Below are 72,089 nucleotides of genomic sequence, written 5' to 3'. Positions count from 1 at the left end.
AGAGAACGTTTATGATTTTTTTTATCCCCATTGAAAATTTAAGATTTTCATTCCTGAACGGTATTTCCAGTCCTGTTTTCTAGAAAAACAGAACAGAACTCGGAAAGCACACGACTTACAAAAATAATATACTGACACCTAATGCCACAGTTTGCCTCTGCGAAAACTCTAAACATTGCAATGGGATACTCTGGCAGAACAGAATGTTGTTAAGAAGCATTAACGACCCATATTAGTAAGACATTTTAAATGTAGTGTTGAGGGGTCTTTTTGAATATGTGAAACCCCACATATCTACAGACATAAACGAGATCCATAATCCTTATTCATGCTAAAATGTGCGAAATTTGATTGTAAAACTTTTGCACAAAATGCAGGTATCACTTTCACAAATTCACCTGCACCAGTGAAGCAGTAGTAAAGAACCACCAAGAAGCAAAAGGAAAGTAAATGACGTCGCACATGGAATTAGGACTGTACAGCATGTTGTCCGCGGTTGACATTACCTATTTTGAACTGAAGAAACATGTTTTGCAAAGCTCTTCATTTGTTTTAGCGGAATGCACTTTATTCAGCCTCTTTCATACCATACACCTCTCAGGTAGCACAGATATTAATTTCAGTGTACCTCCACGCCGGATGAAAAAAAGTTCAGGTTCCAATACCGTCAATGACGCGAGGAACTTTTATCTTTTTTTCTCTCACTCTGTGGCTGAATTAGTGCTTCAGGGGCGTTTGCAAGGTTTTCTCCCGGAAATTCTGGTTTTCATCTAGCAAAACAATCAGACCGACTAGAGAACATCCGCAATATACGGACGGCATACAATGGGTGGATGAATTTGTTATCGGATAACCGAATATGGAAATTTTTTTCTTCATTAATTATTCTACATTAAACCACAGTGCGAACTTTACCTAAGAGGGTTTTGCACGATTTTAGGAAGATGCTCAGCTTCTGCGAATAATTTTTGATGAGAGATGCAGATTTGTGCATCACACATTCAAAAAATATTGGTGGTTATTAGTAGCGGAAAATTATGCATGTTTCAGCTCAGCCAGCATCAGCCCAAAAAAAAAAAAAAAAAAAAACAACCCCACCTCATCTTTCCATCTAATAATTTGTCTAATAATCCCTTAAACTTATTCAAAATATCCACTTCCAGAATACCAAATGGAAGTTTGTTACAACACTCCATTCTGAATGGATGAAAGCACATTTTCGCACGTCTGTTCTGCAATTACCCCTCATTTAATTTAAGCTTACGCCCCTTTATCCTTACTGCCAGAGGGAGAGTAAGGATACCATCTATACTTGGTTAATCCAATTCATTTAAAGCTTTGAACACTTCAATGGGATCTTCTCTCACTTTCTGAGTGCCACAATTTGCGGAACTGAAGTTATTTATGGTAAGAGTGCCCTTTCTTTTGTGTCCATGACTAATCTTGTTGATTTTTCTGTATTCTTTGCCACACATTCACCGCCCTCTTAAAATGAGACTTCCAAAGATGTATATAGTACTCAAGATGTGGCGTAACCATTGCCCGAATAATCACTTCCTTATCCTTGTTGGCAAATTCCTGTATATCATTTACAAAACCCCATGAACTCTCCGAGCAGCCTGGCTTCATTGCTCACAGAACTTCTTTTTCTGCCTGCACAATTATCCCCCTCGGTCTTTTTCATTCTCCACCACCCTTTGTGTAGTACCACACAGTTGGTAGGTTATTCAGGGATTACTACTATCCATGTGCAGTACCTTGCATTTACCAATGTTAAACTTCCGTTCCCACTTCTCAACTCACTTGTCCAATTTTTTTAGGTCTTGTTGCAGTACTACGTCTTGACTCCCGCCATTGACTACATTTTTACCTAACTGTTGACCTTTGTAGTAATGTGTGAAAATTTAGACAATACGCTTGATATGCCTTCATCAGCATCGTTAATAAATGTTGAAAACAGTTAAGGGCTCAGCGATAAATCCCGAGGGAATGGATACTGGTGTTAATGCTCATAACGGTGATTACACAAAGTTGCAATGTTTAGTTGGAATTACATCCAAGAGGGGTTCATATGCACTCCATTACCAAAAGTATTCGGACATCACTCCCAATGTAGGGAACCAGCAATAGCCACAAATTTGAACCTTGCGAAGTTGTGGTAGTAGCAGCAAGTGGTGCTTCACTGGTCATAGCCGATTTACTGAAAAGAGGGAAAAAATTAATTTACTTCAAGGTACAAGAATTCTAATGCATGCTCAGTCCTTTATGAAAGAAGGCAATATAGGATGCAAAAAGGAACGGTAAAGCGGGCTAACAAAAACTGACAAAATAGGAATCTATCTCTGAAGAAACAGAGTAAGCGAAACGAACGAGCTTCTAATGTCCACATGAGTGTCTGTAAGTGCGTTGATGATTTTAATGGCAGAGCTACTGCTCATAAGCGTGTGGGTATTGAGAATGTCTGTGGTACGTCATCTACTGGAGTGTGTTTTTTCTACAATAAAGTTCGGAGGAGTCGGTGTTATGTTGTGGGTTACGTCTCATAGTTTGGACTTGAACTTTTGGCTGTAGTGCCGAAAATATGCCGATTCATAAACGGCCATTATTATTATTTTTTTATTTCAGGGAGAAGCGTACATTTCATAGATGGCAGGTAGGCAAGGGAAGGTTGGTAATTCATCATAAGATGAGTAAAATAAGCCACGGAGCAGGCAGCTTATTTTAACAAGAAGAGACATTCACTTAGTAACAGTAATACTTAGTATTAATAATACGCATATTTAATAATTATAATAATTTAATTAATGTGAACTGAAGAAGATTATTTTGGTAATATATATTAATACTGTACAAACAGTTTATGCTGCAATATCCAACAGGATCACGTCTCACAGAGAACTGATCGTCACCTGCGAGCAGTTATAGACGATATTAGATCTTTAACCCCAATCTGACATGCGCTCCGAATACACATGTCAGGAGATGGGTTTGTTGGAGGATGATTGTAGTATGTTTTATCCTCACCCGTTCACCCGACATTCAGCTGGTTAAAGACAGCTTGGACAGCTTTAAGCAGATGAGGTTCTGCCGCACGGTGATAGATGCATGGATCAATACATCACAACTGCCATACGTTTCATGTTCTTAGTCACCTTCACCCGCGGATCCTACACCTTCATATTTCTGTTTGTGTGGTTAATCGAGACCTCGTGTTTACTGTATGCCTTTTCCACCACTAGCAGCATTGAAAGCTACGATTATCAGATATGAGGAAACCGTTATAAACAAGATGCGTACGTCAGTTGCAATATAGCGCCCTAATAGTCCATTGCAGTTGACGCACGAAATGAATTCCTTATATGGCGAGAATAAGCGGCAACCATGTAAACTCGTCACTCATCACAAATATGAACGCTTCAAAGGTGATATTGTCAGCAGTGAATTGTATGTCGGTGAGAGTACATCTCCACTTCGTCCATCGTGCCTTCTTCAAGTTCATACCTTCTATTTCTTTAGTTTTTAGGAATATTAGACACATCGACACACACGTGAGTAATAACGGGTTCAGTTTCGGGCTCTATGGTTACACAGTGGGTACAGCGCTCTGAGATTAGTTAGAACATGTCGTAGATTCAATCCCATTGAAAGGGGACGGTATGGGGGTTCCCTTCCATTACCCAAGCAAACCGGTTGAATACACGCGATATACTAATGCCACATGGGTTTGGTTATCGTCGAGTTTATTTTAAACTCCCAACCCATCCAATGTTTCAATTCTAGAAAATTCACCACCAGTTGCTAATCCCATTCATATTTGAGGTGAGCAGAGATTTTACATGCGTTGTGTTTTTATCACGTTGTGACATCATTTTAGACATTGTAGGTCCATCCACTGCATCCGTTGGATTAAACTGAGCGGAAAACACGTTCTAGAAAGTGGCATTTCCAGAATTAGCTGATGGAAACGATGCGCAGGGTGTTCAAGTGGTTCGAATGATTTTTACGCTAATTGTTTGATTTAAGTGTCTTATTGAGTGCGGAATCTCGAATAGTTTTACGTCAGGAAAAATCCTTGACACCTTTATTGTTCATTTCCCCCTCGGGACGTCGCCTAGTCGAGCGGCAGACGAGCTCGAAGAACAACCCGCTTTTGCCGTCGTTCATCGTAAAGCGGCAGGAGTGCGTGTTTTAAAGAAATCCCAAGCAGATGTAGCGAGTCGGGAGTATTTATTTGTCGAGGATCCTCATCTCCCGCAATTCTACTTCAGATGGTCGATGGCGAGCGGACACGTGAAGTGCGTCATTACGAAAACAAACAGAAGGCGATCATTTCGTCTTCTCTTAGAAGGCACATTGCGAAAGAAGTTCCTGTTACTGTTTACCTGGTGTGCGCGCGCCAGTAAGCGATGTTGACGTCCGTCAGCTAGCACGTTTGTTTGGTTGGAGCACTCCAAAGCGTACTTTTTTGTGTGTTTATCGAAGAAAAGTAGATATTTGGAGGTCGGAATTTGCAGCGAAAGTAGTGAGGGGACAGAAAAGAAAAGACAAATTCTGCTAAGAAGTTTTCTTAAAGGAAAAAATTCTCGATTGTCTGTTCTAGTTAATGAAGTCTCGTAATTAATGAAATTAATCGTTCGTAATCAGCTTATCTTTCTCTTTGTTTGCTAAGTGGTACTGGTTGTATTTCTTGCATAACGCGATCAATCTACGCAATATAGTTGAGTATTCCAGTTTAATTAATCAAAGTGTTGAAGTGTCTTCGAATAGCTTATTTTTGTCGACCTTTGGACTCTCTCATCAAGTCGTTGTAAACTTATTCTTGCATAAGTGATTGGTGAATTTAGTCGCTTCCTTTTTGTGAGATTTTGATCCAGGTATTCCGAAAAAAATTCTCCTAGAAATATTATTCCCTTTGGAGACTAATTAAAGGCAGTTCCAGCCATCTATCCTTCATGTAAGATTATTTGGATGGCTTGCGATCCAACGCTCAGAATTAAAAGTACAGTCAAGGAAAGGTTATTTAATTCAAACATCATACATTATTAGACATATCTCTGAAAATTAACATGCTGTATACCACCTTACCAAATTAGAGAATGTGCTTCTGCTTCAGCGGACATAACAGACAATGCTATGAAGCACGTGTAAACGTTCAGCGCATAAATAATATGGATGCGAATAACGTAACAATAAAAGCGATAATTCTTAAACCCAAATGAAAAATATTTGAGTTTAAGTTTTCAGAATTAAAGAGATTGAGATAAAACATCGAGCCAAAATTTCAAACTTTTGTTTCAGTCCGTGAAAGGACCTGATTCAAAAGTATTGATTAAGTTTAACAATTTAAAAAGGGACTAAAATGACCGTGCGAAAAGTCATAAAATACCAGGTTCTGTCTGGTAGATCTGGAAGCGACGTGGAAATTTAGAATGAAAACGGTATCAGAACAGAGGACTTTACCAGTAATTCTTTTATGGAGAAAGCGAAGTCTAGCGATGGTTCTTCTCTGAGAGCGAGGCGATTTCTATTTAGATACTCATCAGAGCGGATCTCGCCATCTAGTTTAAGCATTTGTTTGACACCCTCCCGTTTGATCTTTTCAAAGGACATTATAAGAGGTTCGCGAGGAGACCAAATAACGTTGAAAAGTCAAGAAGAGGCAGTAATAGAGCCATAAACAGGTTCTGGAAAGAGAAGAAGATCCTAGCGATAAAGAGCGTCTTTTCAATAGGCCAAGCATTTGAAAGCCTCTGTGGGTGATGTTTTTAATATGGGTGGTGAAATTGCCATTAGGTGTGAAAACACCAGGATCTTTATAAGAATTGATGTTCGTTAAACTTGCACGGTTAATAGAACAGTCATACGGACGTTATAAGCGGAGTGGGTGGACCAGAAAAAGACATCACGCAGTATTTAGAAATGTTGACAAAAAAAGCTGTGGTTGAATGTGTCCAAGAAAAGAGATGTTCAAAGATTCTTGCAGCTCCCGTGAAAATGAATAAAATTACTCATTCCTGTAAAAATTTAAAATCATCGGCATAGGCTAAAATCACACTTCAGAATTTTTGAGAAAATAGGCCAGAATATTTACATAGAGTGTAAAAAGCCCACAGAGGAACCATGGGAGACTCCAGCGTTAAGAGGAACCATGGGAGACTCCAGCGTTAAGAGGAAACAAAGGAGATCCGGCTCTATTAATTAAAAATTTATACGTTGGATTGGATGTTTAGCCGATGACAGATATCTCCAGTTTTCTTTACATTCGCCTGTAGGGTGTTGTAGCTCTTCGTTGAACCTTTTCAAACGATCACGCTAATTTAAAACCAAAATTACATCAGGAACTATGAGGCCAAAGGAAGATGTTGCTTATATTCGAGTTACTTTTCAAAACATCCTTGGTCTGTACCCGAGGGTGTCAAGACCATTAATGTCTGGCTCAGCAGTGTAGGAAAAACCTGGTAGGCAACAGTACATAGATAAATCTGACAGTTGAGAGAGCCTCAAAGGCGATGAGGGAATCAATACAACCACTGTTGAGGGAATCAATACACCACGAAAACATTGCTTCAATCAGAACACCGGTATTGGAGGTCCCGATGTATCCAGAATTCATCGTGACCTCCTATATCGGTGTTCTGATGTTGTGGAATAATGCAGCCACTGCACTTGTCGGGAGGGCAAAAAATGGATCGTTGGTAAAGAGTTTAATACAAAAATGTAATTACCACATGGCACTTATCGCTGTTCCAACAACCATTGTTGCTGTTTACAACACCATCACAAACACTCTGTTCCATACAGATACGAGAGGCTTATAGAGTCCATTATAGCTGAGTGGATTCATTGTCTCCACAAACCAAGGAAGCTTCAATGTTAGATGAGGGTATTCATATAAACGCATGTCGCATGGCCGGAATTATGTGCCTCTCCCAAATAGCGCTGAAAGTTCCATGATTTTATGCATTGTCTCGTTTTAGCTTTGTTCTTCTTTCCATCTCGTATCAGGTTTTTTTTTTTCATCCAGTAATAGATCGATTATCGGGTAAATAATTAGATGCAATGTAGGAGGATAACTGTACACATAGACAGAGAAAATGTTGATTTTTACAAGCTATGAATAATAGCTTGCTAATATGAGTAAACAACATAAATGCCTCTAGTAGTGTAAAATGTCTATAAATTAACCTTTCTGATTTAAGGAAATGTTTTTATTAGGAGTCAACTGCAATTTGGGGTATTTTAAAATAAATCTTTTCGATATTCTAGACAGCTTTTAATCTATTCATGTAAAAACTCCTCAAATATGAAAGCAGAAAAGCATTTAGGAAGTATATTTTAAAGTTAATTTTTCCGATATCACTCTGTACTTTTCGTTGGATAGGTTAGGTCAGACCTATTAATGTAGAGAGGACGTCTACACCTTGGCATCATGCCTAAGTGAATTACCTTGAACGAAACCATTTAAATGTCGCATAATTCAAATGAGCCATCAGAAATTTCAGCGTGTGTGGTTCATTGTAGGTCAGTAAAGCGTGCATCGGGACAAAATATTTGATTTTATCGTTACTGATTACAATCTTTCCATAAGGAATGTTCGTGAATTAATAACGATCCCCATAATAAACCTTTAGATCTCTCCTTAGGGAAATAAAGGTGGCGACCGAAAATCTAAAGGATTATCCGTAGGAACTGGACGCCGCCCGGAATGTTATATACATGGCGTTTGGTGATGGGCGGGATTGGGAAAGCTGAACTAATGATGCAAATCTTGTTTGTAACGACCTTCACATGACGAGGGTGTGTTTGTATGTTCGACAAGTTTTTTGGGTTACGGTCTAAAATTATCTCGCTGGAGACGTCCCAGAATATGCTCGAGAGATTGGAAAAATGGTGGCGTTGTACGTAATTGGCGAAGACGGGGTTAAGCGATCATTACGTTGGGCTTTCCATTATGGCGGGATTAATGGATGGGCATTGTCTAGGGCAATGTTCTTTAATAATTCTGTGGATCAAAAGACACATGATTAAGAAATTCCCAAGAGAAAGGAATAAGGAAAATTATTTCAGTTCGTAGGTGTTTCTTCGGCTGAAGAAACACCTATGAACTGAATACCTAGCTACTGTACATGATAAATTAATAAATATGGAGAAAAAGTGAACAAAAAATTGAGAGAGATAAGTTGCGAAAAACAGTCATTGGTGCATCTTTAGCTTGTATACTTATCCTTGTTACAAATACTTATCAAAACAATGCATCGTGAGATATGGTTTGTTTCGAATGATCCAATTTGTAAGAGGGATGTGAACAAGAGAAGCAGAGGGCGATTTTTGAAAACATGATCATTATTCATTGACCGGATGGTATGAAACATGGCATTTGTTTTATTTGCGAGGAGAATGATGGAGTTTAAAAGCTTTTTGTCATTAAAGCTAGTAATTAAACTTATTGGCATATTCAGAAATTCAAACAAACACATTGGGGAAAAAGCGACAAAAAAGTAAACAAACAGAAATAACTCCGGTGTTTGCCACTTCGTGTGGCGTGTCGGAAATAGTTGAAGTTGTACGTTGTGCTGACTACTTTGTATCGCAAACAAGCATCGATATTATACATCGCCAACAAACACACATGCACAGTAGCTAGGTAGAGAGATACAGGAGTACGCACGGTTTAGCAATCAATTATAACCTGTCCGGTGTTTCCTAAGAGATTATCGCCAAAAATAATAACAAAAAATACTTTTAGTGGTAAATCAGCAAACTCTTCATTACTAAAGCACGCAGAGACGGCTGTGGAGACATTGTTGTAGTCCATCCATCATCTCTGTATATTCAGCAGAGAGCAAAAGAAAGTGGATAGCTTTATTTCGGCAGCCAATTCATAACTACGAATTCTATGAAGTTGTTCATATTTACACAGAGACAAACTTTGTCTCCAGACACGAATCCCACTTTTGGTTAGTTCATTCCCCCCCTCCTCCTCTCCCAGTTTCCTGAATTTGCATTCATTTCGGATTCCTGATACCTTCTGACGTTGGTGAGTACAGAATACCCAGTTTTCTATTTGAAAAATTCCTAAGAGCAACAACTCTCCTACTTAAAATCCATCGACGTTCTTCTTCCAGTCCAGACACGAATGCATCACCCATTTTTTGGGTTTGAGCATCCTAATGAGATGTCTAACCGATCTAATAAATCATCGCTATTACTGCCTTTTTCTCACATAGAAGGAGATCAGCTATAAATAATGGTGCTCAAAGCTGTCGCATAATGGCTGTCTCATAATATATGGAACGTTTGAGGAATATTGGCACAAACCAGCAATACATTTTGGAAGCTAACTGCAAACCTTCTGCCTTCATAAAATTGCCAATAAAGGCATTGTTGGGAATTTTTGATTAATAAGTTCTGCACCACAGATCGGAGAAGTCTGCTGTTCATTTTGTAATTCAAAATTTTTTGTTTATTGTTTCTATCAAAGAGCAGATAACTCCATAACAACTGGAACGACGATGCTATCCAGTTACCACGACGCTAGTTGCTAAGGAAACAACTATACTTTTGAACGTCAGGATGTATTTTTATCACAAATAAATCAAGTTTATTAATAACTTCTTTAAGCAGCAGAAAATGCAATATTGTAAGTCGTGACTGAATTGTCGAAATCTCAGCTATGGCAACACGTTAATATTATTCTATTCCCTTTGCGCCAAAGGATATTAAACTTATTTCGCCTTATATTTATTGAAAAAAAATCTGTTTTTTTAAATGCGCTTCTTTTATTCATCCATAATTACATACTACCCGGACGATATCATTTGAATGATTAATGCATCAACCGCAGTTATTCCTCTCTATTACAACATTCTTTTACTTTTATATTTCGTGCTAGCAGAAAGGTGTAATTTGCAGGCAAAGTTCTCGACATAAAATGGAGTATTGTGGTTTTAGAAGACTTTTTTTTATTCTTTTCAACCTCAAAAATGTAAATTGGTGAACACAGTGAACCGCGTTGGAAATTTCTAAAAGAATTGGAAGCTTATTGATAAGGTGTCAGGGATAAAAAAATACAACATCTCTTATTCAACACCAGATGTGCCCTTTCACACAGATCGGATAAGTATTACTGCTTTAATAATGAAGATTTTGGCCTTTCATAACGTTTCGATCATGCTATTTCTAAAGTTTTAAATAGAAAGATTAATATCCAACGATGTCCACTATATTCGAAATTATAATTAAGCTTTGAATATAAAGCATATTTGAAACACGTCTGAGGGAAATTACTATTACTGCTTCCATATATATATGATGTTTCAAAATATTCTTTATTTAGCTTTATTACGTTTAATTTTTTATTTAATTTTTATTTATTATATTATTTATTTTTCATTTATTTTTATACACGCTTTAAACATTTAGACGTGTTTCAAATCAGACAAGTTTCTTTAAGCATCAGAAGTTTCAAAAATGTTGTGTTGTCTGATGCATGAATGTAGGTTCCAGCATTGAGTTGTTGGGCAGCTGAGTGCTTTGTTGGTTCTTCGTTTTAATTCCTTACAGAGCATTATCCCTTTATTTCAAGTTCTGGTATTCGCCCATGAAAATGAGGAGGGATGCTTACATTAATCACTGGGAGGGAACTTTGTGGAGAAATTTAAAAATGTTAATACTGTTTCTCAAAATGCAGTAAAAGTTTGTGGTATAATATAAAATTATACTAGAAGAGCCTGAATCTTTTGGAATTAAATAAAATTTAATGCTTTTTAATGTTTTTAGAAATATATAATATGAAATTTTCCATAATGTATCAATGAAATGTACGCTCTTATATTCAAAATTCTATTTTTAATATAGTGTGTGACAAAAAAAAGAACTGGGAATCTAAAAGAAAATATGGCAGTTTATAGAGATTTTAAAGCAGTGTAGGATCGCCTTTAGTATATTGTCCTCTTGTTGTCGCGTTCGTGTATTCGAATTCACTTTCTACCAATATAAATACGTTACGTATTGATTGTATTTCTCCAACAGAGAAGGTTTTAATTTTGTAAATAGCGCTTGTTTCCGTGGAAACCTCAGTTTTGCATCTTAAAGTTCCACTAGCATCGGAAGAATGGCATTATCGAGATTGTCTCAGTGTCTTTCTTTTGTGCAAGATACCATCTATTGACGATGTATCGAAATTGTTCTGCGGCAGAGAATTCTGCCCCGGAACAATGTCACTTCTTTTCCACCCTTCTAGCGAACAGTTCGTCCTAACATGATACCAGGCGTCCATCATTGTGCATTATATTGGGAGACCTTCAAGAGAGCGCTGACGGAAGAGGCAGAACAAAAACTGCCAGGACTGCAACAAACACAAGATGTGAACCAACGCCAGAAGAAAGTCACGGAGCTAATCACTCAGGTATGTGATAACACAATGACAAGGAAAAAAACATCTCCGGGAGCGGTCCCATGGTGGAATAGAGACCTGCGGGAAATGAGAAAAGAAGTCCACACAAGGAGAAAGGCGTATCAAAGGGCGAGGAGATCCCAGCCGGAGATTGAGGTCGAGGCACTGAGGCAAATATATAGGGATGCACGAAATGCATATACGGAACAAACATTCGTGGGCAGTAGTACATCCATGAAACCTCTGTTGTTTCAATTCTCCGAGTATGGTATACCCACTGACAACTGCTCCTATACGTTCCCGGTCCTTTTGGGTGGATCTTTGGGAATTTCGGTTTGGATAGGTATCCATCGTTTACATGGTCAGCATGATCAACTATCTGGAGATTTGTGTCTGATTTTTCGGAAGGAAGTCTTAGGAATGTTGAGGAACTCCGGAATCTGTCGTACTCTAAATCCTACTCTAATGGTATCCAGTTGAAATTCACAGAGCTGTTTTATGCATGGAATGTTGATTGTAAATGATCTCTAACTTCTGCAGCTTCATTCATACGCTCTGTGCAACTGCAATGCCCTCTACAGCAATATAGAAAAGAGAAAGAATATTTATATATAAATAATCATAAACCAAGGTATATATTATCTTATGAAGAAGCCACAGCGTGATCATGGTTTATGGAAGCACAAAGTATTTCGATTAATGAGTTTGGCGCTAATTCGACAATTTGTTTTTCTAAATTAATTTATTTTAAATTTGATAACTTTCTGTATTTTAAATTTTATGCATCTAAACTGAATTGCAGTAGCTTCTAAAAATTTTAAACTTCTCCTAATAATGATGAATGTTTGAGATTAGAGATTTTTTCTTTTTATAATTTGAAATCACACAGAAGCTTTTATTTTATTGTTGCATTGGATATTGCATTTTTGCATACTCATTATATGTTTCTGTTAACAGATAGACAATGTAATAGAAAGGATATTAGTGGAATGCAGTTTGGACAGCCCCTGTCGAATAGTCTTCTGGGAGTGTATGGCTGGATCTTGATGCTCTTGACTGGATATTGGTAAATATCTTATAATGACTTGGCATCCGGTTTTTTGTTTTTGTATTGTTCGTTGCCGATCTAATGAATTGAAACTATTGCAGACACATCATATTTATGGTATATGTGTCAGAAATTCTTCGTTTAATGCAATGTATACTATCCTGAAAAGTTCCTGCAAAATGAAAAATCATTAAACAAACGTCATTTATCAATAATTAATCAATAATAATATAAAAATGGAAGGAAGGCGGTCTGGTTTTAATTTTATTTGTGCTTGCCATGCTTTATTATTAATTTGAATGTACATTAAGATTTCCTCACAAAAATCCTTCGAGAAAGAACTTAGACGAAGGTATACTGTGTTGTTAAGGGATGAAAAACCAGCATTTTCTGGAGACGGAACCATGTGAAACTCTTCTGAGGCTGAGTAACTAGGCTACGGTACAAAACAACTCCATAACATCCTTCTGTCGAGATAGAATTCGAACCCAGACCTTGTCAAGAAATATTATAGTGTGTGCTCTGGCGACTGTGTTATTGTAGGACACAATCAATTGCATTTCTTGCCAAGAACATTACTGGAACCGGAGTTATATAAAACAGATTTGCAAATACACTGTTGAAACAGCCAGTGGTGGTGCTTCTTCTGATGCTCGCCTGAAAGACTTAGTCGAAAATATTAGACTAAGACTTTCAGGCGAGTTATGTTTTTTGGAGAGTTATGCTGCATCACATTAATATATTTTAAACAGTTAAGGGAAACAAGTGCTAATAAAAGATTATCTAAATGCATCCATTAAAGCAAGCTACTTTTGACTATTCCAGAAAGTACCTTCAAAAATAAAATAGAAAAACTGGTAACGAACCAACTTTTTAATTTAGTAGTTTGCTTAATGGTTTTTATTTGTCAGTAGAGCTGTAAATCAGAAAACTTTTATAGGCAAAATATTTTCGTGAAATCTATACATTCTTACTGATCCATATCTGAATATCATGTGACATAACACTGTGATGTCTCATTGCAGGACAGTTCAGGTAGAAGCAATTAACCGTGCCACTCAGAATATTTCGGAATTACTGGACAGTCTTCTAGAGGGATATGATTTCCATTTGCGTCCGGATGTAGGAGGTGAGTGTGCAAACTTTTATTTTTTTTAAACATTGTATATCGAACACCAGATTATGCATAAATATATTGATATTTTAATTAGAATAAATTGGAAAAAACTTATGGATTTGCTTCCTTGATGACGTCTTCCAAGGAATTCCAATACTTCCAGAAAGGATCTTTCATTAATTTGCCTTTAAACAATAAGACAAAAAAGCGATGAATAATGACCCACAATAATCTTAATAAATCTTAGAAACACCGCATTGTAGATTAAGCAACTTCCTCGAAGACAACTTTCTTTTCGTTGTAAGGTTTCATTCATTTGAAAATATTCCTCTAAACGCAAAACACGTTAAACTGACTTCGTTAGGACTGTTTGTGTTGTTACAGATCGGGTGACTCCAGAACACTCTCGTGCGTTTATTTGACACTAATTACGCGATGTACGAACCCTTGCCATTGTGTTCCGTATCTTTATTAAGGTAGTTTTCTTTGATCGCTAAGGCCGGGATGGCTGAGCAGTACAGCTAAGTCACACAATTACTACAGCTCTCGTTAGAGAAATGTTACGAACTGAAGCATCGCACCACAATTACCAACCTTGTCAGCTATTTATTTAAATTCCCCTAGAACTTAATAATGCTCACAAACGGACATATTATCCACGTTTTCTCCACTCCTGTCTCGTACAAAAATCACTGCAAATAGGAGCCCGCCCGCGGCGGTGATTGGGTCACCACTGACGACTGGAAAGCAGTTTAACGCGAATTACGGCGAAGAGTGGTGGTGGTTGAGAAAGGGGAGAAAACAAGGTAGACGGGGGAAACGAATCAAATGAGCTGATGTAAGCGGCTTTGTGACAGGTGCCCTGTCAGCATTTCTTTTTCTATCACTTTATCGTAATGAGAGGACATTGTTATCATGTTTTGAAGTCATCAGCATCCACTTTTCGCCGCTCCATGGTAACCAGTTCGTGTTGCACGTGAGTTTTCCCCTAACTACTGGTTTGCTGCTGTAGTAGTCGTGGCAAGGCCGCATGTATTGATAGAACGTGACCATCTTATCGTTACCGGCGTACACCTGTAAATGTATGGGCTGAATGGAGCATTTAAAATGTTTTCACAGGAATTCAGGTGCAAGTGTGCGTAGTTGTTTGCTTAATTTTGTGCATTGCATTGAATGGGTTTTAGATTTTTTGTGTCAAGCAAGGAGGACCAGTTGTTTTTAGAACGAAATGTTATGAAAAATTTCGTATTCTAGGCAGAAATGTGGTTTAAACCCAAGAAAAATACGGCACTGATTTCATTTTCCTATATCCGTATGTCATTAAGAGCGGATATCCTGCACTGGAAAAACGTGCTTTCCAAATGAAAATCAGTTAAGCTGATGTATGATAACTTTGCGCTTGACCATAATTCGTTTTGAAGCGAAGAACTAATACAATAGAAAAAGTGAATATAGATGAGTCTGGTTATAGTAAGAAGTTTAAGAACGGGGACAGCTTGCTGGTTATGTTTGACAAAGAGAAGACTTCAGCATATTGAGTTGTGTGTCTGAAGAATGCTGATTTTGAGATATTTGATCGATATTCTAGCGGTAGGTAATGAGGCGAAATCTTCTTTAATGCAAATATAACAACTCAGTTGAATTCATCAAATGATATTAAAACTTATAATAATCCAACGTTGGTATGGATTAATGTTCAAAATGGTGGATATTAGCTTCATTATATAATATGTCTACCAAGTGATGCACACCCGATTCGAGCCTCAAAAGAGAAAAACCAAGTGCAAACTACTCTGGTTAAAAAGGACATTGTATTATTAGGAGACTCCATTGTCAGGGAAACGGGGAATATTTTTTGTAATAAAGATAGGTGGAGGAGAACCAGGGTATGTCTGCCGGGAGCAACTATTGATGATGTCACCAACAGACTGTCAGATTTTAAAGGGGGTAAAGAAAATATTATTATTCATGTGGGAACAAACGATATTAAACGTACACGATCTGACGATTTGTTGGAAAAATACAGGACCATGCTGAGGAAATGTCGCGAGCTAGGCCATAATGTCTATGTGTCTGCAATTCTGCCCAGACACGATAGGAGGGATTATATGTTAAGAGCCTTGTGGATTAACTCAAGACTTGAAGGAATCTGCAAGGCTTTAGGGGGTAAATTTCTATCAGCATGGCCCACACTTGTAGGTAGAAGGAATTTGTTTTGTAGAGACGGGATACACTTAAACAAAGGTGGTGCAAAAGTTTTTGCCAGTATTATTGAGGATACCTTAAAGGTTCAGGGAAACTGCTAGTTAGGGGGGATGTGGGTAATACTGACACGCGTTTATCTGATAATATTGGTCAAAGTAACTCTTGCACATACCTCAAGAGTTCTTATCTGTTACCCCAACTTTTTTTTTTTTTTTTTTTTTTTTTTTGATAGTTGTTGGCGCATCGGCTTCTGTGGCCATATTGCACCTCCCAAGGTTTTTGCAGTACTTTGATCCAAGCCCGAGGCGGGAATCGAACCCGCGACCTTTGGGTTGCCGGGCAGGTACTTTACCCACTCGGCTAGCCCGGTCGGCGTTACCCCACCTGGACGTATTATCTAGATGTTCTGGGGGCACAAACGTTTCACGTGGGCGGGTAGCTAATGCCAGGGAAGAGAGCCTAAAAAACTTCAAGGGTTGTGTTAGGGTTGTTAAATATACAAGAACAGTAAATCTTAATTGTTTATACAGTAACGTTAGAAGTGTCGTCAATAAAATGAGCGAATTCGAACTGCTGGTTAAAACAAGTAACGCGGACATAATAGGGCTTACAGAGACGTGGTGCCACCCGGAAATTGGGGATGATGAGTTTCAGTACGGCTTGTATAATGTATTTAGGAAGGATAGGTTAGATAGAAGGGGTGGTGGGGTAATGCTTCTTATCAGAAGCAGCCTGAGTGCGACGATAGCTTTCCCGGATTCAGACGTTTCACATGCTAGTATAGAGTCTGTATGGTGTGAGATAGTTGGAAACAAAGGTATAATGCGAGTAGGAGTAATCTACAGACCAGGTGATTGTGAAGATTATGACAAAAGCCTCTACATGCAAATGGAATGGGCAAGTAAGCATCAATGCCTTATTATGGGTGATTTCAATCTGCCTCTAATTGATTGGAGTAAATGGGAAGGAAACTCGACATGGGGAACAAAATTTTTAAATCAACTAGATGACTGTTATTTGTATCAACATGTCAGGGAAAATACTAGAGAAAAGAATATCCTAGACCTCATCATCACACATGAATCAGATGACATAACAGGGCTGACCGAAGAGGAACCAGTAGCAGGAAGTGATCACGGAGTTCTACGGTGGATGATGACGAGAGAGGTAGCAGAAGTAAAAGGCAAAGGAATGGGTTTTAATTTCAGAAAAGGAAATTACGATGCCTTAAGGTACTACATGGCCTCTATTAACTGGGTAGATATCGCGCAGAGAATGAATACAATTGAACTGTGGTACGCTTTTAAAACATTAATCACAGATGCCTTGAATGCGTATATACCATTAAAAAAATACTCCACGAGGAGGGTTCCAAGTTGGATGACTAGTGAAGTTGCCGCATTACTTGAGCAGAAAAAGATGGCATGGAAAGGTTACAGAACAATAAAAAGTACTGAAGCCTATAACAGCTACAAGGTGATGTGTAATAGAGCCACAGAAAAGGTTCGACAGGTAAAGGCAGTTTATGAGAAATCACTAGCAAACAGAGCAAAGAGGGGGGATAAAGAATTCTTCACATATATAAATGCCAAGAAGAGCAGGACAAACCAGATCGGACCTTTATGTAAGGGAAAGGGGATAGTAATAAATACACCAGCTGCCGTTGCAGATGAACTCAACAGTTATTTTGCATCGATATTTACAAATGAAAAGCCTTTTGTGACAAAGGGAAATTGTGGGAGCGAAGTTAAAAAATATGTAATTAATGATATTGAAATTTCGCAAGATTATTTAATGAAAAAACTTTCGAGCCTACAGACCAGTAAGGCTCCTGGAGTTGATGGAATATACCCTATAATCTTAAGAGAGGCGGCAAGCGAGTGCATTGAACCATTGAGGCTAATTATGCGAGCATCATTAGACTCTGGGGAGATTCCCTTGGATTGGAAAAGTGCAAATGTATCTCCCATACATAAGGGTGGCTCTAAAAGTGAAGTTGGAAATTATCGACCTGTCAGTCTGACTTCAGTAGTAGGGAAAATCATGGAGGCAATGATCAAGGGTGGAATTCAGGATCATTTGGATCGAATTGAAATTCTCAAGGATACTCAGCATGGTTTCGTAAAGGGAAAATCATGTTTAACAAATCTGGTTCGCTATTTCGAAAGGGTCACTCACGAGCTGGATTTAGGGAATAATTTCGACATTGTTTATTTAGATTTCAGCAAAGCTTTTGACTCAGTCCCACATGAGCGGTTGCTTTATAAGCTGGAACAGGTTGGAATCACTGGGAAAATCCTTAGATGGATAGAAGGATGGCTTCAGGGCAGGAGGCAGAGGGTTGTGATAAATGGCTATTCCTCAGATTGGGTTGATGTAAGAAGTGGGGTTCCCCAAGGATCAGTATTAGGACCACTGTTGTTTTTAATTTTCATAAACGACATTGATGAAGGGATAGAGGGCGTGATGTCTAAATTTGCAGATGATGTTAAAATTGGGAGAGTAGTTAATGATCACTGTCAAGCTGAGCTTCTTCAGAGAGACCTAGATAGACTTCAGGAATGGTCAGAAAAATGGCAGCTGTGCTTTAATCCAACAAAGTGTAAGGTATTACACCTGGGAAACAGTAATCCCAAAAAAACTTATTCACTTGGTGGAGTTCAACTAAAGCCAGTACTGGAAGAAAGGGACTTGGGTGTTACGATACGGTCAGACATGAAATTCTCTGAGCATTGTAAACAGGTTGCAAGGAAGGCCCAGGGTGTCCTATCGATGATCTATCGAACTTTTGCAAGTAGAGATAGGGACGTGATAATCCCATTATATAAGGCTTATGTTAGACCACACTTGGAATACTGTGTTCAAGTATGGAGACCGCACCTGAAGAAAGACATCGAGCTTCTTGAAAGGGTGCAAAGAAGGGTAACTCGCCTGGTGAGATCGGCAAAAGGGCGTCCTTATGAAGAAAGACTTCGAAAATGTGGGTTGCAGAGTTTGGAAACTAGACACCTTAGAGGAGATTTGATTGAGGTGTTTAAGGCTCTGAGAGGCATCAGTAAAATGAATGAGGACAAAATTTTCAAGATTATAAATGATGCTAGAACTAGGGGACATAAATTCAAGTTACGGGGGGAAATGTTTAGATTGGATTGCAGGAAGTTCTATTTTAGCCAGCGAGTTATAAATTACTGGAATAAGTTGCCTTCATGGGTGGTAGAGGCCGACAGTTTGAGGAAATTCAAAGGGCATCTGGATAGTACTTTCGGGTAAGGGAAGCACATAGGATGATAGGTTTAATTTCCTTTTTATTTATTTTTTATTCTATTTTTTTTTATTTATTATTTAGTTATTTATTTATTTTTTTTTTTTTGTTTTTATCATTGTTTTGTTCGGATTTTTTTTTTTTTTTTTTTTTTTTTGGCTGGTGCAGCATAAGCCATAGGCTTTCTTGCACCATGCGGCCGTTACTAATACTAATGTCTGTTTCACTTCATTTTGGAAAACATGCGCGAGGTTAATCAAAACGCCTCAATAATTAGTGTTTATCATGGGATTGTGAAATGCACTTTACCTTTTAGATAATCCTGCAGAAAAAATCTGTAGAGAAGATGAAATCTGGTGTCCTCAACATCATTCGATATGTCCAAGAACGTTCGTTCATCTTCCAGGAAATTTTTCGACAGATATTATCGTACAGTGTAATAAGAACTTTTTATGGACATTGCCGATAAAAAAAATAATTTAAAGTGCTTAGATATGCACGTTAAATTATTTTAACGTGCATATCTGCGTTAACTGTATCAGCGAAGAAAAAAGGTAAAAGAACTCTAGAGGATTATACACTGCCCTACCATTAATATCCGAATACCTGCCTTTAGACAAAAAACTGCTGTATTGTGTCATTTAATGTTTTGTGCTGAAACATTTTGCTTTTATGATGACCTTCAATCTTCGCGGCATACTCTCAACCAGCTTTTTTATAAATGTCAGGTGATATGTTCCTCCACTTGGCTTTTAACGCAGTCACCAGTTCGGCCTTGTTCTTTGGGCGATCTCGACGTGCACGTATTCGACGATCCAATACATCCCAAAGATGCTCAATAGGGTTCAGATCAGCACTCTGGACTGGCCAATCCATCTTTCCCACACCCATATCCTCAAACCACTCTGTTACGACCCGAGCAGTATGACATGGCGCGTTGTCTTACTGATACAGGTATAGGCCTTCCCCGAAGTATTGCCATAATATTGGAAGTGCATAATTGTCCAGGCTGTTCTGGTATTGCACAGCATTCATGGTTTTGTCGACAACGACTAATGGGTCCAAGTCAAACCATGAAAAGAGCCCCATGCCATGAGGGAAGGAACTGTTCCACTGGCATTCGCCACACCGGTCATCATTCGGTCATCAGTCTGGTAGAGTGGGAACCTCGACTCGGCTGTCCAGAGGACTGTTTTCCACTGCTACGTTCCAGGATTCGCGCTCCTTACACCATGCTAATCTGTTTCTAGCATTTTTTAAGGTGATCAATTCTGTTGAACGTGTCATCTTGCATGCCCACTTTTGCAATTGTCTGTTTGAAACCCAGTGTGCATATTTATAGCAAGTTCTGTGATGTGTTGCATGCATAGGACCTGTTCCACATCTGTGGAAGGGTGTTCAAATATTAATGGCAGGGCAGTGTATTCCTCGCCAAACAACAACAGCTTTTATTTTTCAATTTGAGCCTGAGAATTCAGTTTAACTGTTTGATAAGTACAATCGTTGGATTAACATATTCATTTAATTTGAAAATTGCCTTGCCAGATCAAGTAGTTTGGTTGGAAAATTGCTGTTGTCGCCACTCACTGCACGAAACTTGGCAATTCTTGTCAAAGTTATTTTTATTTATTTTACTGGAAAATGGGGAGACCCCGGAGTTCCCCATTTGCTAGTCATTTTTATTGAGGGTTTAGAGTAATTTGGATGTATAAGACTTCAACTGAATATACTATAAGATCTTCTTATGGAAGTTCTTGTTTAGTTCGGTGGAAAATCTTAGAGTCAACTTTCGTGGGTTTCGTTAAATGCCACAGTAGATTTATCAGTATTAGCTTCATTTGTAAACCCTAATGTCGTGGAAGACTATGAAAAAAAGTGTTAATAAAGATTCCAAGTTTAGTAAGTTTCTGAACTTCAAGTTTAGTTTATATTTTAGTAATTAAAATATACTGGGAAGTAGTGCTGTGTTGATCTTTGTTATTTCTTTCATATTTCGAATAATAAAACAAAAGACAGATCTTGAAATGCATGTAGAAAAAAGTATTTTATTATTAAAAATTTCTATTTGTTGGTTAGCAAAGCGAACACTCCTTTTACGCCTAATTTAGCTAGCATGGTCTTGTTGGCTATATACAGTGCACGATATTTTACTTGGTACGTAAAATGAAAACGTAAAACGTAATAAAAATTAAAACCCAATAGGAATGCACAATTATTCAATTCAATTCCACAAACAGTTCGACGTGGGATTTTCTGTCAGTAGATAAAATCAGTGCTCACATAAGGTGGCCTGAATATTACCTTACTATCATGAGTAACAGTCAAGAGAAAGAAGGGAAAATAATCAGTTAATGACCAGTTTCTCAGAACGGTCTTGTTCAACGGCAATCTGTCGAATGATTTCCCCCTTGGGGGAGATAATCTAGCGATTGATAGATATGTATTGGAATTCTGAGTAGAATTCAGTTCTCAGGAATCAGACTGTCATTCCTCAACATCATACAATATCACAGTGTAATCTTTATGAGGTCGAGGAATTTTTTTTAAATTGGGAAGGTTTCGGTAAGAAATTGGATTTTGTATTTTATTTTAGTATGGTCTTTAAAAATAAATCTTCATGTAGTTTCAAAGTCGACGGATGTTCACCAGGTATATCCAAACAGTGCACATTTATCGCCTCTTTTGTTTGACAGTTTTTCCATTTATTTCAGTGGGTTATCACCTGACGAAGAACAACAATGATTGTGTCCATGGAGCGATATGCAGTTTATGGTACAGTATTCGATCCCAGTCAAGATCCAATATTACAAACCAATAACTCTTTTAAAATGTGCGCTTAGAGAGGACCAGATAACCAATTTGTTCTTCATGATGACTTCATTCTTAATTATTCTAGGTCTACCACATCTTTGATGATTTGGCACATTAACCATATTTTCAAAAATTTTTGTACCGACCTTCAAATCGTGAATCTTGAGGTTGCTGGAATAGCATTTGACTTTCCCGGCTGTATAAACATTTACACCTTAATTTTTTAAAATAATTTCCTCAAATATTCTTTGTCATCTATACGGTTACCACACCACTACCCTCCCCACAATGGGGGAAAAGGTCTGGGTTCGAATCCCGTCAATGACGTGAAGAAATCTTTTGGACTTTTTCCACTCCGTGGCTGAGTTAGTCGGTCTGAGGCATGGACAGCAAGGTACACACCCCTCGGAAACTTGGGGTTTTCGTCGCAAAAAACAGGCAAATCGATCAGGGAACACACGCAATTTATGGACATATTACGTGGGTAGATGAGTTAGTTCTTGGGTGGCTCTAATATGACATTTTAATTATTTTTTATTATATTATTCCAGTAAAATAGAGTAAATAAAAGAATAGAAACAGAATTTGAGAGTGTTCTTCAGACAGAAACAAATATTAGTTTAAAAGTATTTGTAGAAAAGGATGACAAAATTCAGTCTTTTGACTTGTGGCCCACTTCGTATTTAAACTAAGAATAATTACTATGTTATAAAATTACCCCATAGAGGTAGAAATATGAAATTTGCTTCAGGAACAAGTAAAATTTGTTAATTTGAATCTGAGTCACATGCAGCTTCTATTCATTTTAGTAGGATTCGACACTAGAAGCTGAAAAATAACATTGTGTGATCGAATGTACTTTTGGACAGCATGTATTGTCCAAGCTCACATTTGTTGTTTTAACTTCATAAAGTTTTTGAACTTTACATTAGATACTTTGGCAGATTAGAAATTTATTTCTTATTGCTAAAACATTATACGCTCCTGATGATAATAAGACTGCGACTACTATTCCATTCATTGGTATTTTTCTGCCACTTATTAGCAAACAACTTCTCACTTTCTTGCAGTTTGAAGGCTGGATATCTCCTATAGGAAGAGTTACTTGCCCCATATTTTCTGCTCAGTCAATTTCTAATGAGTTGATCACTATAGGGCTGCTAATAGCGTCCACTTTGTTCTCTTTTTCTTCATCTCGACCTGTTGTCTGCTCGTTTTAATTATAGCAGGGAATAAACTTCGCACGCTCTTCATTATTCACTCCTTTCGTGTCACCGATGTCAGCTTTGGGTAAAGAACCAATTTTAGCGCACAATGGCTGGGAATCCTCTATGGAAAAAACATTATTATGTTCGGTGCACACTGCTACCTGTCGCTCCGAAGTCCTCCCTTTTTTTTCGCCTTTAACATCACTGTTCTGAGAAGCCCCTTCTAAAACCGCACGTTCCAATGAAAAAGTCATCTAGAAACTGTCAAACGAAGGAGAAAAAAAATTCAGCGCCCTCGGTTTAATGGGTCGCCTGTGAGCGGTAGTTGAAGCACAGGCAAGTCTTAAAGGTTTCGGGATGTCGTTGGAAGCGAACAGCCCGATGGCTTTAGGCGGATTTCAAGTTTTCAGCGACAGAGAAAGGAAGTTCGTGTAGGGTAAAGAGCGTTAGAGAATTTACGGGAAAGAATACCAAAGCGAAGGGTGTCGTAGAAGACTGAATAGTAAATGCGGAAGAAAAGATAGATGAATTGTGTATGGGCAATGTTTTATTTCCTGGGGAAGACAGGGTTAGCAAAGGGATGAATGAAAGAAAGGGCGAAATCGAATGGCGAAAGATTTTAAGGCATCACGATGGATAGATAGGCAGAGGATGATAGGAAGAAAGTAAGCGACAGAAGGAAATGTAATGCTAGAGAAGAATTCTGGTTGGATTGCTTAGGAACTGAAAATGGAATTTGGCACGATGCGTCTATCTATTATCTCTACAGGGTGTCTCAAAAATATTGATACAATCGTTTAGGGGAGGTAGGTAACATCTAAAGGAATGTGAATCGCATAGGAACCCATAACCGGAAACGTCACGGGAAAGTAGTAGCAGAGGCACAAGAAGCAGAAATGACACAAGACAGTAATTAGTGGCAAACATTTATTTGACATAATATTAACAATGGAGAACGAGATGGATGCATTTCATGATGTTACAACAGATGCTCTAAGGTTCCACCATGAGACGCGATGAATGCGTGACACCGACGCAGCATGGATTGGCGGACACGGTCGAACACACCTGGAGTTTCTTTGACAGTAGCAGCAGCGCAGACGAGTCTCGCCACGAGATCCATTTCCGTCTCCACAGGCGATTCATACACGATAGATTTGAGGCCCCCCACAGAAAGAAATCAAGGCTCGATAAATCAGGTGAGCGTGAGGGCCAGGCAACGGGTCCACCACGGCCAATCCATCGACGCCCAAAACGCCTGTTCAAATGGTCACGAACACACCTTCCATAATGGGCAGACGCCCCGTCATGTTGTAACCAGATTTGAGGCCCCCCACAGAAAGAAATAAAGGCTCGATAAATCAGGTGAGCGTGACGGCCAGGCAACGGGTCCACCACGGCCAATCCATCGACGCCCAAAACGCCTGTTCAAATGGTCACGAACACACCTTCCATAATGGGCAGGCGCCCCGTCATGTTGTAACCAAATGTTGCGTCTCACATTTGCTGGAACATCGTCAAGTAACCTTGGTAGAACTTGTTCAAGAAAGATCCGATATTTAGCGGAGTTCATGCGGGATGGTAACAGGTGTGGGATGACTAAGCAGTCACCGACCATACCTGCCCACACATTTATTGGGAAGCGATGTTGTGCCGCATGGGGGCGCACACCGTGTGGGCCCTCTGCTAATCCATACACTAGGTGCATGTCTTCCAGCTCACAGTTCGTATATCGATGCATGCTCTTCGTGCGGCGACTACTGCTTGAATGAGTAAACCAGAAATTTTCCCTCTTGCGAACTGATGAACAGCGCCGTGTACCGACTTACGGTGATGTTTCCGGTTATGGGTTCCTATGCGATTCACATTCCTTTAGATGTTACCTACCTCCCCTAAACGTTTGTACCAATTTTTTGAGACACCCTGTATAGGCGCGTGTGTTCCAATGTCGGTTTGTTTGTTTTGCATTGCCAAATATTTGTTTCCAATTGTGAAAAGTTTTTCTTTCTCAAGACAGTTTTTATTCATTTACAGGAAAATTTCAACAAGGAAATTTTCGCCTAATTAAGGATGAAATAAAATTAATATCTTAATCGATATAAATTAATAAGTACTGTATTAATGATATGATCACCATTGCACAGAATTGTTTATGTTGCTCTTGGATAACGCAAGTTATGTATTTATGCAGTTAAATGCAATATTTGAATAGGGTGTGTCCAAACTTACAGTGCTTTTCTTTTTCTTTCAAGGTTCCCCCACGAAAGTTCTGATTGATATTGAAGTGCGTAGCATGGGGCCAGTGTCCGAGATTGATATGGTAAGTTCGTCATTCTGGATGAAAATCTGTAAATCTGGATGCACAATATGTTTTAAAAATGCGAACTGACTACTTTAAACAGCCATTCTTTTTACGAAAAGAATATCACGTGCTATGAGTGTCACCAATATAAATATTTATTAAATAATTTATATGTTTTAGAGATACATTAAATATATAAAATACTTGGTTTTGAGGAGGTTACCCACATCTGTGATCATCCCTCAATATTGAATAAATACAACAGTTAAGTCATTACTTTATTCAACAGACATTGATATCGTCCTCATGGGAGGATCGTGGTATGTGCATAAGTGAAAAGAATCCACACTCTCAATGATAAATAGACATAAGGGATTTGGAGTCTTGATCAAATTTAAAGGAAATAGCTGTTGGAATAACAACTGATGGAGTGACGTGCAATTGTTTGATCGCTTTGTCAGATCTTGACTGTTTTTTAATCTCAATAATGGATGCCTTGTTTTGTTTCATTCAATATTTATTGGTAATTGAAGGTGAGGAGGTTATCCACAAAATTTTACATAACCACAGCCAAAACCTTTAGTTGGAAATTAATAAATTGGCCAGTAAATAGTTAGTTAGTTAACACCAAGAGTATGAGAGCCTTTCTTTTGCTATTTGTATTTTTTGTAATTTTAATATAGTTGTATTTTGCATGGAATTTAACTAAAAACTCCCTAAAAGAACGCCCAGTCATTATTTTATAACTGATATGAGTATTATAAGTCATAATTAAGGAGATTCTAAGCAAGATATCTAGATGTCCACTGGTTTAGTTAATGACGTGTTTAGAAAATTACTTTTTCTGTTGTTGTAGACTTACTTCATGGACTGCTACTTCCGACAAAGCTGGGTGGATAAGCGATTAGCCTTCACAGGGAGCATGTCTGCCCTGGCTCTCTCGATTTCTATGTTGGAGAGAATATGGAGACCGGACACTTATTTCTACAATGGCAAACATGCTTATATTCACACCATTACTACCCCCAATAAATTTGTCCGTCTGTATCAAGACGGAAGAGTCCTCTATTCCTCAAGGTAAGGTGTTAATTAAGTAAATATACGACTGTCAAATAATCGTAAAGCACATCTTAAAGGTTCTATTGTCTTTGTAACTTTATGTAAAAAAAACTTATAAGAGAGTAAACTGTTATTTCAGTTTCCTTTAATAATACTTATGGAATATTACTTCTACCATAAAAGTTGAAGTCTGCCAATGATACGTGTTATTGCTTCAATGCAGAAATTTACTGTTGATTACAAAGCAAATTTATGTCCTCAGTCTATCATCAGAACACTCAAATTTGGATACGAAATGCATAAAATCTATACTCTCTTCAACACACCAACCAATATTCATATTTGAAATTGCTGAGCTATTTCGAGTCATTTGTACATTTTGTACTGGAATATTACTCTGCATATTTTAGACTAAATACTTTAACAGTCTCACTATGTTGATCTAATACATAGTTGCTATAATTGATGTGAACAGGGTGTGACATTTATTGTAATTAAACCATGAAAATGAACAGTAACTAATCAGGAAATGGAATGGTCACTGTTCAATGGAATGCGTGATGTTTCGGAAACAAAAATCAAAGCTTCCCAGTAATAGGTACATAGCCAGAAATTGTTATATATTTTTACATATCTTCAATGGGCATTTTAAGAACTGCGTGAAACCCATACAGAAATTCATTACCTGGAACATCCGAAATATTTCTCACGGTCTTAGTTGGTTGCACCTTCCTTAAAGTTTCTGAAAAGGCTCTCCAGGACTCAACTTATTTACCAGTTCTTTCATCATAAACCTTCCCACATTCCCTCAAATTGTCTGAAAAATATTCTGGATGTGCTCAACAGATACCCTCGTCACTAGCACAGTGATTACGACCACCGTCCTTCCACATTGTGTAGAAAAGGCCTGGGTTTCAATCACCTACTGTGTTTATTTCTCCTGGAAACTCATGAAGCAAACAAAACGACAATAGAATTCATGTATTTTACACATATGATGCCTCATGAGCTTGCCGCAAAATCAAAACAATAACTTAACAGGAAGTATGAAAAATTTCTCACAGATTTTTCTGTGTGTGAGTTGATACACATTTCAATTGCTCGGTTAACTAAACAAGAACATCTTTTGTGCCCTTTCAGATGATGAATTGTAAGGAAGTTTTTCTTCTGTGATAATAAATAATTACAGAGCAGATAAGAGCTCGTATATCTCAATATGCTGGACAATTGGTTTATGCTATAGATTGAAGAAGACATTCTAGGAACACCAGTGTTTTAGTAAGATAGATTTTTACAGCCATAGAAAGATGGATGCTTTCTTGATTATAGGCTGGAGGAAAGACAGATTAGGCGAGGTGGTCCGAAGATGACTTCTATATCTTCTGACTTATTTCTCTGAACTATTGTCCTTGTATATATACAGAGTGGTCATAAAACCTTGCACCGGTTTTAAAATTTAATATCTAAAGATATAAAAATAAAGGAACTATTTTGTAAAAATTATTTGAGAGTTCAAGTCTTAAAGTTTCATTTTTAATGCAGTTTTTAATTGTCATACTTCAACTTGGCCGCCATCATTGTTGACTGATTCGGGGTCTCACTGATCGTGGTTTGTCATTAACTGATCCAGTTTCTTTAAAATTTTTCATCCATCTACTTATTGACTTTTTATGGGGTGTATCTTTTTTATGAGTAGTGAACTTTCTTCTCACAGCTGTTATTGATTTAAACTCTGCAAGCCAAAGCACCACAGTTAACGTTTTCTTCAATTGTCTCTATTTGGGGTCACTCAATATCTGCAAATAAAAGAGAAATTGATAAAATATAAATACAACAAAAGAAAAACCAGAATCACGTGGATGAAATTGTTATATAAGAAACTTTAAGACTTGTACTTTCATATAATTTTTACTAAATGGTTCTATCATATGTATAACTTTCGTTATTAAAATTTAAAACTGGTGCAGGACTTTATGACCACCCTATATTTTTTCCGGGATTTGAAGGATCTTACACTTATTTATTTGTTAAAAAAGGTCACGTGTGAAGGGAATTCAAAGACGTGGATACTGCGAGAGTTGTCAGCTTTCTCTTTAATAAAAGGGGATATTTTTAAAGTTTTGTTTTAGTTTTTAGGTAGTTAAACAAACCTTCATAATTTTTGATCGTGTTACGTCAGGTATGGTGATTTAAGGTATATAAATAAACAATCATTTTATTGCTAGGAGTACAGTCAAGGCTAACAGTTTTATGACTATGCGTAGAGAGAAACAAATTAGAGAAATTGGCACAGGTAATATTTTGTTTTCATCATTTTAATTTATAAAATTGTCAGCTCTATTTATAATAATATTCTATCACTTTGTCCGTCATAAAAAAAAACAAACAGCTGAACAACAAAACGAAAATAGTTTTCACTTCTTTAAAAACTTGAATGATAGTTCTAATAAATTGGAATATATTGAATTTAAATCCCTGCTTAAACAATCACCTATTATTTTTAAAGAAGACGAAATGATACATTTAGATTAGAATAAGTTTTTTTTATTGTAATCAATTATTAAATAAGTTCAATACAATCAATTTTTATTAATTTTTCTTCTTTTTAACATCTGGAGCTTCTATAGTCAACGCCCAGCAATACTTAACCAACATATTTAGATCATACTCTTCCCATGGCGCCCTTTCATAGCGGGTATCTTTTGACAAAACTTTTCTCCATGTCCATTATTGACAACACCTCGGTCTGATCAAAAGAAATCTCAATGCGAATTCAGGAAATGGAATTTAATCCATATTTTGATGGGTCGAGAATTTAACAATATTACCTTGATTTTCTGCTATGGCTGTTGTTGTAATAGAGCTTTTAAGGCACGTCAGCGACTTAAGACCATATTGGGCCGTGTATATTGTGTCTGTTAATTGCATGTTCTGTGGTCGATTTGCCTGTTTGCTAGACAAAAAACCTGAGTTTCTGGGACTGAAAACCATGCAACCTTCGCTTGAGACTGACAAAGTCTCGTCAAAAAGTCAAAAGTTCTTCGCATCATTGATTGTGATTCGAATTCGGAAATTTTCCCCCTGTTTTGGGGAAGACCGTGATTAAAAACACCGTCTTCCCCACACCCTGCTCTGGCATTGTCTAGGAAACGGTAGTGACCATTTTTAAAATGGTCAAAGAGTTTTAGGTTGCGTTAGCAACTCGGTTTAATTTGGCTTTAAATGTTCTACATAACGTTTCTAATTAATGGAACGAAAAAAATATTCTTTTATTTTCGTCTCACTTATTCTCTGGGATTTTTTCTTTAAATATAAAAATACATCACTGTCCTTATTTATAATATTTACAAAGATTTACAAAGGCTTTTATTTGTCCAGTTTAATGTGGATGGAAGGAAGAGATAAAAACCATTTTTTTCTGTTTTCGAAAGGCTGGTGTAGCACATCTGTCTGCCTTGGAACTAACTCTGTCGAACGGGACATTCTTACATACGTCTTTTGCTCTGCTGTCGCACATAAAAAGCTTCAATATTTCGCCTGGCTGCATTAAGTACATCCCAAGAAGAGGTGTCTCTTGTAGGTCAACACAGATATTCCACAAATAATTGCCCTCCGTCATAGGGTAGTAGGTAAGATACGTCGCTGTCTACTACTTGTTCGGAGTGGTCTGGATTAGATTCCCTTCATAAGAATATGAGATAAGTTAAGAATATGTGAATAAGAAAGATAAGCTCCGGTGCTGCTAAAATAATTTATTTTACGAGTTTTTATCACGCCAATACTTTCTAAAAGCACTGCATATTTTCGCAGCATTCTTTTACATGATCAGCATGTGATCTTTATCTGCACCCTCAGGTTTGTGCCCGAAGGAAAAAGCTTATTCCTTCTTAATCAATGGAGTAACCACTTGTTTTAGAGGTTTCACAGTCAGTTCTTCTTAATAAAATGAAGAGGTTTCGCAGTCAGTTGTTCCTAGCAAAATTTAAAAATTTGATCAAGATTTTTAACCACTTTCGAGACAAATAACTGCTACAGTACATCAAGAACAATTAAACAATTATTAAAACTAATGCTTGAGATTCAAAGGCATCTTTGTCAGATATGACATTTTCGTATATTTTTTTTTCGAAGAAATCACAAATGGATTCGAAGAAATAATAAACAAACCGTGGCACAGTGGGGGGTGAGGGAACATTTTCAATATCACTTTTGTAATAAGGGCATAACAGTACACTAAAATCACCTGACTTTGTGTAAAATCTATATCTTTCCTACTAAATTCGATTTTTTTGGCTTTTAATATTACTTTAACTTTCTTGCACTCTGTCAATTAGGAAGCACCTAGATTGTAAAAGTCTGGAAAGCCATCACCTATATAATATTGCCTTCAGTTAATATTTTATACTTGTAATTATATGAAAGATTAAGTAAGGCGTTGACTCCTTGTTTAGGAGAGAGGTCGCAGACAGTCTGGGAAAAGAAGTGTTGCTAGAAGTCATTTCAGCTCATTATTTTTTCTTCTAGATTTCTTTCTATCGAAAACCAAGTCCACAGCAAATAACAATACAAAGAAAACATACTCAGTCTTCTCCTATGTGGAATAGTTTTAACAATTCGATTTCCTTTTTCAATTATATTTGAGACTATTTCCCAAAAGTTCGGTAACTTTTCTTCGATTGGTCATCAACAAAAACTAAGTGGCCGACGCTAACATGATTAAGATCCATTGGAAGAACTTGGGGATCCAAGTAATCCCATCAATTACAGCAATACATGATTTATTTCGTTGATCAATTTAACTGCCCTTCGTTGTGAGAAAACCGTTTGCTGTGAGCGGAGAGGGGATCTTCTCACCGAACAGACTTAAACCCAAGTAATGTTTTAATAACATTGTAAAACTTGAGAGCATTATTATCCGAAACATAAGTATGATGATGTTTGATAAATTTATTACAAGGTGTCCGAGCAACATGTTCTAGTACAGGTAGCATGATTGTGTGCTGAATGTACTGTTTTAGTGCATTAAGCCTTAAAATGTAATACTGATTGTATTTTCATCCGTCAAACAGAAAATCTTTCTCAGAACTTGGAACCCTGATGCTCCTAAATTCATACAACAACAACAATAACAACAGTTCAGACGAAAGTTAACTAACACTTTAAGAGAAATATTTACAAACTTGTCGTTGCGATTTCAGTATAGTCAAGCCTTTTACTTTCTTATTCAAGAAATTTTTGAACTGATACAAGGTGATAGCTCCTTACGTTTAAAGATAAAGTCTGGATATGGAGTCTAACTGATTATTTTCAAACTTAGATATTAAATTTTATTTAGCACTTGAGAGAACAAATATTTTAGAACCAAATTGATAATTGGCTGTGGCTTTCATCAACGCGAATTTAGTCTCTTCACTGCCATATTCTGAATTTTGCTTACGACCGCTCTCATGTTAAGCCATTTCAACAAACATTAAAGGGAAATAACCCTTTCCTCATTTATTGACTCAAGTTGATAAATGATGAAAGGGTTATTTTCTTTTTAAAGGCATGTAATCAAAGATTTCTTTGAAATATTCGTTTTTAAGAATGCTGACGTCCACGATATTCCATCATTAAGTTATGTTACTTAATTATACTGCGCTTTCCAATTCGAGCACGTTTTTATCCTGGTGCGACCATATTTATAGGACTTTAATAGTACTTTCATAAAACTTTTAGAATCAAGTTCACGTTTCTGTGTTAGTTGTACACAAAGATTTGAAATTTAAGTGATATGAATTTTAATAACAACTGATTCCTCTTTTCATTTTAAAAGTTTGCTAAGAAGTGGATAGGACACATATATAGAGCGAACGATGATGCAGCCACTACCGGATATCCGCAAACCACAGTTTATCCGGTTATTTTATAATGCTGCTTAAATTTGGGCATCTGCTTCTCCCTTATTTCAGAAACCTGTGTACGCATGTAAATACTGGACTCTAAAATGGGCCACTCATAAGTGGCCCATTTTAGAGTCCATCTTTTCAAATGAGAACCGCTGATATGGCTGAGCAACTAAATGTACCCGGATTCCCAGAGTAAATCGACATAAGACATAATTATCACTTACAAAATGTTTACAGACACTATACATGTCCCGAACATCTGGTATATCATCCAGTGGCACCAACTTCCTCTATCATTGACATCTAATCCTACACTTATTCTGAAACTGTGTAGTTTCTTAGTTGCTCAGGTATTTCCAAACATATAGGAACTCTTGCGAGTTAGCATTGATCTGCAGAAGATGACTACCAATAAGACATACCATTGTATTCTCTTAAGTGGTGGATCATATCAGTGCAGCTGGAATAATTCGTGCTAAATTCGTGGTATGAACCGTGTGTATCAGATTATCTGATGAAGAAATCGGCAATCCCATTTCCTGCACGAGCCGTGCTGCAATTAGATAAATGCAACATCAATTGTATATCATCTAATGGTATGCAGATCGAACTCTTTGTTTTGGATATTGATTTAACTCCACAGCCATATTTTCTTCCATTGTAATATATTACGATGTAAACATTTGTTCTCTTTGTGTTTTACTTTTTACTATATATACATTATTAATCGAATTTATGCAACTTTAAATGTTCTTAGTCTTTGTCTTATTGTTGAACTCCTGGCCACGGTCGCTGCCATACTTTTTTCGAATTAAAATAACAACGTAAATATTGTTTTTATTTGTGCTTTACTCTATAGTTATGTATGCATCATTAATCATATTTATTAAATTTACCTAATAAATGTAATACTCCCATCCATGTCGCTGTGATGAGTGATATTGTCTCTGGTATTACTGTAGTTTAATAAATCATATATTTATTTATTCACTTTACGACTGCACTCCTAACAATGTATGAAATTTTCTATACAGATTAACTATACAGGCCAGTTGTCCCATGAATTTAGAAAACTTTCCGATGGATACGCAAAGATGCCCTTTGGAAATTGGAAGCTGTAAGTAAATGCTTTTTTCGTTACAAAAAATGCATTTCGTCAATCACAAATGAAAAATGTTTCCTTATGTTAGAACTAATACTTTATAATTATTATAAATCAATTTCAAAAGTAAAAGAAAGGTAGAAGAGTAACCAGATAACTCTTAAGGAACCTGAAATCGAAAAATGTTTGCTCTTAGAAATTTCTAGATTCTAGTTGAAAATTTATTTCCAGGTGCCACTTTTGTTCGGTTCAATATCTATATTTTAAATTTTTCTCTGTAAGCTGTTGTTTGTAACTTTGCCTAAGTGTTATCTCAAGTCATTTGCTCTCTTTTAAGGCTACTTGCTTTTAATTATGTTTTCAATTCTTTTTACCTTAACTTGTATTAGACTACTATGCTATATGTCTCTAGAAATTTCTGTTATCAATTCCATTTTTAATTTCTCGTCTTCATAATGGCAACTGTAAAGTTCACGGGCCATTGTCTAAAACCCTCCTTTTAATCCTTGTAATTTTTATTTCGTTTACAAAAAAATCATTTTCATTAATTTTTTGGTAACAAATTCTTATTTTTCTTTATGTTTATGCTTTTTACCATTTGGCTTGTGGTTTGCATCAGAAACGAAGACAAATGTTGCTGTTTTGCTTGCACTCTTGGCCGTTGACACCTAATGAGAGGCAGGTTTTGTAAGTTGTGTGGCAACATCCTTATTTTGTAATTCTTTGTTTCTTATTTCGCATATTTTATTATTTATTCAATAAGTAAAAGAGATTTCATCTTTCTACTGTCGGTTTTTCTGTTTTGCAAACTTAAATCTCTTGATCTTATGTCATACACGAGACAGATTATATCGTCCGTCACTTGAAAAATCCTTTAAAGATTCATACGTGTGCTGGCTGAAATGAACTATCCACGTCTGGCACCCGAAATGAACCCGGGCCTTTCGAAACTGGAAACAATTGTTATCACTATCACTAAAGACCTACACAAATTTTACCACCGAGTCTTAAATATTTGATTAATATTTCTGGTTATTTCCTTCAACAATTCACAACAAAAAAATAGATGCTAATTGTAGTCGAGGTATATCGGATTGCAATGTTGGTATGTCTTCTTGTGGGACCTCTTCTTGTTTCAGCATTACAATAGCACTAAATGGGATGATCACAGTAATTTGCATTCATCTAGACTTGACTACTTCTTTTTAGAACTTTTTGAATGATACTTTTTCGAAAAACATCATTGAAAACCTTATTTTGGGAACATACCTTAATTCTGCATTCCATACTAAAGTCTTGTCCGTTTTCTAAAGTTTGAATTTCCTAAAAAAAAAACAATCATATTCGTATATTAAGATTTATCGAGCAAGAATAACGCTTAGAACTGCTGGTTCCATCAAGCTCCTTTCCTTTCTGCTTAAACTTCGACGTCGTTGCAAAGTTATTAATATATATTGATCGAAAAGGAGAGATAGTAGGCCTAATATCACTTTTAAGGTCTCAAAAACATATTTATTCAAATTCATAATTCAGAATTCGTCTGTAAGTTTCTAATTATTAGTTTTTTTTCTCCACCGAATTCTCTGTTTTGGTGGAAGCAGATCACAAGCTTACAGCTATAAAATTGCTCAAAGAATGAACGAAGCAAACCTTCGAGCTATTATTGATATTTATTGGAAAAGGCAGTGGTTAGATCCCAATGATATCTCATTACCTACTCCGCATGGGTTTTGCACCCACAAAAGTTATACTTTGCTCATGGTGAAATACGAACGGCATGATTCATTTTGAACCGTTGAATCCTAATCAGATTATCACTGCCGAACGAACGATATGGTGATTAGTTGGATCATTGAAGCCAAGCCCTAATTGCAAAACGAATTGCGTTGGTGAATCGACAAAGTGTAATGCACGTGCAAGATTATGAAAAGCCCATTTTTGCAAGGATTATGGAAGAAAACCCATTCGCCTCTCATCAGTACTTCTTGAATGGAAAAGAAGTATGGGAATCCTGATATAATTTAAAGCTGACTTAGAATTCCTGCGCGACTAGCAAATGGGATACGATCGCTGTGCTTCCGCACCACGTGTGAAACGCCTTGGTTCGGCTCCTACCGAGACAGGAGGAACTTTTATAGACTATTTTTAACCTGGCCGAGTTAATCGATCTCAAGCGAGGGATGTATGGTTTTCCAACTTGGAATGTTTCATCCCACTAACCTTACAAACTGACCATAGAATACAAACGGTTTATATAAACGATGTACTAACCCCTCATATCCTTGATCAAAAATGAAAAAAAAAAAAAAAACAACACATTGAATTGTTTATGGCTTCTTCAAATTCTGTAGGGTTTAACCACTACAGTATCCACATTTCAATGCACTTAAGAATGGAGAGAAAAACTGTTGTTGAGCGAACTACCATTAAATATATAAAATTGACAGCAATACTTTTTTCTAATTTTTAAAGGATCAAACTTCATTTTGGAATTAGAAGGTTTGAAAGAAATAATAATATGGTCTGTGAAGCAAATGGGCATTATACAATTTGACCAAATGGCAGTCTCGCTTTTCGGTTTCTTTTAAAGCCCTTGACCGGAACTTCCGCCCTTACTCTTTTAGCTCAGATATCGCTATTTCAAAGTTATCTAAAGATAAAGCGAATATATGAACATTTCAAAATTTCCTGTGACTTCCGTAGTGAATATCATCGAAAATTCCTTCCTTCCAAATCAAATATACTTGACTCATCTCTGAGTGTCATATTTCTTAGCCTCTACTAGGCTAAGCAGGTAGATGAACAACATACCAACATGACCCGAACGTATATGATCTGGGCCTTACAGAGTGCAGTATGCGGGTCACAGAAGAAAATTGCCGAGTTTGTGTGTGTGTGTGGGGGGGAGATATCATCGATGCCACTAGTCAATATACACTAGACATAAGCCCATATGCATGTTGGTCTGGCTGTTCCTATGTTGTACTTGGTGGTTAGCTGAGGCTCACCGTATTCACCGGCATCACAGAACATTCCATTCCTACACAAGGGGTTAGGAATGGAGTGGTCTGTAACGCCGTGTGTGTATATGTGTATATATATACACAGATGAGCCAAAACATTATGATCAGCGAGTCATTATGCAAATCGAAGCAACTGCAGGTGAATTACGGCGCGTGCTCGGGTGGAGACACGGTATAAAAAACACCTGATATTGAACTCCGTTAATCAGTGTTACTCTTGTTCTTCAGATGGGAAAGGCAGCTGACTTAAGCAAGTTTCACAAAGGACAAATTGTAATGGCCAGACGACTGGGTCAGAGCATATCAAAACTACCAAATTATTATATTTAGGCCACCCGAATAATTAAATTTATCTGCCGTGCTGTGTCTGTTAATTGCGTGTGTTGTATGGTCGATTTGTCTGTTTGCTGGACGAAAAACCCCTGTTTCTGGGGGGGAAAAACCTTGCTATCTACGCCTGAGACCGACTAACTCAGCCACGGAGTGAAAAAAAGCCTATTAAAGTTCCTCGCGTCATCGACGGGGGTCAGAGCATAACCGAAACGGCACGGCTGGTGATGGGAGTAATGTGTCACAACACACAGTACATCGAAGTCTGCTGACAATGTAGTTGCGTAGCCGCTGGCCGCTCCGACTGTCCATGCTAACCACGGTCTACCGGCGATAGCGCCTACAATGGGCATGCGAGCATCGAAACTGGACCTTGAGTGATTGGAAGAAGGTCATGTGGTCCCATGAATCACGTTTCCTATTGCACCATGTGGACAGCCGGGTACGTGTGCATCATTTAACTGGCGAAGTGATGGCGCCTGGATGCACCGTGGGACGAAACCAAGCCGGTGGTGGAGGTGTCATGCTTTGGGCGATCTTCTGCTAGGATACCCTGGGTCCAGTCATCCATGTGCCGGGCACTCTGATGTCTACCTAAACATCATTGCTGACCAGGTACACCCTTTCATGGCAACGGTCTTCACCCCCTGACGGTGCTGTCTGTCAGCGGGATAATGCGCCATGCTACACCGCCCGGATTTTTCAAGACTGGTTCGCGGAACATGAAGAAGACTTCCAGTATTGCCGGAAGTCTTGTTCATGCGGTATGCGGGTCACAGAGGAAAATCGCGAAGTTAGTGGGGTTGTTATTGTTTGTTATTTTTGGTTTTTAGGAGCATTAGCAACTAAGGCCATATTGCTCCGGGAATATACGGTGGTCATTACCTGACCTTTCCGCATCCTCCGTATTTGGTGGTGACGGGCTCGAACCCGGTCTAATCAACAAGGTGTGCTACGCACTGCTGCTCCTTCCCACATCGCTACGGAGGCGCCAGTTAGTGGGGGGGGGATCATCAGTGCCGCTAGTCAATATACACTAGACATAAGCCCATGTGTATATCAGTCGTGTTGTTCCTACGTTGTTTGGTGTTGAAACAGCAACTCCGATCTGCAGCGTCTCAACCACGGACCTTACAGTAGTTGAAGGATCTGCTGGTTACGTGTTGGTACCAGATACCATAAGAAACATTTAGAAATCTTGTAGCGTCCATACCTCTCCGGGTACGAGCTGTTTTGGCTGCACGTGGAGGACAAACATCATATTAGGTAGGTGGTCATAATGTTTTGGCTCATCGGTGTATATCTATCTATCTATCTATGCTCTCGTGGGTAGCACAGTTGGTAAGATCGCAGTTTTCCTCACACCGGATGGAAAAGACCTGAGTTCGAATCCCGTCGATGACGGGAGGCAATTTTTATGGGTTATTTTCACAACGTGGCTGAGTTAGTCGATCTCAGGCGAGGGTAGCATGGTATTTTCTCCCAGAGATTCGGGTTTTTCGTCCAGCAAACAGAAAATCAACCTCAGAACACATGCAATTTACAGGCAATATACATGGAACAACATGGCCTTAGTTGCTGATGATCCTAAAAACCCAACAACAACAACTACATATCTGTCTTAAGCAATGCAAAATCACAGTTATCCGGATCATCTTTCTTTATGTCCTTAAAATCACCAGCAAAACATTCAAAACACTGGGATTTATCAAACGGATCACCTACAAGTTCAAAAACTCCAGATATGCTGTCATCCTTTATAAAACTATAGTTCTTCCAATCCTTGAATTCAGCTCGTCCATCTGGAATCCTCACACGAAAACTTTAATTAAGAAAATTGAAGCAGTCCAAAAGAAATTTTGTTCGTTACCTTACGTTCCGTAATCCTCTATTTTATCACAAAGTGTACTATGAATCTGTGTGATTTCTTTCACCTGAGGCCTCTGCGCACTAGAAGAGTTATTGTTGACATCACCCTTCTAGCCAAAGTAATCACTGGAATTTACGAAGCATCTGATATCCTGAGTAAAATAAACTTCAATGCTCCTTGTAGACAAGTCAGGAACCTTACCCTGTTTCGCCTTGACTCTGCCACCACGGACTTTATGAAGTTCAGTCCACTGAACAGAATCAGCAAATGACTCTCTCATTGACTTCTTTGACAACTCTCAATCACTGATGAACTCCATCCATAAGTTTGCCTCTTCTCTTAAACTGCAAAGTGACTAGCTCTCATTTGTTTATGTAGTTTATTATTATTTGTTTTTTAATTATTTTTTTATTCTTTAACTAATTAATTTATTATTTGTTTTACCGGTAACTTAACTTAAAGCAATCCTCTTTTGTACATATGATTTTAATTTTTAAATCTATATCAATGTTTATCTTCCTGTTGGATTTCATATTATTGTTATCAATTGTGTTCATTGTTCTGCTCTCAGATACACTGTTAATGGTTACCTGTTGTGTATCTTGTTGTTAATAAAAAATAATAAAATAAAGACACTGTAAATGAAGCACTCATATTGTCACTAAGGATAAACTACTAGCAACAGCCACTATCGGACTAATTCTATGAACGATCTTAAGAATGGATACATCACCATTCAAACTACTTTCCTTCTATAAAGATGCACTGCACCACTGGAAGAAGCTAAATCTTCATCACACCTTCGAGGGAATATCACTTCCTGCCATGTAATAAAAGTATAATGGACACTGCAACTGATCGCATCTCAGTTTTTCTACGTAGAACTGGGTAGGAAGAACCATAGGCGACTTCCTGACACCACGCCTTGAATGGAAATGATCAGAAGACTTACCCATTAAAACCATAAATTCAAAGCAGCAACACAAATTTCTAAAATTAGCAATCGCACAAGCGTTTCCAGACATTACTACAGCAAAAGGGATTGAAAATGTAACTGGATTCTCAGCTGCACCAATCTTTGTTATCACAGCACATCACCAGAAGCCTCGGTATCTCTGTCGCCTACACCCTCCAATAAAGTATATCAGCTAACTTTGTCACGCCAGTAGCGATGTTGACGTCGTCTCCCTTGCCAACTCTTCCTGTGCCCTCATCCACCCACCACAATCCATCTAACTTTCAGTGGAACCTTCCGTATAGGGTGAAATGTTTAAAATCGGATGTAGACATCTAGTGCAGACTGTGCCACAACATCCTACCCCAGTCAAGCTACAGAGGTTCGGATTGCATGGCTCCAACTATTGCCTCTTCTGCGCCACTCCAGGTATCCTGGAACATTATTACTTGGCCCATTCTGTGAACAACCAACTGATCGAGTAACATTGGATGCTGCAAGGCTTGTCCGAAACCAAACTCACACTCGGGAGAACCACTATATTACTGTACATTTTCATTGCTTCACTCTGAACAGACAATGCACACACCACGTGCAACTTCTTATTCATTGCCGCGAAGGCCATCATTTATAACTTTTACTTGAAAGACACAAGAAGCAGGGACGCTGTGCCTCCTGTTGACAGATCTGCACACATCCTATCAAGTAGAGCCCAGGGAAAAAATTGCAGAGCAGAATTCTGCTCGAACACCACCATCAGAGACTCGAATTTGTCGATCATCTTAACAGCGAATGAAATAGTGCCGGTCTTTCGCCATCATTGGCAATGTTTCTCTCTAAAATTTCTTTATTTTATCTTAATTATACATAGAATTTAAATATATTGTTATATTTAGAAAAGGTATTTATTGTTCATGTTTAAATAAAAGTTATATATATATATATTTATTTAACAATACAAAATATTATTTAATGATGCGGATAACGAAACACAGTAAGAAATTTGCTTAAAACTATTGATAATATGATATTTTCAAAAATGATGCATTTTAACGATTCATCCACCCACATTTTCGATTTTTAAACAAGGGGGCATGAGGGATACTAAAGATATAATAAATAATAATATTTGATTTTAATCTAATATTTAGAAATCTTTATTACAATAATAATAATAATACAATTTGATATATTGCCCTTCATGCCCACAAGGCGAGGGGTTAACAGTAATAGTACAATATGTAAGAGAAGAACATTGATAAATTAAACATATGAACATACATATGTGGACGAATAAAAAGGAATACAGCTCAAAACTCAACGTATAATACACTTATATACACCACAATGTACAAAGAATATATAGATGGAAAATTGAAGAGTTAGTAAGCCATCTTCATGTCATATGGTAATGCTGGCTTCTGGCATTAAGGAGAAGGATCAGAGACAGGGAAGTACAATTTAAGGATGTGGCCTCCGTATTCCCTGTCACAAGCAAACTTATTAAGGTCAGCATCCAAAGACTGGGCACATGAGAGTAGCTGAAAAGGCAGAAACCTGTAGGATAGATGGAGATGGCTGAGATGTGGGCACAGAGTGAGTCGCTCTGAGGGAAGGCTGAGGGATCCTCCAAGAGCACAGGACCCAGAATGATAGTGTCAAAATCTTCCAGTGATCATTTTGACAGTCGTAGTAAGGCGTTTCATCGTAATCAGCATGAGAAGCCTGTGAAGTTTTATCAGACTGCCATTTCAGTCGTCCTTAGCTGTGGAGGAAGTTTATATTCGTTTATGGCCCATTTTAAGAGCCAAAATTCAGTAGAAAAAAGTGGTGGAATTGTGCTAGGGGCAGCAGATGCCCATACTTCTGCGACATGTAAAGGCGGAGAGTATACTGTGGTATTTTATTTTCAATTCCAGTTTTTCTTTATATCCGTACCACTGAACAATGTGTATGAAATGTTTTACACCAAGTCCCCACCACCTTATATTGATTTTAAGATACTGTATTTTTTTGTTGTTAAGTTACACTGAGCATTAGTCCATTAATCAATGACGTCTGTTACGTTTTTAATTTTATTTTTAGTTGGCTATTCGATGAGGGATGTGCGATACATTTGGAATCCTGCTCGTCGAGTAGTGATAGCATCGGACATGAAAATGTCTCAGTTTGATCTTACAGCGACTCCCACTGCCAACTCTACTGAGAACCTCAGAAAAGGTAAGTAAATGTTTACTTCTGTAAACAACTAGTTTTTAAAAGCCATTTGAATTCAGAGGAATAGACAGAGTAGTGTAAAGAGAAAAACAGCAGGTCCTTAGCGTTTCGAACATATTTTTACACAATTACTTTATTTATTCCGAATTTAAATATTTGAAATTAAGTTATTCTTGAATTTTAAATTTTTAAATATGATAATATTCCAGACTGAAGAAATTATTTATTATTTTTCCCATTTATTATTTATTTATTATTTTAGAATAAACCAGAAGTTTATTCAAATAATCGATAAAAATTATCTTTATGGAATTAAATCGGCAATACGTTTTTAATTTAACTCAAGGAAATTAGGTACGTTGAATTACGTTCTTCCCAATGAATAAAAGGAATATTTATAGAGTGTTCCACAATAATTATTGTGGTTCTTTGAAGACAATATCTGTCGAATCACTGTGTTATTCAGTTTTTATGCAGTTTCAGGTAATACTTGTAAATCATCTGATTAAATTAAATCCACAGATATCCCTATTATGTTTATTCATATTAATTTAATTCATGGTGTTATTTATTGTGTTGAACTTCATTAATCCAGCGAATCCTGCGGAAAAATGACCTCTCATTTTCATATCAGCATATTTCGTTTTCCTTGTCAACAGATTTATCATACATTTAATAAATCCTTATATTCTGTTAGCCTAAATGATGAGTATTCATGATTGGTCACATTTATTTGGAAAGGAGATTCATGGAAGAAAGTTAAACGATGAAAATAAATAAATAAAATGGAAATGTATGTTGTTAATGAATATTTTTATCTGAGTTTCTTTCTGAATGGTTTCCTTATGATAATGACACTTTATTATAACTAGGATCACAACGTGAAGCTTTAATATTCTTGTCAGCATATAGTGATGCTTACAAAATAGAAGCAGTTATTAGGAAATTTACAAAAAGAACGAAACTGAACACTATGTCTTCATCATATCGGTAAATTATGTACTTTATATAATAATATATAATAATGATAAATGTCACTATTATACCACGTGAAATTATTTAAAAAATAGGATTTATTAAATTAATATGGAATGCAAGCTCAATTTATACACTAAGTTGTTAGCAGGTGACGTTTCAGGATTCTTATTGAACCCCATCATCAGCGCATAATTGTTTTGTGTGTGCAGGAGGAATAGAAGAACTATTAACAACTATGTAAAATCAAATTCACAGGCAATTAATTAGGAACAATTTTTTTTTCTAATTTTAATTATAGATTACGTTATATGATAATGTGATGCATGCCAAGAAATTTAGAAACTATAACCAAGAAAAAAACTAAGATATAATCAATTTATATTATTATATATAGTGCATAATTTACCGTATGGATAGAAACCACGTGACATCCTTCCCCAAATATATCCTTTCTTTACGATTACCTTGTTTAAGGTAATCGTAAAGAAAGGTTACAGCATTTATATTACTCTTAGTGCGGTGGACGAAAGCTTAGAGAAGATAGAAGGACCTAACTAACATACGGTTTGAATTCTCAGAAGATGGGAGAAAACATGTGGAGTTGTTCAAAAGGATAGAAACGGAAGTGATGAATGTATGGAGTAAAGGCATTTTGGCGCGTTTGTAGTTGCACAGTTAATGGATGCAGGTCAACTGACGTTCATCAACGTGGAAGCTTTAAAAATGATTTAGGAGAAAGAGGTGAATTAGTTTTGTTGTTGTTGTAGAGTTTTAGGCGCATCGGTAACTTAGGCCATATTGCCCTGTATATAATGTCTCTTATTTGCATGTGTTCTGTGGTCAATTTGCTGTTTGATGGAAGAAAAAATCATGCTTCCCTCTCCCGAGACCGACTAATTCTGCCACGTTGTGAAAAAGGCCCATAAAAATTCCTCACATCATTGACGAGATTCGAACTCAGGTTTTTTCCACCCGTGATGTGGAGGATAGTGATTATACTAATCGTGATACCCACGAAGGGCTCAGTTTGAAAGAACCATGCCCATAGAAATAACGGTTGGAAAAAATGCAAGGCAGAAACTTAAGATTTTTGCTTGAGGTAAGAAATAGACTGAAGAGCCAGTAATATGGGGTTCATTGCTTAATCTAAAGGAACCGACTTGCACACAGCCAATGGGTTTTAGAACATTTCCAAAATCGCGTGAATTTACACACGTTGACAACTCTTCTGAATGAAAATTATTCCGGTTGCAGTAGAGAAATGTTAACTTCAAAGGATACTAAAGAATCTACAGGGGTGTTAGATGCACACTGCTCGACATAATTAACAGAACGCATAGAAAACGTGGTGTAACTCGTGCAGCTTTCAATGAAGCGAGACCAAATTTGTTATGGTAATGTACCATAGAATAACCACGAAATGAGGAGACAGCGCGAAACTTCGGTCAGGTATAAGAGACATTTAAAGGTAAGTACAAGAAATACCAAGAAAGGTCGCATTACAGAAGTCGATATAAGATGCTCGAAAATATGGTCACATGACATCACTACCGCATATCATCCCCTCCGTCTAAACAGTACTGACAGCGGCGAACCATGCCGGACATATGAGTGTCTATAAGATTTTGTGGCAACAAATCCCATTCTTCCACCAGCTCCGACCTTAGCTCACCCAGTAGCTGTCGGTGTTCAATGTGACGCGCAAGTGCGTTCCACTCATGTTCGATCGGATTTAAGTCCGATGATAGTGCTGGCCATGGCAGTCGTTGGATATCTTCAGTTTGAAGATATTTTTCCACCAATTTATCTCTGTGTGCATGAAAAGGAAATCTGGGCCAACCTAACCCCTAAAAGTAGCACATAAGGTTCCAGAACATGTTTTCGGTATCTCTCAGCAGTTACAGTATCCCTACAAAAACATGAAGAGGAGTGCGGCTGTTGATCATTATTCCGCCCTCCCCCATCGTAAGTATCCTTTTCTATGACGTTGGGGTGATGGTACCGCATTCCTCGTTGTCTCCAGATGAAATAACCTAGATTCTGCTTGTAGGCTAAAATGGGACTCTGAGAACAGAACTGTACCCCATTTATCAGGGCTTCAAGTCAAATGGTCATGGCACCAGTTTCGACTAGCTCTGTGATGGTTTGGGGTTAATGGGATACAAACCACTGGCTTCCTTTCATAGAGTCCACTTGAACGGAGCATTCTTAACACAGTCCAGTTGGAAATATTTTCACCTGTGTCAGCAGGATTGAATCTTGCTGTTAGAGCCAGATCGCGGTGTGTTCTTGTTGACATATTCCTCGGGCGACCTTGGCCAGCTCTTCCTGTAATGGTTCCTGTCTAGCGAAACTGCTTCCATAGTGCCGAGATGACACTGCATGACTCATTAAGCCAACGTGGGTGCCTCCGTAGCCAGGTGGGAAGGAGCAGCAGTGCGTAGCACACGCTTCTTGATTAGACCGGGGTTCGAGCCCGTCACCACCAAATACAGAGGATGCGGAAATGTCAAGGGAATGACCACCGCATATTCCCGGAGCAATATGGCCTTAGTTGCTAAAGCTCCTAAAAATCTAATAACAAACAAACAAACAAACAAGCCAACGTGCCACCTCCGCTACGACTGCCCAGCTTCAAGTTATCCAACGGCCCATCATCTCAAAGAATCATCTAAACAACGATGACCCGCCATCCTGAGTATTGGAGGTGTGTCTATCCCACTGAGAAAGCCAAAAAATGGGAATGAAGTGACGTGGTCGTAACTCGTGTTTTTATAGGCATGAATAATTTGCATAATGTGCGGCTCTATAAGGTGGTAGATTGATCTCTATTGAATACTCGGAATTTGCATGCCAGAATGCCTATTATATCAAATATTCATGAAAACACAGTGTAGTATAAGTTCTTAACGACGTTATATGGGAACTGCAAATTAAGAATTCCCTGTAGAATTAAGAATTGTTACAATACACCATACGACTCTCACTATACGGTTTCTCAGTTAATTAATTCTGAAATAAATTTGATGTATTCGATGTATTGGTTTGATTCTTAATTGAGGAGATATGCTATGTTAAGGCCAAGAAAAGACGTTCAGAGGTTAGAAGAAAAGAAATTGATATTCGTTGACGATCTAAGGGGCCATAGATTCTTTGGCTGTATTCTTTCAAAATTTAAAACAGCAAACATAAGTACGAGACTCTGGATAACGTTTTCTTCCAGTGTTTCTCTTTCTTTTCGAGAATTACGAGTAGGACCATGCATTTTCAAACATCTTTGTATGTATCATTACGATACATGTACAGATATTTGAAAATATTTGGAAAACTTCCATCAAAGTTTTGCCTTTTGCACTTACCGACTGTTCAGAAAAGTATTTGCTGTGAAGGGCGTGCATCTAATATTTTTAAAGTTAGAGTTTCAAGATGATGTGTGCTCAAAATGGTGTTCTGGTGGTCATCCTTATTTCTCGGCCCTTTCCGCAGCTGTGATTATTACTCCTTAATTTAGAAAGAGTTATGGTAAGGACAATAATTGGATTGTAAATATTTATATTCCTGTTTAAGAACACGCCAGTTAAAAACACCTTTTGTATTCAGAAAAGGTTCTACCAAAAAATGGGACTTAACTATACAACACAGATTGAGAACAAAAGCGATTGGAGAGATATTGTCAAGATTATAAGGCGTTACATAGTGTAATTGGTTACAGTTTTCCTGTTATTTCTCTTGAAATAAGGAAGTAATTTAAGATGGATTTTGAATGGAATGTAGATTGAATAGATTGGCAAAAGGATTTTTTTAAATAAAATTCTCCTAGAGAACCAGGATCATGAAGTGCTAGTATATGTCAACTGCGTGCATTCTTTGGTTGGTTTTTCTGTTTTGCTGAACGAAAACTCAAGTTTTTGGGAACAAACCATGGAACTTCCCGTAAAATCGATTAACTCGGCCAAGGTGTGAAGCTCTTAAAAGATCAATCTATTAACACAGAATTCGAGTCCAGTCTTTTTTCATACATTGTGGAAGGACAGCATTTATAATTGCCGTGGGGACACGATAACAGAAGAGTTGTCAAAATGATTAGCGCTGGAACCGAATGAAAATGGGACGCGATTGTATCAGTTTTACTTTCAGGTAAAAATTGCAGTAAACATCTTTTTACGAAAAAGATTTCTATTGATGTTTAGCCTAATATCATCGATTAATATATCTGAACGTTTATAATATAATTTATATGTGTTTCGTATGTCACAGGGTAGAAGGATATCAAGAGAATCGAAACTATTCATCAGTTATATATACTGTTTTGAGGTATATTTATATTAAATATTTTGTTCACAGTTCTGCTCATCTTGAATGCACTAAAACCATGAAATTCAGGTGAATGGGACCACGTTATGAACAAAGAAATTGCATTGGGAAGAAATGGAGTTTCGGAATTTCATACCATTGTTCGTCCTTCTATAACACAATAAGAAAAATACAATACGTCTTCTCAGTTTACTTATTCGTTACTTCGGTAGACAGAACAGTTTTGAAGAAAAAAAAAATTATCAAAGGTTTCTGCACTTTTTTCTACTGCCATCCCCCACACCAAAGTGTTTTCACACTCTGGACTATAAGAAACTTATCCGTTCATTGTTTACGTCTTTAGCTAACTGGAAAACACTGAAATGAAAATTTTGTATGAAGTTTTTTCCTTTATCCGAAAGAAAAGAAAAGAATGGTATAAGACGAAGGAAACAAAAATTCTAAATGCTAAAGGCCACTCGGTTTCTTTCTCTCTTATCGCTCCCAAAGCCAAACTTACAGAAACTCGTTTTAAACTTCCTATTATCACAGCAAGTTAGTCTCTTTTTAAAGCTTTATCTACACCTCTATTGAATTCACTGCATGAGTTTAATAATGAAAAGAAGAAGTTATATATTTCATGTCAGGTTGATGGCAGTACGTATCAATATTTTCTGTTTTCAATTATCTCTTGCCACCTTTTTATGTGAATTCATATTCTCTTTTATATTTACTCACAGGAGAGAGAGAGAGAGGGAGACTGCTGCGAAATGATTTAAACTGAGAGCTTTGGCTGCAGTTCTTCTAATAGAACTTCCATCCCACAATTGAGGAACTGCACGCGTAAACTTTTGTGCATAACCATCGGTATTTAAACTGCTTGTTCAAGAGGAGTATTTCTGATAAAAACTTCCTCATATTCCTCAATTAATTTCTTCTAGACCGGAAACTGCATTTTATATATCGGCAATTGTATTCTAATCAAATTAGCGAAGTCATAAGCAAACGAATCTAACAACAAGTTAGAAATGAAAACATCTAAAATGGCGTTTGAACATCAAACTCTCCCACTGTCCAGAGTCTTTGTGCACACCTCAGTCATTTCGATAAGCGAACGTGCTTCCTCCGGAGTATTTGTTTGAAATGTGATCTGCCAGAGCAGCGAAATGTCGCTCCCTTTACTGCCTCAGGTTGTGCCAGTGTAAAGAGAAGTCCTTAGAAACTGACTCAAGAAAGCAACAGATATCGAAGTTTTCCATTTCAATGTCCCTATAGGATTGAACACCAACACTTAGAAAAGTGGGATGGCATGTGTACACGCAATATTTTACCGCGTAACCTAACTTATTCACGTTTCTAATAATATTTATAGCTCCAAGAGGTACATCGCTTAATTTTCATCTTTGTCGTTGGAGCTTTCACAACAGCATTTGCATCTTAAGAAAACTTCAGCGAATTCTTTCAGTTTTTTTTTTTAACTTCGAATATCATTCCATAATTTCATCAGTTATCACAGCCGGAACTGGTTGGAAAAGTTTAAGTTTTCTTTTTGAATGTATGTTTAGGGAATCAAGAACACATTTTTTTAAAAAATACAAATATGTGCAGAAGAAGTGTGACATTTTTATACTCACCGAAGGTTGTAAATTTGTTGTTAAGTGCATGTTCAGTGACTGCTGGGATCTTCTTTTTGATTGCTACCTGCAATTTTGAGAGTTGTTTGTCTTATTGTAAAAAATGTAAGTGTTTTATTTGCATAAAGAATTAAGAAGCAACAAATATTATTTATTTGATTTAAAATAGCACTAAACTTGAGTTAAAGATGTGAGTTTGTAATCAGTGGTGTAACTGTTGTTAAGCAAAGTCCTGTTGCAAAAATGGCACCTTGCTCTTCAATAGAGTCCAAAATGTACAATTCAAAATGCTTCCAAAGTATTGTTGAGAACGGTTTCAAGAAAGCTCAAAGTGAGAGAGAGAGAGAGAGAGAGAGAGAGAGAGAGAGAGAGAGAGAGAGAGAGAGAGAGAGAGAGAGAGAGAGAGAAGATTTACAGTATTACTGTAAATCTTCATTGCAACTTAAGAAAAGATGGTTACAGAGAACTTAATATTGCAACCGATCCGTCATGGAAAGTGACGGGTCGGTTGCAATTTTCTATATCTTTTATCACATGCGAATTTGTTGAGATCAGCATCAAGTCTGTAGACATTGGAGAGCATCTGAAAAAGGAGGAATCGGTGTCAGGAAGAGTCTCGAATTCTGGGCGGCCAGTCTAGGAGTAGTCCGCAAGGTAGAGATAGGGATTCTCCAGCAGCATGAATTCCCAAATGGATGGCTCGGAGATAAGTCCCGCAACCATTTTCACTGTGATGACTAACCTCCAGGAATCAATAAGCTCGGAGAGACGGGGAGCCCCATTGCATTTGCTAATGCTGTAGTTCTAGCTAATGGCGGCAGATTGTATTTCCAAATGGCTCATTTGAGTACCCAATATCCAGATGCAATGAGTGGGTTTTTAGTCGTTTGGGTGGATCAGGCCCAGAATTCCGATGCGTACAGTATGGTGGGTAGATAATCGTTCTAATGTATCTTTTCTGATTATTTTGGGATCTTTAATGTGCAACAGATTTTGTTTTGTTATCCAACGAAGACTTCAAGACAGTGAGGCGAGTTTATCTAGCTGCATACTGAAACGGAGTTTCGGGTAGAAGATTACACCCAAGACAGAATGTCATTATCTTGGTCTTCTCGGGATTTATCGTCAGGCCAAACTGCTGTAGAAAGGATGCGATTTTAAAAATACTACATGGTGTGCAAAACTTAAGGACTAACACTATTTCTAAAGGTTACAACCACAAAATCTTTACTTAAGGTACTCTTTACTGACGAGAGTAGATTCAGTCTCAGCAGCGATTCTGGACGTCAGCTAATCTGGCGAGAGGTTGGCACACGATATCACCCTGCAAACATCACTGAAAGGGTTCGATATGGTGGTCAAGATGTTCTCGTCTGGGGAGGCGTTACCTTGGATAGACGTACAGAACCCTAGATACTGGAAGGCGATACTGTAACTGGTGCACGCTACTGTACTGAGGTAATCCATCCCCATGTGCGTCTGTTCCGAGGTGCCATTGGCCCCGAGTTCGTGATCATGGATGATAACGCCACACCCCATCGCACTGCAGCTGATGATATGCTTTTGGAAAGTGAGGACATTGTTTATATGGATTGGCCTGCCCGTTGCTCCGCCTATTTAAATCCCATCGAACACATAGGGGACGCTCTGGGGAGACGCCTAGTGGCACGACCACACCTACCAGAAAATGTTCACCAGCTGAAGATGGCGCTGACAGAGGAAAGGCGATGTTACCGCAAGAACTTATCAACAACATTGTTCTAAGTATGGACAGTCGGTGCAAAGCCTGCATAGACATTAGGGGTGGCCATATCTCCTACTGAGGAGATATGGCCACCTCTAATGCTCCATCTTTGCTCCACGTTCCCTTTGCTCCATCTTTGGTAGTGATGCATTTGTATCATGTGCCAGTGCTATGTTCCCATTTTTGAATAAAATCCCTCTGTACCATTTTCTTTTCGTTGTTGTGTCGGTATTGTTTCCTTCATCATTTCTGTACCTCACGAGGTTCCTTTGGTATGCTTTTCACATATCCAGGTCACTCCTATGAGTGAGAAACTACAGGTGAAAACCTGACTGGTCGTTAAATTTTGCACACCAGTGTATTATAATGTGGTTAGTGATCGTTATGAGATTGGGACTGGGCCCGCTTGGAGTAAGAATCTTAAGGTCGCCTGCGTAGGAGATATTTTTTGGTTATTCTGCAAAGCACTAATTGCTGTGAACAACAATCCAGAGCGGATACCCGTTGTTGCGACTTGACACTGAAGGAACACCTTCCTCCAGTGTCAAGTCGCAACAACCTCTTGCTAAGGAAAGCAGAGAGAAAGCACAGCATGTCTCTCTTGATGTTATAGTATGATTTTAAAAGCCACAAAAGAGAAGGGACATTCACAGCGTCAAACGCAGCCTCAATATCTATACAAAGTATAAGTTATGGCAAGATCACGATTGCTCTGGAACGCTGCTGGTATGGCATTTGTTGAGATTGTAGCTTCATAGTTAGGATTCATAGCAAAAGTCACACCCATCGCTTAATCTAGACAGTGTATTTTCTTATACATGTATTTTATTCTTGCCTTACTGCATAAGGCAGTAGTTAAATTCGATTTTGATAAGATTCGTAAAATTCGATGAAATTTAGACTTCATTGCTAGGCAATGAAATCAGAAAGGATTCAGAGGAAACCTCGAATAGGTTTAGAGTGTACACACGATATGTATGAGGACACAGAAGTAAATATGTAGACGTCGCGCAGCATACACCAGGCAGAACCACGTGTACGTAATATAGTATTCGTGCGTGAAGTGCAAGCGACGAATTTGTACAAAGCAGCACAGTGTGCTCTAATTTCGTTTGTGACAGTAGGAATGCCACCAAGAGAAGTTTGAATTCATGAAAATTGTCCATGAAAAAACATTGTTTTTGTTTAGGCAGTGGTTTTTAAGCTGTGTAGACATTACGTGACCAGTCGTCAGCCCACCTTGGGTCTGATTCGACCTGTACCTTGCTTGCAGATTTCCTTTAATTTATACAAATTTTAGCACTCGTTGTTCTGCTGGACGAAACACCAGAATTTTCGGGGGAGGAGAATCCTTGCTATCCATTCCTGAGATCGACTAACAGACACAGAGTGAAAAAAAAGCCCATAAAAGTTCCTCGCGTCATTAAGGGGATTCGAACCCTGGCCTTTTCCACCTGGTGAGGGAAGGACATAGTGTGCATAGTGTTAGGGTCAGGCGCCACCTGTGGTTTCCCACATCTGCGCCATATATACACTGTAAAGAAATACAGTATTATATTACTGTAAATGCCAGAAAACTGTTGTGTGTTGAATGTGCAGTATCGTGTTGTGTTCTGTTGTATGTCCTGGCATTTGGCCGTAGGGCCCCTGGTGGAACCCCACGTTGCCCGCACACACCACCAGGAGGTAGCCAGGCTGCCCATAATTTTCTGGCTAGTCTCCTTCAGGGTCGCCTCGGCTTCCTGAGCGGAGACCAAGTTTAAAAAAATAATAAATAAAATAAATAATAAAAAAAGCGATTAGATAGAGTGAGGTAGTATAGGGTCTACGGAAGAAGAGGGGGAATGAAAGAATGAAAGTAAGAGTAAAGGGATATAGGCGAAGGCATCCCCAACCAGTCAGTGGACACTATCCATCAGGCGAAGGCGAAGAAAGGGGAAGAAATAGGGTCGAAAGTGACTGTGCAAGGGAGCACAGATAGAATCTCTGTCAAGTCCGTGTGGTGTCCAATCCAGGTGTTTAAGTCAATCCAATGGTAACTTTCAAACTCCAATCGTCGGATAGTTGTCCGTTTGATGGTGTGACGGTCAATTTCATTACTGTCTAGTCTGGATGGAAGTCCATCCTGGTTTCAAACCGTCTGTTGTCTTCCTTGGGACTGTTGTAGTACAGGTACCGTAGATAAGGATTTCCTTGGGTTGAAGAGCCCTTGTGCGAAACGCGTAAAAGCTGTATATTCCTCCCTACTATCAAGCAGGTGTGTTTCTTGGTCTTTGGGTATGTAGGTCAAGGAAGTGATGAAGGTGCAGCGGAGATCCTCATACAGGGGGTAGTCGTACATAAGGTGCGACCAACTTTCAGTCCCACCACAGGTGCAAGTGGGATCATCAATGATTCCTAGGGCCGTCAGTTTGCCTTTTAATGATCCATGGCCAGTTAACAGGTATGTATCATAAAGGCCAGGTGAAAACCAGGGGGGAAGGCTGGGGAACACCCTGTTAATGTAAGGGAAGAACTTTCTAATGATTTCACCTTTGTTGGAAGTAGCTCGCTTGCCACGCCTGCTGAAGTTGCGTGAGGAGACGCTTCTTTTCTGCTGTTCTGTCGTTTGCCGGGTCTGTTGTGAATTCGAGGATGGTCTTGGAATTTGCTTTGGAGAGGTTGAAAGGTAGTCCACAGCGGACCACCTCCGGGTCCAGTGGCATGGCGCCTGCCAGGATTTGCAGAGCATGGGTACTGACAGTGCAGCAGGCACGTGTAGTGGCGATCCGGATGTTCCTTTGCAGAGAGTCGAGGATTCTTCTACCAGTAACAGTGATGGTTTTCGGGTACCAGATGCCTGCTGCGTACGTCATAATCGGGGTAAATACCATTTTTTTCGAATAAGGACAGAGTGTACCTATTGAGTTCCCAATACCGTCTGGAGACCCTGTTGACAAGGGCGGTGTAATTGCGTATCTTTCTTCTTGGGTATTTAATATGTGGCTGGAAATTTTAGTTTGCTGTCATGGACAATTCCTAGATACTTAAGTTGAGGGGAGAATTTTATGGTCCTGTTGTCAATTTTTATCTGTGGCGGTCTGGCTTCATTGAGACTTCCTTTGAGAAGAATAGAATTTCTTTTGGTGGCAGAAATGGTGAGGTTGTGGTGTTTAGCCCAGTCCTGTAGTGCATTATTCGCCAAAGTCTCCAGTACCCCAGAATCCCCGGTAACGGTGATATCATCTGCATAGGCCTGAGAAGTGAATTCATCAAGGACAAGATTCCACAAGAATGGGCCCAGAACCGAGCCCTGTGGGCATCCTCTGTAGACCTGTCTGGTGATTTTCATATATGGAGCATTGACAGTGATTGGCCTGTTGGAAAGGTAGCATTTGATTGAGTTATATAGGCTTACTGGAAGCTTTGATTGGCGCAGTCTGCCTTGCAGATAATATAGTGATACTGACGCCTCATGGCTTTAGTTGCGTTGGCGCTTAACACACGCTGAATTGAATTAAACTAGGTGATAGAATTATTCTGTAAAAGCCGCCGGTAAATGTAAATAAATCTTATTATTCCATGGTCGCACCTCGTAATACTCCTAATCTTTTCCTCTCTAACTTTTTTATTAATCGAACTTAATGTTCAACTGGCTTCTTTATTAATGCAGCGAAGCATTAATACTAAGAGCTGCAAATGAATAGTTTAGGCGAGAAAATTGATATTGGAATCATCGCTTATGAATTCTATTACCTATTAATGTCTGTCTATCAATCACATCGCAAATTTAATGTGCATCGGACCTAAAAACTTGAGAAAAATAATTAATTTCCTTAATCAGTTTCTTAAAAATAAATTGCCAGTCTACGAAACCCCAATGAAATTTGCCGTTACTTCCGAGTTCATTAAGAAACTCTCATTCGGTGAGTGGGAAGTGTTTCGTCTTTAATTCACCGTGAGATTTTAGCATGTCGAGACTGCAAAACTCAATCTGAGTATCTTTATTCCGTTCCGATTAATTGCTAATCAGATGACGTTTCTATCATCCGATCGGCGCTTCTTCACCTGTAATGAAGTTATTTAGCGAGGGCGAGCTATAACGAGAGACCCGACTGCGAGATCAGGGTGGAAAACACACTTAAATATAATGGAGTCGCTGCCATTATCATAGACAAGACTCAACTAATGGTCGTCTTAGAGTAATCGAGTTACGAAGACTTCCTTTAGCACGAAATAACCTCGTTATCCTCATTCTTGCGGTAATTAATGGAAGACATTCTACGGTTTTCTTTAGGCAGTATTTGTTCACTTATTCGCCTTGGATTGCATTCTGTGTCGTAAGTGATGAAAAGCAAGAGAGAGAGAGAGAGAGAGAGAGAGAATTCGGATTCGAGTTATTGAAATTCTGCACTATTTCTTTTTAGTAGGATCAGAAAACTGTGGCAAGAAAATCTTTCTATTGAGTGATTTTCATGCCCAGGTCTTTACTAGGTTGACTTTCTAAGGATTTCGTTTTAATGCTTTAACGACTTTTTTAGATGGTTGTAGAAGCAATCACCATCGCTGACAAAGCCTATTAATTTGTGTTGCAGATTGTTTCTTGCACAAAATATGCTACACTTGGACGGAAGACAATTCAGATTTCTGCACTGATACTATACTTACGGCTGTTGAATATCAGATCTTCACGATGCTTGTTATCCATTTCTTTTTTATATTTATGCATGATGACTTGCCAACAACTTTCATGAAGAATTCGCGGATTGGATCGCTTCGTGTATATGTGGAAATGGTTTCTTCTCAGGGAGTTTTTTCCTGGGGTAGTTATAGAACCCTACTGCGATGTATTTTGTTAATGGCTAATTTTATCCAGCCTGCATTCTGTTTCCTGATTTTTCAAAGTTTTGAGAGGGTCTAATGCAGCATCACCTATTGTTCAAGGTGGTAAGTGCAATTGAGAGTGCGAATCGGTTCAGGGTATTCGCAGTGCGCGAATATGACAGACATTTGGTTGGTGTCTAGATTAAGCAAGATTAATCTTCTTTTGCCTATGAGTTGTGAGTTCATCTGCCATTTCCTTTGTTTTGATTTCTAGAGGGATGGCTAATTTATTGGTGGCCCACTGTAGGAGCCAGTATATGGCTCTGTAGATTTTAAAGTCCATTGAGTTTACTCAATGCGATTTGTCTCAAAGGTATATTCATTAAAAATAACGATTTTACTATATTCTTAGGATCTTTGAAATTTTCCCTGATTCTTTTATAGTGGAGTTAAATCTGACTGCTTAAAACAGACCGTAATTTAATATATGCAAAGTGATTATTAATTATCAATACACAGAAAGTTACACTTCAGTTAATTTGGGGAAATTAAAATCCATTTAATATATATCAGCTTCTTTTTCAATTTTTATTAATTGAACAATTTCCTATGTGCAACCGTTTTCATTATTCTAAGACTACAATCGTAACACCCTTAAGTTCTCATTTAACGTCGCTTTTGTTCTATTCTCTAAAGATACAGCTGTCGCCTTTCTCGGCCACGAAGAGATCAATAGAGACTGGTGTGGTACTCATTATTTCAAACTTTTCATTGTTAAAACTTACTTCGTTAAGTCGACAAAGTAATTTGCTAACGTCTTCAGACTTACCTACCGAAACGAGAGAGAATTATGAAAGAAAAATTTCCCGGTTTGGGAACTTTATTTCGACATATGAAATGGGAAAAAGAAGACAGGCAGAACGTTCAGAAAATTTTCGAAAGAAATCGTAGATGTAAATGATTTCATTAGGAGGAAAATATCTGGTAAGTAATCTGTGGCGAGTCATATGGTCCACGCAAAGAAATATTTCACGATGACGAAGAGATATTTAAATAACAGTTTGGCATCTTCTAGTGAGTGTTAGTGATAAATAACACAGGTTTTTTTCTGATTCACCGGAAACTACTTTGTTGCTCAACTTACATAAGAAGTTTCAGTGTGTGTAGCATATAAATATCGGAATATTTAGCTATGCAAATCATACTTTCTCTAGTTCGATCCCTAGTACAGATCATTAAGGAACGATAGCTGGATTCAGTACACCCATCGACTAGTGAGAGGAAGAGCTCTCTTCTTGCAAAACAACAATTGCTTTGTTATTCAAATTCTTTTCCTAATGTGCCTTCAAGAGTTGAAATTGGATCGAACATCTGAAACAGCTTACTGTTTGAAAAGCACTTCTCAACGTGAAACTTTCTTCTAAATGTTTATCTCTAAACAGAAAGAGAAAAAAGCTGGGGAAAAATAGAAGAAATAGAATGTACGATCGAAAGAAAGCGGAAAAGCTAAAGATGGCAGAGAACCGCTAGAAAGTTATAGATAAAATGATGATGGAATATATAAGAAAGAGGAACGGAGAAATAATAAAAAGAAAGTGGGAAAATACAAAAGCTAGATCTAAACTCCTGTATGGTGTTATTCACTTAATAAACCTTCTACTGCTGATTCACAATTTTTCTTTTAAATCCCCAAAGCCTATAGAGTGATGCAAATGATTTGATGATAGATTCCATTCTTCTTTTTTGCATTGATGTGCTTGCAACCTTTGGCTGTGTTTACAATATGTTCTTTTCAAATATGGCTATTATTCCGTTATCGGTATTGCATCATAATTTAATTATATTTTATTTTATTATTTACAGGTATATTTGCATTGTATTTTATGCTTCCAACTGCGACATACAGAGTTGGTAGAAACATCTATAGAGCATGCTTCACATGTCCTGACTCTATTAAACGCTTGCACTTTGGTTTTTAGTATAAATGGAGGAAAAGAAATATATAATTTTTTGTATAAGGATTAATTTATGACTTAAGGACTTATGATGACTTATTAGTTAATCCAGTTTTAATTTCGTGGCGGCCTGCTTATAGGGAGAAAATATAAAGCGTAGATTGCAAAGCATTGGATGCCGTGAAGGAATGTGAACTTTGCAATTAAAACTGATACTTATGGATTTCGTTATTTCGAGGGAAGAGCAGACATTTATAATCTAGGAATAAAAATTCTGATTCTTTTTAAGATAAATCAGGGACATAAACTCAGTTTAATACCCATTAATAGCTTAAGTGAAAATTCAGGTGTATAAAGACCACGCACTGAATCAGGTATAACACACATTATCGAGATATCAGTAATAATGCCAGGATACTGCTCGTAGGATGTGTATTTGTTTATTGAACGAAGAGAAGTTGTATATACGTAAGAGATTGGACAAACATATACTAGCTTCTTCGTACATGTTTTGGGACACCTCACCCCTGAGATGTACTGGTGAAATCCAGAGCTCATATAAAAAGTACAATACATGGCAGTGACAGTTACAAGTAAGATAAGAAGGGTGTGCAGATTCGATTATAAGCAGATGGATGGAACAGAATAAGACTTTAAAAGGACTCCTGTTGTAGAAGGTATCACCTGGGTCCTCACATGATCATTCGCCGGAAAGCAGAAAGGGAGATCAGTCAGTTGGGTGAAAGACAATTCATCGTTCAACAGTTCGGTGCATGACAGATCAGTACATTATAGTTCGGTGTGTGGAGATATTTCGCTCTATGTGACAATTTGGTTTATAGAAATTTGATATATGTTAATTTGGTGAAAGACAATTTGGTGTTTTGCTATTTGGTGAAAGACAATTGGTGGCTACGATAATTTGGTGAAAGATAATCAGTGGCTGCAATAATTTTGTGAAAAACAATTTGTGGCTACGATAATTTGGTGAAAGACAATTAGTGGCTAAGATAATCTGGTGAGTACAACAATTCGATGTATCACATACGGAGGAGAAATTAAGGAAATCAATGAAGTGGTCTGAAAAATTAAGAGAAAATTTGGTTACTTAGACATGAGGAATGCAGAAATTTAGGAAATAATAGGAAAAAAAATTAACCAATTTGTTTTGTTTAAAGGAATTCAACTCGATCCTACTCATAGACAAGTTGGAAAGTGAGTATCGCGTATTAACGTCTCAGTGTTATAGTCAATCTATAACTTTATCCGCCTAACCACATTTTTACTTTCCTCTATTAATCCTCCTATAAATCTACCAATATGCCATACCCCATCTTAATTTATCCTTGTCTTCTCAACTCCGCTATATAAACACTGCGAAGAAAGATTTTCGAAGTTATTAGTCCTCGTTGATCGAAGAAGAATAATAGCTGGATGAAGGCAACGTTTCCTTACACATGCGTGCCTTGTGGTCTGGTCACGCAGGCCACTGATGGCTGCCAGGAATATTCTATACCCTTATTAGCCTATTTGTGTGTTGACGAACATTCAGGAAGTGTCTCCAATACGATAATGCACTATTAATGTGCTTGGTAAAAGTGTGTGCATCATGCGATATCCAAGTACGTCATTTTGTGAAGAAATACTATGCAGGCACACTGCTAGAATATGAAATATATTTTAGTCTGTACTTCCATATTTCCGAATAGATAGGAATACAACGTCGTTAATATTATTGATTTATTATTTATTTTGTTTTGTATAATCACCATGAAAAACACGTGCTTGCAGTAAATTTGATTTAAATATTATATACTGCATAAAATGGTGCAGTGGTATTCAATCTGAAAGTACACGAGGTTTTCTGTGGGGAATGCGTTAGTGTACGAAATCGCTTTACTGAAAAATCATTTAGTGTATTAATTTTAATATCTACAAATATGGCAAATTTTTTATATTCATCACATATACGGGTTAATTCGTCAGTAATTATGAGCATTATAAACAAGTATTATGTCGAAAATATATCTAGGGAACCCAATATATATATAAATGGATACAATATCCTTCGAAAAAATTGTATAGGCTCATCAATAAAAAGGTTGAATACCACTGAATTCGATGTCTTTACCTTTAAGGTGGCTTCACAGCATAGCATTAGTCAATGCAGTGAAGCTCTATTTTAAGGGAATAGAACTGCTATACGCTGCGTAAAATAGTACAGTATATCTTAACAGATATTTATTTAAAGTATACCCAGTATAAAATAAAATAAAATAAAATATTTCCAGTAGCTTTCGGAACTCGTGTCCCTTCGTCAACTGACAAATTTGAATACATTACAAGCAAAGTGTGGCACGTTACTCATTCGTCATTGTTGTAGCACGGACGTGTGCTGCCTTGCGCCAGTGATCATCCATCAATAAAACGGTTGTCTCCAGGATTGGATGTATACGCATGCCTTTCTGGCGATTTAATGCCTTAGGGTTGTTCATTATGTTTAGTGACTCTAGCCATAGGCGGTGGCGAAAGTGTCGCGCGTGGTCCACTATCTCAAAGTCGCGCTTGGGGTCAAGATCGTGGTTGGTAGCCCAAAAATGTTCTGCAAGCGCGGACTGGTCAGTTTCGGCAAGCCGGATTGCTCTGTCGTGTTCCGTGAGGCGATCCTGGAGACGTCTCGATGTCTCACCTACGTAGCAACTGTTACAGGCCCTACAGGTGATACGGTACACTACATTGCTGCGTAAGACAGGTGTGACAGGGGTCTTCACACTGGAGACAAGTGAACGTAGGTTCCTACCTGGTAATTGTACACATTTGATGTTGTAACTTCTCAGGATCTTCGAGATACGTCCTGACACTCCTGGATAGTACGGAATGTAGGCGGATGATATGCCGACTTATACGCAGCAATGTAGTGTACCGTATCACCTGTAGGGCCTGTAACAGTTGCTACGTAGGTGAGACATCGAGACGTCTCCAGGATCGCCTCACGGAACACGACAGAGCAATCCGGCTTGCCGAAACTGACCAGTCCGCGCTTGCAGAACATTTTTGGGCTACCAACCACGATCTTGACCCCAAGCGCGACTTTGAGATAGTGGACCACGCGCGACACTTTCGCCACCGCCTATGGCTAGAGTCACTAAACATAATGAACAACCCTAAGGCATTAAATCGCCAGAAAGGCATGCGTATACATCCAATCCTGGAGACAACCGTTTTATTGATGGATGATCACTGGCGCAAGGCAGCACACGTCCGTGCTACAACAATGACGAATGAGTAACGTGCCACACTTTGCTTGTAATGTATTCAAATTTGTCAGTTGACGAAGGGACACGAGTTCCGAAAGCTACTGGAAATATTTTATTTTATTTTATTTTATACTGGGTATACTTTAAATAAATATCTGTTAAACTATGGACCCCAGTACTCCAGGCCCATTTGTCACTACAGTATATCTGTTTCCCTTTAAATGTGACTTCACTGTAATACACTGAAGAATGCAGTGAAGTTTCATTTAAAGGAAATATAACTTTCGGGGTTATTTACAACTCGTTCGCTCTTTAGAAAACTAATCCATTAAAATAAACAAATATTGAGTAACAGAATAATCCATAACGTTTTTGACACGCCTATGTTCATTGGATCGTGATGCCATGTTTTAAACTGTTATTCATAATAGTCACTATCAGAGCTTACTTAGGTCCTTATTAATGGCTGTCAAAGCCGACTGCTTCCAGGAGCCATTGTTGGTGTTCACATACTCTCGAGCTCATAACTTTTTAAGCAACGTTCCTTTCTCGCTGTAACGGTGACAGGACATTGCTGGCAACAGATGGCCAGCGGCAGTCCTGCATCAGCCTATAAAGCGCGAAGCGGTCTGTGATGTGCCGTGGAGACAGGTGTTTGCTACATGAAAAGATGTCTTCTGGCCCTCTCATTAGTAAGGTCCACAAGTGGGTCTGTATAGGTACTCGCGAATGCCATCTTGTTGCCACGACGACATCGAATTTTCTGTATACGCGAGACTAGAAAGTAGAGAGCTACTGGGACGCTAACGTAGTCTCATTAACTTGCTAATCTCAAGTATGAAGCGGCTTCCGGAAGAGAAACAAATAAATAAGGTTGTAGGATGCTACGTCTTATTTAGATATTTGAGAGAGATCCGCACGCTGCCATTCCCCATCCTAGTTTCACTAGTAAAGGTCTGCTGTTGCATTCTCTTCTGCTTCAGGAGTCCACGATTTTTTTAGCCTTCGATATTACGCACTCTTAATATTACAGAATTTTTTCCTTGAAAGCCATCTTGACGTTTTCTTATCTTTTTGTTCCTTTCAGGCCCTTTCTCAGTTCTTGTCGTGAGTTTCCACCTCAAGAGGCATATGGGGTACTTCATTATTGAAGTGTATGCTCCCTGCATTATGTTGGTAGTCTTATCGTGGGTCGCTTTCTGGATCAATAGGGAAGCTACGGCGGATAGAGTCGCTCTTGGTAAGATGGGTGTTTACTGCATATGTTACTTTTAATATGGTACATCCTAGCCTTCAAACGAGCATTTCCTAACAGTCACAAGAAAGTTAATAAAATAACGAAACATACTTTTTTGGGATCCTTTTTATTTTAGTTTTATTTATTTATTTTATGTGATATGACTGGTTTATCTTATAAATACTTTGCTCAATTTGTAAGATTTTATATAGATCTGTGGAGACTAATTACTCATTAAGATGTTCAACACACAATGAAAGCATTAAATAATATCAGAATTTATTGGCATTTATTTGTAGTACAATAAAGAGACAACTCTTGGTTGCTGAAGATGATCGAGGCGCTTTAGGGAACAAATATTTTCCTTCTCTAATAAAAAGGAGAAAATTTTGCTTGGATGCACACATACACACACATAAATCATTATTCCTGATTGTGTGTATTAACTAATTTAAATATTCTAAAAGCAATTTTGGGGTGAATTTAGCAATTATTTATGCTTCAATTCATGAAATCCTTTCTTTCTCTGTGAGGTGACGTGGAACCTTATTTAATGTATTTTCAATAACAGTTGGTAATTTCTTGAAGAAGTGCTTTCAAAACTAGATTAAAGAATTGCACATGGAGTTTTTAGAAACATAAATATGTGGCAGTTATGAAGAGACGTCTCTGTAGGTTTCCGCTATGGGTGTTTTTCCTCCAGATACACAGTTACTAGTGTCAAATGCCCCTATATCTTTGGAGACTCTGGCCCTACCAGGAAAAAAAGCCCAATAAACTGATCTGAAGGTAGTTATAACAGCCGGTGATGTGTTATATATAGAGCACACAGATGTTATTGTCAAAATAGTATAACCGTTAACACAAACGGTACATAAATATGACTTAATTATGTTTTTAAAATTAATCTGAAACTCAAAGATAAGATTTCGATATGGTTATGTCACATTCACTCTGAAGCCAGCAGATCACCTCTTATCTCAGCAAAACAGTAAAAATGATCAGACTTCAATAATATTTGCATATGCCAGATACTTTCTTGTTAAGTTCAGTGATGAGACATACAGAAATGTCAGATTTCTATTCTATTTAAAATTGTGATTGCCTAGAAAAACTACCCTGAGAATTTCTCACAAATCTTTAAAGTATTTCTGCTTTTTATTTATTTTTCTATTCCGCTGAAGGACAGGTAGTAATTACGCTTCAAATGCAGCTATAAGTTCACGAGCTGAGGAGCATCACGTCTGTTGAATGTGTTCCACTTCCGGTACACACCGAGATTTCTTCTGAGTGCTGAATTCTGATATTGCCAACTTCAGATCAGAGCACTTAGACTGCTAATTTTTATCAACGATCTGTAGAAACCTACTGAGTAAAACCCTCAAAATGGGAGGAACACGTACCGCATTTATTCGCATAATTTTCCCATTCTCATTATAATGGGAAATTCACAAGTAACATCTATCATACAATTGTTAAAATCCACGCTTAGAAAAAATTATATTTGCTTTATCTGCTCTTTGCTTTCTCCAGAAAAACACGAATAAAAGGTTTAGGATTAATTAATCGCTTCAGAATGGTTTTCTTTCTATTACATATACATAAATATCTAGATGTTACGCGGTTTATGATTTGTTCTGCTATGAATCTTTTTAATTAACTCCAATTTTGGATATTTTAAACAGATCTTGCCGCTATTTGCTTTTATACAGTATTGCAACGTGCGAATCTTTCAAGAGGAAACAATACTGGCAACCACTTCACATATATTTAAAGAATGATTTTTTTATACAATAGATTATTTATCTACTATTTGTATATTTGGGAGAAATCTAGTCATTTTATTCTTTAGTTCAAATTAATTCATTTTTTTTAAATATTTTGCTTATTTCTATACTGTGTAGTATCTGTGTTGGAAGGGTGTGGCTCTTCCCCCCCTTGGAGACGTGATTTTTTTTGGGGGGGGCGTTTTTATGAAGCCCTTTTTAAATGAAATATGTACAAACCATCCCTCTAATCTAGGTACACTATCAAGTATATTTTATTTCAATCTTTAAGATTAAATGTATTGAAATATGTATTAATTTAAAAAAAGTTTCCATACTCATTGCTAAAGTTTATGTCAAATCTGTTTATTTGCACTTAGAAAGTCCTCATAGGTGGCACAGTTGGTAGGATCGTCATCCTCCCCACACCGGGTGGGAAATACCTGAATTCGAGTCCCGTCGATAACGGGAGGAATTTTTATGGGATTTTTCACAACGTGGCTGAGTCAGTCGATCTCAGGCGAGGGTAGCGTGGTGTATTCTCCTGGAAACTAAACTCGGCTTTTCGTCCAGCAAAACAGAAAATCGACTTCAGAACACATACACGCAATTTACAGACAATATACACGGAGAAATATGGCTTTAGTCGCTGATGCTCCTGAAACACTAATACAACAACAGCTGCCTATCTTATGGATATAATGGTGACCAAGTCTGGCAACCTCCAAAAAACTCTCGAGGAAAATATCAGGAAGTACATAGACCTAAGACAGGAAATCAAAGAGATGTGTCGTATGCAATAAGTAACAACCATCCCGATCGTCGTGTCAATCACCGGTATGGTGCAAAAGACCCTGGACAAGAGCCTAGCTGCAACAGGTCTCCCAGTGAACACCTACAAAGAACTCCAGAAAGTCTCAATCCTGAACATCTGTAGGATAGTCAGAGAGTTCCTCGACCCACAGTTACACCGGACATAACAACCACCTTGTGCACTTGGTACCAGTACCTGTCACGGGGTGAAATTCCCATCAGGAAGAAACAATACAATAATGATAATAATAAGAAGAACCTGAGGGATTACTTGCAGGAAACCACAGCGTCATCTACCAAGTCATAAGGAAGTCATAAGAAACGGCACACACCGATCAACCTCAACAAGGAGACTGCACTCACACAGACAGAAGAAACAAAGGCAGAAAGCTGGGCGAAGAATGCACTCCATGGCAGACGCTACACTAGACATGTGCATATGTAAAGGGCAGCACCTGGAACGACTGCTGAACTCCTCTTCGAGTTGCTGTGAAGAACAGAATCAACTGTAAAAGGGCTAGAAATGTGATTTGTGTAGATTTGTGCGTGAAGTGTGCATGTTCCGTTGTTTTGTTCTGGCCACTTGGCTACCCAGAAGCATCAGTCACCTGGAGATAATTATGGACGCTCGTTCACACCACGGGAAGGTAGGCCAGTCCCAGAAAAATACGCACCGTCTCAAAAGAGACCCTGATCCACTTGATGTTGCCAGCAGCTCGGCCAGGATCCTTTGGGGGCCCATTCCAGAGGGAAGAGAGAAAAAACCATCCGTGGTGCAGGATGTAAAAAAAAAAGACACCCGTGGTGCAGGTTGTAAGGAAAAGACACCTGTGGTGTTGGAAAAAAATAAATAAAATGAAAAAAAATCAATAATTTCAAAAGACCATACCTGTTCCCTGAGGCCCAATAGAAGCATCACAGATTTAGCAAAAAAAAAAAAAAAAAAAACCTATTTTATTTAGCCTTTCTTTACACCAGTAAAACCTAGGCTGTAGAATCGCTTGTAAAGAAATAAATGTCTGGTTTAGGTTGGCATTGACATTCAAGGTCTTCCGTTCCCGCAAAAATTCCAGATGCAAAGCCTGCAGAGAAAAACGATTGCCCGGAGTCTGGATTATTTGATCCACCTGGTTCGGGTGAAGTTGGGAATTGCCCTTCGAAATTGATCTCTGAGATCCTCATATAAGTTGCAATCAAAAAGAATATGGTGCCGGTTTTTCTTGGCTCCACAAAAGCATAAGTCAGTAGCTAGAAATTCCAGTTGGTGTAGATTTTCATTGAGGAAGTTGTTGCCGGTCACAAGAAGGACGTCTCTGAGAGCCAGGATCTTGCGATTTTAGCCATTGAAACGTTACTTCGGGGAGGAATCTTTTGGTTACTGTGCTGTGTGGAGAAGCATCCCACTTGGTTTGCCAGATGCTGACCAATTCGTGGTAGCATTGCGTTTTTTTCTAGCTTAACACCTGCAGCGAGATTTAGCGCAATATCCAGAATATAGATTGCTACAATTGCCTCCATCAAGGCCGCATAGATAATTTGTAATGCACGGCTCACAAGCGGGAGGCTCTTCCCCGAGACTAAAGGACTCATGCCCGCCATCCAAGACGAAGCAATCAACACCAGAAACTATAGGAAATGCATCGCAAAATACTCCGGAGTGGCGCATTACACATATCGACGTGCCATCTGCCCCGAGAAACCATCTAGTACTTCACCACAGGATGCAGAGTGATCATCCAGACGGGGTGCACTCATATACAAGACCAGTTAATCAGGATAATACATCAAAAGCTAGCTCAAAAATTCCATTTGATCAAAGAAAGTGTACCGCATTACAAGTACGATTTCCAGACGTTACTACACTTCTGCGACCACGCCATATTAGCGAACAAGACGATCCCGCACAACAGGCTAGACATAACCCTCATCGACAAGAAGGAAAGGGCTACCTGATTGATAAAAAAGCAGTGCCCAACACTAGCAACCTCCAGAAAACCTGAGGAAAAGATCAGGAAGTCAAAGAAACGTGCATATGGAACAAGTAATGACCGTCCCGGGTCAACCACTGGCATTTTTGTGACAAATAGTCTCCATAACAACCTAGCAGTAACAGGTCGCTCAGAAACACTTACATGGAATTTCAGACAGCCGTGATTCGTCGAGGAACTCTCTCTCTCTCAGAGAGAGAGTTCCTCGACCAACAGTAAAAATAACAATAGTAACCGGACACAACCAACCAGCCCATGCACTTGGTATCAGCACCTTTCACGCGGTGGAAAAAAATATCAAAACGGGAAGAAGTCATAATAATAATACAATGCAATTTTTATCTAACAGAATTTTGTTTATATTAAAAAAACGCATTATGGAAATTAAACTCCCTTGTTAACAATTTGTAACTCAAGTCTGTACAAGTTTTTCAACACATTTTAGTTGTTTGAACCATTACTTCAAAGAATAGAATAACAACTTATAATAATTAATGTCCAGCAGTTCTTTGAAGTATGCTTTCATTTATTTATAGAGATAATTGGAAGTTCGAAAAACAAATTGCAGAATTTATATTGGTCCGATTTTTAATTTGGAACGAATGAATTTACAAACCTTTATAAAAAACAAATATAAAATTTCGTGAAAATTTTGTAACTGGAAGTCGAGTCTTTACTTGCAGACAGACAGAAGAACGTGGTGAAGAAAGTAAGTGCTCTACGCACTTGCGAACGCGCCTAAAATTTGTAAGAGATGAGTAGAAAATGAACCACGTTCTTGAACATTAAAAGTAACTGACGTCGACCATATGGGTTCCTGAACAGTGCTCGTAATAAGCAACAGACGAAATTTCAGTTTGCTGGTAGTACTCATTGAGTCTGAAAATATGGGACATAAAGTGTCCAGTGAGTGAAACTTCCTTCATGGATATAGCCACATCTTACTATTTACGTTTTATATTTTTTTCTTGCCTTTTCACCTTGTTCACTTATAACTTTTGGTTAACCACCACAGAAATGGAGACTCAACTTGGAGAACTTGAAAAATTCAAAACCTTTCCTTATTGGAAATAACAATTTTACTGTATTCATCTTCCCAGTGACAGCCGCGTGATGCATACAAACGATAATCTGGCTTTGTAATCCCTGCTACTTGTATGCCTGAAGAATAAAAACTATAGTTTCCTCGCAGAAACAAAAGAAAGTGTGAGAAAATAGTGCACCTGTTTTAGTTTGGTAAAATTAGTATTTAGCTTTTTTTGAGCACACTATACGCATTAAACATTTTACGATATTGGGCTTAAATTTAATTATGTGCTGAACTTTTGCATTTTTTAAGAGAAAGCTGCATTCGTCAAAATAGATCACAAAGTTCGTTCTTAAAATATTAAAAACATAAACTTAAAATCGATGAAACTTAGAAGCATCTTTTAGAAATCATATAACAATGAAAATCTTGCCCAATTTCTGACCATATTAATCTACCTTATATTCTTGATAGGTGTCACTACCGTCCTCACGATGACTTTTCTGGGCCTCGAAAGTCGAAACGACCTTCCAAAGGTGCCTTATTGCACCGCTCTGGACTTCTATGTTGGACTCAGTTTCGTGTTTATTTTCGCAACCATAATTCAGTTTGCCATGGTGCATTACTTCACCAAGGTAGGGAGTGGGGAGTATTACTTTCCCCCAGGAGCGAACTCGCCGGGACATTCTAGCGATGAATGGGAAGACGAGGACCAAGAAGAAGAGCAGGAAGAGAAGGAAGAAGAAAAACATTCCAATCCAGGACCTGCCAAGGCTGGAGAAATGAATGCCACAATGGAAGGAGGGAATGCGAATCGAGTTAGTATCTAAATCAACTTTTTTCAAGTTTCCATGTATCCAAATATGTTTTTGGTGCAAACATTTTTTATTCTGTATATTCTGTAGTTCAGAACTAATCGTATGGATATATCAATGGCGAGATAAAATTGCTTCATATGTTTTACGACAGATGGCGTTATCATAACTTCCGGATCAATTCTTCTTAATATTATTTTCTCGCGTTAATCAACATCTGTTGATAAGATTGATTAATTAATATCGATGTATAAATAACTCGAATTTGAATCACCAAATCGTTTTATTCATACATCTGGCCAAAAAAGAGAAACGCTATTAATAGTAGTGAAAAATTAATTGTTTTAAGATAATAATTAATTTTAACGGAATTTACTTTTAATTCCTTCAGTTTTTAATTATTATTATTTTATTTTCATTTCTCTTAGGTATTTGAGATTTATGATAGTTATTCCATCGGCATTGATTTACAGATATACTTAATAATACTCAAAGGAATCTATTAATCATTTATTTATTATTATTGCTTTAAGTTCTTTGATTTTGAGCTTTATAAACTGTTTCTAGTGCAAATGTGTGGTAATTGTGCCTCAATATTGAACAAATATTTTTTTACTGCACGGTGATTACTTTTTCATTCGTAAGATGGCGCCATATTATTAGTTAGAAATATTGTTTGCCAAAAAATGAATAATTGTAAAGAGAAAGATTTTTTTCGGTGGATTGAATAAAGAATAGTTATAATAGGGTGGAGAGACATTTGGAAATGTGAAGGCATTATATTTTTAGCCAAAATAAATTTTGTAAACAATCTGATAGCTAATTAATTTTTACAACGATTATGTTGGAGACGTTACACATTTAATCAGTATTTTTATAATTCTTATGGGGTTATTATAATCAGCAATGAAGGGGAGGAAGGAAGGGCAGTTGCCCAGAGCGCCAAAGCAAAGGAGCTTTGCCACAGCAGTGATTTTAATTTAATTCAACACCATTTCGGTATTTAAATAAAATTTAGAATTTAATATTTTCGTTTTTTGTGTATTAAAACTAGCATTTACAATAATATATATATTTATATATTTAAATTAAATTGCCAAATAATTGAAATCGAACAATTTAAAATGATTGTTTTAAATTATATAACAGATGTTCAGTTATCATGCGTTTTTTGGGTTTTCTTATTTTAAAATTGTCTAATTACCGCTCTTAAATTTTAAAGCTATCCTAATAAAAAATAAGAATAATTATAAGTTTAAACCTAGCGTCATACTTATTAATATAATGCTAGTTTAGAATAAACTTACAGCTCAAACTTAACTGAATTTAGATTTTTTTGCAATTCATTATTGCCTTACGGCAAGTAAAAATGATTAGGCCTGGGCCTGGTTTAATTTTTTAATTATTTCGAGTCTTAATTTCGGTTTAATTTCAACCATTTTTTATCTTTTCATAGTTTTAAGCCCCTGTTTCCTCTGTTTTTAGTTGATTAATTACCGTAGAAATCATATTGATTATCATCTCTAATAAACAAATGTTTGAATCCATATAATAAAACCAAATGCCTTCCGATTTATTTTGTTCTACACATTCTGCTACCAACAGGAAAATTTTGTATTCTTACTCTTAGTTTGACACGATGTTTATTGATAGTTCCTTGTTCCAGTTGCTTTCACATTATTATCTTGAATATCTGCTTTTATTTAAGGTGTATTCCTTTTCAACTCTTTGATTATTAATTTTTATTCAAAAGCCAGTGTTCATTATTAAATGGTGATCTTTTTTGCCTCGCAGGTCACAGTTTACACCACTGATCGCGAGCTGCCAATTACCGATGCCATTCACACCCGACCAAATTCTATCGTACACGTAGCTACAGTACCGGACAGACTTCCACTGCGACCACGAGAGTCCCAAAATGGTCGCATCACAAACCAGTCGTCTGCCCCTTCTGTCCATCCAAATCGTTCTTGTGTTCAGAAGAAGGAACGAAGAATAAGAAGAAGAGCATCAACGTTTCATGGTTTCCAGTTGAACAGTGTCAGCAAAATAGATAGAGTCTCTCGGATTTTGTTTCCAGCGTGCTTTATCGGAATCAATCTCATATACTGGTTTACTTATCTGTATAGGGATACGTGATTGGAAGTTCTAGATGAATATATCACAGAATTTGTTCTTAAGCCGATTTCGCTCGTTACTGGAGAAATTTAGGCGACTGAAATGATAAGATAAATTAAATTAAAAAAAAAAAAAACGGGTACATATCACGAAGTAACGAACGATGAATGAAAAACAACAGACATCGAAGTGTTTCCAATTGTATGAATTCCGACTGCAAGATTTATGTACACATGAAGTCTATTTTTGCTCCTGATGATAGGAAGAAAAGAAGACAAATAGATTCGTTAGAGCATATACGATGAATAGAAGAACCAAAGTATATATAAATATATATAAATACTGTATATATATAGTTATATATATATAAATATATGATTTTTATGTGTGTTATAACGGTACTAAGTCATTCTGTTCTCCGAGGGCTATGGTATATTTCTACAACTAGGTGCCATTATAGTCAAAGTTTCTTCCATTGACTCAACCATTCAGTGTCTGTGCTACTAATGTGGATCCCACGTCACTGGTCGGAATAATCAGAAAGAAATTTAGGGGAAAAAAACAACATCTTCCAAGTTGTGTAATTTTATCTGAATTTACTGTTTTATTGTATTCTGTGATATTTTACTGCACACAAATGTTAGTTATGTTATGTAGTTTGTATCTAGTTTGTTGCTTAAACGCTGTTGAGAAAACGTCATATTCGTAAGTTGAGGTACGGTTCGTGTACCGCTGTCTATAGTATGGAAGCATGGTATTGAGCGCTTCAGTTGAATGCTTTTATAATGTCATTAAAATTGGACGTATTGATGTTAATATTTTCCAAAGGAAATTGCATATTTTTACATCGTTAAAATTTTTCAAAAGGTTCGCAACATGGTTTATTCAAAGCTCTTTTTCAATGAAAAATGCATCGTTTCATTTTTATCAGAAATACAAAATTTGTATGAAGGAAAACGAGCTATTTTATTACGAAAATAAATTTTTTAAAATACTCGCTTTTTTGTTTATTGTTGGACTATTTTGGTTTATGAAATAAAATGGAATATCGAATAAGCATTTATCCACTTTAGATGTGGTTATCATTATTTCAAAATCATGATAAATATTCGTTGGCAGTTAAAAATATTCAGCGATGATGTGCGTTGGCGAAGTAATTTTGTATTAATGAAAAACATTCCAGTAGTAGTAAATAGAAAAACCATGTTGGTACTTTTTAATTAAAAGCTTAATTTTCTAGTTAATCTAGTTTATTTCTAGTAAGAAAATGTAAGCATGTGTTTGAAGAAGAATTATAGGCGAATGGAGAAATAGCCTGCAGCCTGTTAATTCGATATCATATGTATCACAGTTATTTTTATGATTATTTTCGCAATTGTTATCAAAATAATTTTTGGAGTTGTAGAAAATTTGCTTCCATGCTACGTGAAAAGGGAAACACGAAAAATATTGAGTGGTTGGCAGATTGGACCAGAGTTTAACTTTCCTTGAAGTACAATAATTTAAACCTTTTCATATCACTTGGCAAACAGTACACAAAACATGATTTAAGATCTAGAAGCACCTAAAATGCAATGACACCAAGTATATTCGATAGTATTGTGTTAAATTGTTTATGCGCATTTAAAATACCTAAATTTGAACAGTCGTTTATTCTCTGGATGATCTGAATTCAGCATTTTAATGCACGCAATATCTCTGCTCTTGTTGAGTGTCTTAAGCATCGTTGATTTTATTATTGCGTTATACAGGGTGTTTCAAAATTTCTCTAAACAAATGTAGGAAAAAAATCTACAGCTAAAAATAAGAAAAACGTTCATATAAATATGTCTCAAAAGACTGTTTCCAAGATATTATATAAATATATAT

The 72,089-nt window shown here is 37.6% G+C and overlaps 1 protein-coding gene across 1 annotated transcript; it reads left to right on the top strand.

The window, feature by feature from the left end:
* Positions 1-12,062: 12,062 nt before the first annotated feature.
* LOC150085533 (gamma-aminobutyric acid receptor alpha-like) lies at positions 12,063-70,241 on the top strand. Its single transcript, XM_090374592.1, has 9 exons — positions 12,063-12,082; positions 13,469-13,572; positions 25,299-25,366; positions 26,205-26,425; positions 33,330-33,412; positions 41,661-41,795; positions 61,544-61,696; positions 67,762-68,105; positions 69,897-70,241. Exons 1-9 carry the CDS (start codon positions 12,063-12,065, stop codon positions 70,239-70,241), a joined length of 1,473 nt encoding a protein of 490 aa, XP_090230718.1.
* Positions 70,242-72,089: the final 1,848 nt, after the last annotated feature.

This window comes from Mastigoproctus giganteus, chromosome 5 (genome assembly GCF_048544385.1).
Source record: "Mastigoproctus giganteus isolate SK-2022 chromosome 5, ASM4854438v1, whole genome shotgun sequence".
Taxonomy (NCBI): Eukaryota; Metazoa; Arthropoda; class Arachnida; order Uropygi; family Thelyphonidae; genus Mastigoproctus; species Mastigoproctus giganteus.
This window is presented reverse-complemented; position numbering and strand designations above follow the sequence as displayed.

Bases quoted from the DNA above. Each gene is read 5' to 3' on its own strand.
- LOC150085533 (XM_090374592.1), top strand. From the start codon at position 12,063: ATGGTTTATGGAAGCACAAA. The intron at 12,083-13,468 runs GTATTTCGATTA...GTCTCATTGCAG, and splicing joins ATGGTTTATGGAAGCACAAA to GACAGTTCAGGTAGAAGCAA. The intron at 41,796-61,543 runs GTAAGTAAATGT...TGTTCCTTTCAG, and splicing joins TACTGAGAACCTCAGAAAAG to GCCCTTTCTCAGTTCTTGTC.